The sequence below is a fragment of the Carettochelys insculpta genome, chromosome 1 (genome assembly GCF_033958435.1).
Source record: "Carettochelys insculpta isolate YL-2023 chromosome 1, ASM3395843v1, whole genome shotgun sequence".
Lineage (NCBI taxonomy): Eukaryota > Metazoa > Chordata > Testudines > Carettochelyidae > Carettochelys > Carettochelys insculpta.
This window is the reverse complement of record NC_134137.1, coordinates 9311357-9382941: the sequence shown is the minus strand read 5'-3', so window position 1 is coordinate 9382941 and position 71585 is coordinate 9311357. Positions and strand designations below refer to the sequence as shown.

General features: G+C 43.8%; 5 protein-coding genes and 1 pseudogene across 5 annotated transcripts; all 6 read left to right on the top strand.

Moving 5' to 3' along the window:
• The first annotated feature begins 5410 nt into the window (after window positions 1-5410).
• Window positions 5411-6346, top strand: LOC142003299 (olfactory receptor 51G2-like). The gene has a single exon (XM_074980121.1). The coding sequence runs from the start codon at window positions 5411-5413 to the stop codon at window positions 6344-6346; it is 936 nt and encodes a 311-aa protein (XP_074836222.1).
• Window positions 6347-21783: 15437 nt separating this feature from the next.
• LOC142003291 (olfactory receptor 51G2-like) lies at window positions 21784-22719 on the top strand. The gene has a single exon (XM_074980107.1). It carries the CDS (start codon window positions 21784-21786, stop codon window positions 22717-22719), a length of 936 nt encoding a protein of 311 aa, XP_074836208.1.
• Window positions 22720-37789: 15070 nt separating this feature from the next.
• Window positions 37790-38725, top strand: LOC142003285 (olfactory receptor 51G2-like). The gene has a single exon (XM_074980095.1). The coding sequence runs from the start codon at window positions 37790-37792 to the stop codon at window positions 38723-38725; it is 936 nt and encodes a 311-aa protein (XP_074836196.1).
• A 1602-nt stretch (window positions 38726-40327) lies between these two features.
• Window positions 40328-46275, top strand: LOC142007685 (olfactory receptor 51G2-like; annotated as a pseudogene).
• An 11652-nt stretch (window positions 46276-57927) lies between these two features.
• LOC142003278 (olfactory receptor 51G2-like) lies at window positions 57928-58863 on the top strand. Its single transcript, XM_074980085.1, has one exon. It carries the CDS (start codon window positions 57928-57930, stop codon window positions 58861-58863), a length of 936 nt encoding a protein of 311 aa, XP_074836186.1.
• Window positions 58864-69974: 11111 nt separating this feature from the next.
• Window positions 69975-70910, top strand: LOC142003273 (olfactory receptor 51G2-like). The gene has a single exon (XM_074980072.1). The coding sequence runs from the start codon at window positions 69975-69977 to the stop codon at window positions 70908-70910; it is 936 nt and encodes a 311-aa protein (XP_074836173.1).
• Window positions 70911-71585: the final 675 nt, after the last annotated feature.

Here is a 71585-nt window from a genome sequence, read left to right as displayed (position 1 = left end):
AGACTTGGGCCATGCTAAGAACTGACCAGGGAGGCAGAGACCTTATAAAGGGCCTTTGACCGCACATCTCTCTGTGCATGGGCTGGACACAGGGTGGGAAGCAACCCGCAGTTTCTGACACCACACTCCAGAATGTACTGTCACGGAATGTGAGAACTTCTCACGACGACTTGGGCTCTCTGGGTAGCTCTTACCACAGCCCAGCTGTGGCCTGGGGTCAGGGCCTCAGGGAAAGCAGAGGAGCGAAGTGGAGAGCCATCAGGGCAGTGAAGGAGCTGGGGGCGAGGCTTGATGTGAAGAGGTGAGGCAGAGGCAGATCCTGAACCAAAGCTGACCCCAGGAAGCAGCATCATGATGGGTTACTCAGTGACAGAGGAGGATGGAGGGGTCGGGGGGCAAGGAGCCTGTTCTTTGGAGAAGACCACACAAAGGAGGTTGTGTTTTTTAATATCCCAGGCTGAGAGTAAGTCATTGACAAGACCTGGGAGGGAAGGGCAGGGGCCTGGAAGATACTTCAGGCCCAGGGAAACATTTGGGGATGGCATCGTCTATAGGGACTTGCCTAGAGTGAGCTGTGCTGTTGGAATCAGTCCCCCAGCTTCTCTAAACTCCACTGAGGAAGCGGGAGAATGGACCAGCAAATCAAACCCCTGTAACTGTAACTGGCTATCGCCCACTTTCTGCAGTGCCCCAGAGAATCCAGCTGGGTCTGTCAGTGCTCAGAAGCTGGAAGTCTGTCTCCATGGTCTGAACATCATTCCTTAACTCAAGAGATTTGTGTTCGACTACCTTGCTGCATGTGACTATGGGCAAGCCATTGGCTATCTCTGAGCCTCAGAAGTGGTATGTTATAGGCCTGCCCTACCTGGGTGGTGTCAGGAGGATAAAAAAATATCAAAAAGATTTTGACAGATAAAATATGCAGACTTTTGCACACTTTGAAAACCATTCTATGAAGAATTCTTTATGTTTCCTGCGCAATTCACCTAGGAGTAAATTTGAGCTAGCACTAGGCTGTAAAAGAGGCTATTTTTCTCCTTGAAAAAAATTGACCCAGATTAAAATGTTTCCTTTTTATCCATCTTTTGTGGTGAGTTTTCTCAGACTACAGCTCTTTTTTTAATTTCTTGAAGCTTGACTGACAGGACGCTGCCCAGATGCCACTGCCACATTTATCCCCAAGAGAAATTAAATGCTTTTCACCAGTCACTCCCATGCAACATAAATAAAGGTTGTACCTAATCTACATCACCCTCTGAAACCTTCAGGGCTAACATGCTTATTTGTAAAACAAATCAGCAGTCACGCAGCACTTTAAAGATGAACAAAATATTTTATTAGGTTATGAGCTTTCATGTCCCACGAAAGCTCAGAGCCTAATAAATTATTTTGTTAGTCTTTAAAGTTGTACATGACTGCTGATTTGTTTTGCTAAAATACAGACTAACATGGTTTCCTTTCTGATACTATGCTTTCTTTTACACGTGCGCGCGCGCACACACACACACACAGACACTTGTTGATTTCTAATTTTTGTTAGCTTTTATTAGTTTTGTTATAACAAGTGTATATTAAAGTACTTTGATTGTAACAAAAAGGACTTACAAGCCATATCCTGTATGTTGGGTTCAGGCAAAGTTAGCCTAGATATTTCTGGGACCTTTTAACTGTGTAGAAAGGCTCAAGTACATTTGGGGCCTTTCCCCTAGAAAGACGATGAGCTGAAGTACAGGTCTGTGTGAAATGTGTTAAAATAGTTCAGGAGAGGGACATTCCTAAGGACAACTTGGAAAGAATAAATATACCTGGTTAGGACAAAAATAATGAATGTGACAGCTAAACACATGAGGGTCATGGTAATGAATTCACATAGAAGCTAGTAAACGAAGATTAATTATATAATAATCTATAGGAAAATGAAACCCCAACTGTTAATAGAGTGAGGAAACACAAAAAAAGGAAAAGGCGGGGGGGAAGACAACCCTTGGTAAATATGCACCCAACGTAACAACATCAGTGCAACATATTATAAACTTGGCATCCCAGCTTAGAGGCAGTGGGAGAAGGAGGTGTCGTCCTTAGGAGGTGACATCAGGATTGTCACTGGTGACGATGTGGAAGGCCATAGTGAAGTGGAAGATGATGGCTAATCCTTCAAGTAGTTTTACAAGGGATGGTGTGACTATATAGAATTGGAGATGTATATTTTGTAGTACCTATTACATTGGTTTGTTTGTGACCATCCTAAATCTATTAATAAATTATATTTATAAATATAAATAAAAGAATTTCTCTACCATAAGCGTTTGCAACTGTGACATTGCTGTTCTCAACTACGTAAAATGTCAGTAATACCAGACCTGATCTGAGGCAAGAATTCTAGATGTGGAAAGGTTTAAACCTCCTGCCCAGTCTCTGGTTCAAGCACTGTGCACATCAGCTACTCTAACCAGCCTTCCTATCTCTGTGCAGCCACCTCCTCCCTGCACATAATCCCTTTAGCAGGTCCTATGGGCAGTGGCTACTGTGACAGGTCCTGGTAACACACCTGTGATCGGCCCAGGCTAACAGGTAGCCGGAGAGGGTCCTGGTTGTGGAGGCCCTGAAGTTGTGGGTGGGTGGGACCAAACATAAGAGGCTCATTAAGCTCTGTGAGTATCTTTGGAGGCCCCTGAACATGACACATGCTCGTTGGCTTTCTGGGAGAATTGTGAGACTGGAAGAAATAGTGAGATGTCATTTAGAGAAGCCCTCTGTGCTCAGGGTAGGAATTATTATCTAGAATATCTCAGGCAGGTGTTTGTCTAACCTGTTTAGAATCTCTGGTAATGGTGATTCTACGGCCTACTGAGGGAATGTCTTCTAGTGCTCATGTCCCCTACTGCATAGGAAGCTTTCCCCCAGCTGGAATAATGAACAGTAAATTTCCTCATATGAGGTCTGGTGGAATCTCCCTTCCTGGGTCTGCCCTCTGAGCCTGTAATGCAGCAAGATCACATGGCAGCCCCTGAAGTAGCCATGTTACTAATCAGACCCATAGAAAGCGCGATGACGAACACAGTTTCTAGGTATGGAGCCTTCAGCAGGGCTGGTGCTGCAGCCCAGTTGTTTAGCATCACCCCCTGTCCCTGGTGACTTGGTCTCCTGCAGTTTGTTGTTGGCTGTGATGGGGTTTAATTGTGGTGCACACGAAGCCAAGCAGCCAAGGTTCCCTGTTGGCCAAGTAGCTCCCAAGAGAGTGTGTCAGCATGCCTCATAAAGGCAGTTTCCTCCATATGCACCCTGCCTGCTGCCTGTGCAACCTCTTTGATGAGTCCCAGGCCATTAGAGCGAAGACATCTGGTGTCAGCAGCTCCCCTTCTCGCAGGAACTGGGTACGTTGGCAGGTTTCACTATAAAATAGGAAGTGCAGAGAAAAGACTGCCAGCTCTTTCTATTTGCAGAAGTTCTGTGCTGTGACAGGGGACCCAGCTGGGCTCTCCCAGTCAATCTGTTGGGCTGGAGAAGAGGGAACAGACTGCAATGAGAAACTGCTAGGCAGGAATTCATAAGCAAGTCTGATACCATCAGAAGGGGTTTAAATATGAAAGTGGAAGGGCTGTCTCATTACAATGGGTAATTTCCTCTCCAAATTTGCACTCTGGTTTAATTCGCACTGTCACACTACCTTCTCCCTAACCCTTTGTTTTTCCTTTTCTTCTGTCTTCAGACACCAGAAGAAGTGAGCTGTATCTCACAAAAGTTTATGCTCTGATTAATTTGTTAGCCTTGAAAGTGACACCAGACTCCTGGTTGTTTTTGCTGAAACAAATTAACCCGGGTCCCCATCTGATGGATAGCTAAGACTTTGCCTTCTTTTTATGGACAGATGGCGAGAATCCAGTGGAGGGCAACAACTATTGAAAATGTTGACAAACATCCACAAATGCTTAATACACTTCAGCTGGTATTTTGTTTAGCAATATAATTAATCATAATTAATTTTAATCACAATTAATTTTGAGCTAATTGTGCAATTTAACTGCGATTAGACAACAACTCTAGCCAAAACTATTCATTGTAATAAAAAGTGCTACAAATCAAATCTTCATCATATATTCATAAATCAAAACCCAGCAGCAGAGCTGCTGCTATCTTTTCAGGAAAGAGCAGTGGTAATGTTATTGCTCACTGGCTTTTTCTTTAGAAAGTATTTGAGAACTACCCCACTCACCGTTTGCAATGGGTTTGCAGTATCACCTCTTTGTTCAGTCAATGGTTATGTGATACTGTCTCCTGGTAACTCACCAGAAGCTGTTTCTCTTGGCGGGGTGGATTCTTGAGGTTCAGAGCGTATCACTGTAAGCATTTAGTAAGGGAAAGTTCATGGAGCCCAGATCTGGTTGAATTTGTATCTGGAGAGCTGGAGCAAGACTGTGGATGTTGCTTATTCAGTTCAGAATGTGGTCTAAGAATTTACCACATATATTACAAAAATGCAATGGCATAATTTGCCTTCTAGAGAGTGGAAAAATTACATATGGTAGGTAGATATGTAATACCCAGAGGCACTGAGACCTCATCTGGGGTGAGTGAAGTCTCTGCTGTACAGCTCACAGCTGAGAGCCAGCTGGCCTTTAGCTCACGAGGTAGAGTGAAGGGCTTTAGACCCTATGCTCACACGTTCTACCCCTGGGGTTAGCAACCTGGGTATGTCAGCGTTACAGCTATCTAGATAGATAGATACAAAAAATGCTTGTAAATACCTTCCAAACAGAGCAGATAACTACAATAACCTCTTTCACCATGCACATTGGATGTGTTTGTATACACATTGTGATACAATGGGCCACACTCAGAAGTGGATGGTTATAAGGGGTGTCTGTGAGAAAGTTACGATTGTAAAATTTTACAGTGTTCAAGTAGGCTGTGAAACTCAAACACACAAAATAGTGACTGGAATAAGAACCTAGTAGGATTTAAAGAAGGAAAGGGTGTTTACATGGCTAACCAGAAAATCCAATTACAATTGGGGGGGATTGTCTTTAAAAATATTTGGAAGGGGTATAAAGCTCCTTGACTTACCTGGAAAACACATCTAATTAGTGGGTGTCAGGGAGAAACTTTGGTTTGGGTGAGGTTCTCTCATGGCTGTCTATTGCAGGGTTTGTTCCACCTTCCTCTGAAGCATGGGAACCTGACAGTGGGGCACTGGACTAGGTGATCAACATGTCCGACCAACTTTAGCAATTCAAACCTTTGTGTCATTTCTGAAAAGCCAAGATTACATTTTTACTACTCCTCTTCAAGCACTTTGGTATCTTCAGATATTGAGTGTGAGAAGAAAGATACCTCACAAATATCATCAAATCTTCTCTTGTTTCATTTCAGGAAGAATCATTCAAAACTCCTGAGACCTGCCCAGTACATTATGTCAGCTGTTAATGACTCGAAATTTACACATACTGTGTTCCTTCTCACTGGAATACCTGGGCTGGAAGACGGCCATCACTGGATCTCTATCCCCTTCTGTTTCATATATGTTATTTCTATACTAGGAAATGCCATCATTCTGTTCATTATAAAAACAGATTCAAGCCTCCATGAGCCCATGTACATTTTCCTTTCCATGTTGGCTATCACAGACCTTGGCTTATCAATAGCCACCTTACCAACTACACTTGGCTTATTCTTATTTAACTCTAGAGAAATCACCCTCAAAGCCTGTTTTGCCCAGCTGTTCTTCATCCATGCTTCTGAGTGCATTGAATCATCCATGCTCTTGTTGATGGCCTTTGACCGTTTCATCGCAATCCGTGCTCCACTGAGATATGCTTCCATATTATCTCTGCCGGGAATACCCAAGATGGGACTGGTGTGTGTATTAAGTAGGATGGCTGTAATCATACCACTCCCCTTTCTCCTGAAACGGTTCCCATATTGTCGAGCCAATGTCCTCTCACATTCCTACTGCCTGCACCAGGATATCATGAAATTGGCTTGTTCAGACATAACAGTCAACATCATCTATGGGTTATTTGCTAAACTTCTAACGATGGGATTGGACCTGCTGTTTATCCTTCTCTCTTATGTGATGATCCTCAAAACAGTGCTGAGCATTGCTTCCCCCAGTCAAGTCTTCAGGGCTCTGAACACCTGTGTCTCCCACCTATGTGCTGTCCTGCTGTTTTATACACCCCAGATTGGTTTATCTATGATACACAGATTTGGGAACAACTCATCTCACTTGCTTCAGAATCTTCTTGGCTATATGTCCTTGCTGGTCCCACCCCTGATGAACCCAATTGTGTACAGCGTGAAAAGCAAACATCTTCGTGCGAGGATAATCAACATGTTTGTCAAGTGAAGAGTCAGTTTTCTTATCACACTTGACAAGGGAGTTGAAGAATACCTTCCCCAACTGCCTTGTCTAGTCTTTGCTCTGACATCTCAGCTGTGCTTTTTTATTTATTTATTTATTTATTTATCTATCTGTTTTAAATAAAAAGGGTGCTGGAACTCAATTCCTGCCAGCAGCCTCAGTCCCAGGACCTCCTGCAGAAAAAAAGCCCTGCATCTCAGATTCTAAGAGCTACTGATCTCCATTTTGTAGAGAGATCTCCATTTTGTTCTGATGTATACTCTAGAGCAATAGCAGAGGTGTGACATATGTGCTGGTTTGAGCATTGGCCTGCTAAACCCAGCAGTGTGAGTTCAATCCTTGAGGCGGTCTGGGGTAAATAGATTTAAAAAAAATCTGTCAGGGTTGGTGATAAATTTTGGTGGGAGGGGACTGGACTTGATGACCTCTGAAGGTCCCTTCCCCTTGTATGAGATAGGTACAGTTATATAGGTATCCGCCAACTGGTGAGGGAGGACTGTGCAGAATGAGGAGACCAAGAAAGCAGGAGCATTTATAAAGTGATGGTGTTCGTGGGAAGCCAGAGGACCTGTGGTATGTTGGCCCAGAAGGAGCCCTATTGATGGTTGCTCCCACCTCAGAATACCTGTCTGTATAGTCAGTAAAGACAAGGGATGGGGACGCTGTTTTCCCTGACACTTGGCCTGTTACTGTCCTGTCCCCAAGTGTAATGAGAAAAGCTTCAAAGGTGTTTGGCAATAGTTGACATAACTCCTCCTGAAAAAAACAAGAAGTCCTGTGGCACCTGCACGTATCTAACAAAGCGAGTCTTTGCCCATGAAAGTTTATGCTCCAAAATATTTGTTGGTCTATAAGGTACCCAAGGACTTCTTGTTCTTTTTGGAGACACAGACTAACACAGCTACCCCTCTGATACTTGAAAAAAACAATGGGAAGTCCTGTGGCACCTTATAGATCAACAGATATTTTGGAGCATAAGTTTTAGTGGGCAAAGTCCCACTTCATCAGATGTACTCTTCCTGAGTACTCAGGGTGCTGCAGGCATGGTCCATTCAAGGGGCACAGACACCCACTGTTCCCCTACGACCTCAGCCAGGTGCTTGCAACTGTCAAGTCAAAGACCTGATTAACACAAGAGCCCAGGAGAAGCCATTCAGGGAGTCCCTCACTTATCGACGGCTCTGCACACAGCACACTTATGAAGCCCGCTCCCCACTGAAGCAGAGAAGAACTCCCTGGGAGCAAGTTCCTGACACACAATAGACCTGGCAAGAGGTTTATGTCCAAATTCTATCCTCTGCACCTCCTTTTGGGCTGACCCAGCCATGAAAATGGGTGGAAATTGTTCTGAGCTCCCCATGGAGGCACGTCTAGGTCCTCACCCAGCCCAGGTCCTGTCGTGTAGGATGAGAACATTTTTAAAGATAAAAGAGGGACAGATACAGGGCCTCTAATGCTTCTGCGACTCCTGCACCTCTTGTTTCCCTTGAGGTTCCACCTTCCGCTTCTCCTCTTCCCCCCAGTGCCCACCCTCTGTCCTAGCTCCTACCCTAAAACTGAACCCCCTTTTCCTCCTTATTAGCTGAGCCTGAATACACTTTCCAGGACAGAGGACAGAACCATGTTTTTATATGAGCTACCCAGGGAAAAAAAGTTTCACAGAGGTAGCTGTGTTAGTCTATATCTTTGAGAACAATAAGAAGTCCTGTGGCACCTTATGGACTGATAAAATATCTGTTAGTCTACAAGGTGCCACAGGCCTTCTTGTTGTTCCCAGGGAAGAAAAGCCACTGTGAGGAGTGCCATATCCTCCACATGCTCTGAGCAGTGGACGGGGGGCCCCAAGACTAGCCCCTACCCTGTGTCCTCATCCCCCAGGTAAGTCCAGGGCTCCTCAGAGCAAACTGGTGTCCCAGGGCAGCTCTTAGCACAGCTGACGCTGGCCTGGGCAGGGAGTGAAGCCTCAGGGGAAGTGAACAGGCAGGGCCAGGGTCTAGTGGAAAGAGATGAGTTGGGGTGGGGTCTTGGGGGAAAAGCCAGAGCAGATGGTATTGTAAACCTGAACCAACTCTGACCCTAGCATGCAGCTTGTGGGGGGGTTCCTAAGTAAAGCAGTGGGATGGGGTCAGGAAGTAAGAGAGCCTGTGTTCAGGAGAAGACTGAATTAAAATGAACCCCACAGTGGCTCTTGTCTTTAGTGTTGCAGGTTGAGAGCCAGTCATTGCAACAACCTTAGGCGGAAGGAGAGGGTGCCTGAAGGGGTGCTTCAGGTCCCAAGCTGAGTGTAGGTGTTTGAGAGCTGTCTGTGTTTTCTAATAATTGTCTTTCTTTTAAGGACGGTGCATGTGACTATGGAGCTCTGGTTCACAAGCATTGGAAATGGAAGAAACTGAGGTGTTCAGTTGGACCAACTTGGTGACATGCATTTAGCCGGGATGGGGAGTTGTTCCTAGCCCAAACAGTGGGACAAATAGGAATATAGAGACTAAAGAATAGCCATACTGTCTGAAACCAATGTTCCATGTAGTACAGTATCCTGTCTTGTGACAGTGGCCAGTTCCAGGTGCCTCAGAGGGAATGAATAGAACGGACAACCACCGAATGACACACCCCTGCTGGCCTTCTCCCAGCTTTTGGCAAGAGAGGCTAGGGCATTGGGAGAAAATCCCTGCCCTTCCTGACTAATAGCCATTGATTGACCTACTCTTCATGAATTCATCTAGTTCTTTCTTGAAAACAGTTAAAGTCCTGGTCTTCACAACTTCCTCTGGCAAGGAGTTCCACAGGTTGAATGTGCATTGCATGAAGAAATACCTATTTTTGTTTGCTTTAAACCTGTTACCTATTAATTTCATTTGCTGCCCCCCTAGTTTTTCTGGTATGCAAAGGAGAAAATAATCTTCTCTTTATCTACTTTTTTCAAACCTTTCATGACTAAATTGTGAGATTTCATCCAAGACAGGAAAAGATCTGGTTTAGGTGTAAACAGACCATATATCCAGATTTCATTGTGATATTTCTGATTCTTCTTGGCTAGCATATATTCTTATTGCGAGCATATAAGCAGAATACCAACTTGTCCAAGTTGCATCTAAGACAGCATCTAAGGCCACTCAATAAAAAGATTAATAGAGTCACAGGATTTACAACTTCACTGGACCATGATGTCATTTTGTCTGAACCCCTGCAGAATTTCACCCAGTTACTTTTTTATTTAGTTCAGTGACTTGTGTTTGATTAACACACAGTGGCTAGGTCTAAACTAGCACCCCCCCTTTTGAAAGGGGGATGCTAATGAGACACTTTGGGATATGCTACTGAGGCAGTGAAATGAATATGCAGCACTTCATTAGCATAATGGTGTCTGCGGACCTTCAAAAGAGCCATTTTTGATCATGCGTGGCTCTTCTACATGGGGTCCTCGAAAGGACCCTGTACGCTTGAAATCACCTTATTCCTATCACCAAATATATATAACTTTAGCTGTGCTTCACCTGCCATTATGCTAATGAGATGCTGCATATTCATTACAGAGCCTCATTAGCATATCCCAAAGTGTCGCATCCGCATCCCCTTTTTGAAAGGCAGGTGCTAGTGTAGACCCAGCCAATGTATGTGTATCTAAAGCATGTCTCCCAGGAAGGCATGCAGTGTTGGGTTGGAGATAGCAGGAGAATCCACCACCTCCAGTGGGAGTTTTTTCAACTGGTTAAGCACCATCACTTTTTAAAATATGTGCTTTATTCCCAAATCAATTTGTCTGGCTTCAGTTTACAGCCGTCGATTCTTGTTATACCTGTACCAATCACTGGTCATGCTCACCCTGTGCCCTTTGGGAATGGGGCATGGTCATCATAGACCAGTAGCTAGGTCTGTGTGACCTCTCTGGGTTTTACAGTTGTGTGGTTCAACAGCTGAAATAAAATTTGCTCACTCTCTGTTTCTGTGCTGTATGGTGGCCTGGTGGCCAGAGTCGACAAGACATTGCTTGCAGTCAGGGCTGTCTGACCTAGGGAATGAATTCAAATAACAGCCCTATGGGACAGGGCAGTATAGCCTAGTGTCCGGAGTCAGTATAAGGGATCTTGGAGTCAGGGCAGGGTCAGATGGTGGCCTCAGGGGAGGGGCACACAGGCCCTCCCTCTCTAACATGGCCTTTTTGATAATGGGTGCGGTCATCACCCAGTCAGCTGGGAATCCTTCCATAAAAAGCTCATCTTGCTCAGGTCACTGGTACCATTCAATCTGTCTCCCCAGCCCACTTCCTACCACCGTTAAGGAGGTATCAGCTGCTGTGCTGTTGGCATATGCGGCCACCCTGATGGTATTAACTCCATGCAACTCTGTCTCCTGGCATCTCAGCCTGGGCTCCCGCTCATCACGTACACACAGTCTGCAGCTGCAGCTACTGGCCTGGTGCTCCTGTATCCTTTGGGTGGGTGAGAGCTCCTTTCATTGCCCTTCTGCAGTGCCTCAATAAAAAGCAGGTCCTAAAGAAAAGTAGCTGGAGACCCAGCATCCAGTGTCATTACAATGGACCAGCTCAGTGAACAGTGGGATTCTTCATTGACCTCTAGTTCAGACAAGCCCACCCGCTTAAGATACAAAATTACAATTCACTCTTGACTTATCAGGTGCCGCCAGTTGAGACCCTGTCCTGAACGTGTGTCTGTATGTCCCTGATATCTGTGGGGAGTGTGTTGGGACCAAGATGTTTGTTAACGAGTTATTGTTACCATCCCTATAAACTATGCTTACAGGCTGTGTCCAGTGCCAGTTAGGTCTGAGTGCTTATGCTGTGCCAGCCATGTTTACGCCAAGTTCTGCCAGCAGGGTCCTGCCTCTTGCTCACAGCTTCACTTTCCATTATATTAGCAAAGTCTTGACTACTGTGGCCTAGGCCTCAGGCCTCACTCCAGACCCGTGATATATGGGCTCGAATTTTAGGCTGTCATCTGATTACATTATTCTGTCCCAGGATGGCTGTGAGACACTGACGTGATATGGCTGTGAATAAGGCAAATGAGAATGAGTCGGGTGAGATAGGGAGGTGTTAATATCTTCATAAAAGGCTCTGGTGAGACCTCCTCTGGCAAACGGTAAAATTCTGGTCACTGCTTTTCTAAAGTGATGAATTCAGGCAAGAAGACGTGCAAAGATGGGGGAGAGTCTGAGGGACATAGAACCTGGCTTCCAAGGAGTCTGAAAGCGCTTGGCAGGTTTAGCCTAATGCTAGATAGGGTGAGGGTAAGATTACTCTGTAAACACCAGGGAAGGAGCTGAGTTCCTGAACTGAAAGGACAGCATTGGCACGAGAACAAAGGTGGAAAACTGGGGCTAGCAGGGACCTGGAGAGGGTCCTAGAGCAGTTGAGGAGGCCCAGCGAGAATGAGCTGCTGGGCATCACTAAAAGTGGATCACTGAGATCTGTGCCTAACATTGGACATCCTGAATCTTGTCTCCCATGTTCATTCTTAAAAGGGAAGAGACCTTCCATCCTGGAACTATCTGATGGAAATTTCCTTGCATGGAGCCTTCTGTAATATCCCTTCCCTGTACTACACCCTGTGCTTGAAATAATGCATAAGAAGGGGCTGCTGGGAAGAAATCTCATTCTATATTCTTTATTGTTATTATTCCAACAATAACACAACCATGACAGTATCCTTGTTACCTGTCAGCCTCTCCTAAGGTAGTAGCCGTGTGACTAATGGGAGCCTTAAAAACATTGCTGATGAGCCCAGATTCCAGGCCTGAAGCCTGCAGTTGGGCTGGTGCTACAGTCCCGTTGTGTAGCACCCCACCCCCACCCCTTGAGATTTGGCCTCTTGCAGTTAGCCACTGGCTGTGATGGGGTTAAAGCTGGTGCACACAAAGCTGAGCAGCTGAAGTTCTCAGGTGGCCAACTGGCCCCCGAGGGAATGTGCCAGCATGCTTCATAAAGGCAGTCGCCTCCGGGTCTGAACACACACTGCCTGCTGCCTGTGCCTCCTTTATGATGACTCCTTGTCCTATATGGTGAAGATTTCTGGTGCCAGCAGATCTACTTCTAGCAGCGACTGGGTACGTTGGCAGGTTTCACTATCAAAAAAGCAAAGCACAGGGGAAAGGCTACCAGCTGTTTCCATTTGCAGATGTTATGTGCAGTTACAGAGGAGTCATCTGGATTCTTGGGGGGACTCAGTGGCAGGGCTGGAGGGCAGACAGTGCAATGTAGCTGGGGATCCCCTTTCCACCCTCCCTAACATCTACTCATGCTGCATACTGGGCTGTGCAAGCTACATAGAAATGTGACTTTCAAAGCCATCATCCAGTGTTAACCCCCACAATGCACCATGTCAGGCTATCTCAAGAGCTCCTGTTTCTAGAAGTGTTGTGCCGTGGGCATGATCCTGCCAGGGATTGAACAATATGTGTATCAGTAACTAGTTTCCAAGCCACCCAATGTTTATCTGCTCCTACCAAATGTAACCGTTCAATGGTTTTTGCTCTCTGGATTGATTCTGAGGGCTGGAATTTAGGGCTGAATTGCTCTGTGGTAACAGGTCCCACAGGGCACATTTCTGTTTCCTGGCTAGATGAGGTCACTGGGACTCCTCTTCTATAGATGCGCCTCAGAGTTACAGAGCTGTCAGGCTCTCTTCACTTCTCTGGTCTAAGAGTGCCATGTGCTATGTTCTTTATGAATACAGGACATAGACCAGCGGTGGTCAAGCAAGGGTAGAGAATGGGCTGCCTGAGTGGCCCTCCTTCATCAAGATTGTCATAACCAGTATGGACACCCCACATTGGATATTCTGCTAATTGCATTTGTGTACCTAGAACATGTGGGATGTGATGATTAAACTGTAGCTGCACTTTGATTGGATGCAGAGGGTTGCGGAATTCACGTCATGTACTTTGCTTGATGCGCTTGTCACTTGAGTAACACCGGTAGAAAATCTGGCAACTCTGCACATGAACAATGGAAAACAAATTGTCTTGTGGGCCACACATAAAACCCCAGTGGGCCACATGTGGCCCACCAACTGCAAATTGTTCTCCACTGACACAGAGGAAAAAAAGAGAGCAATAGATTATTTGCACGTCGGAAGTGAAGGGCCATTTCCCTAATTACAGATGGATTTGACTTTGAAATTCATGGCTTGAAAACCTTCAGCATGTCCAAATAATAGGTGTTGGGGTTACTACATACTAGAAAAAAAGAGAGGTCAGGGAATCAATGTTTAATATAGTGGCCCTAATACCTGTTCCCACTCTGGGTACAGGTAACAGATTGACTGACCAGAACCTGAGGAGAACCAGTCAGCTATTCACCCAGAAACAGAGGAGACACTAGACTTGTTTTCTGACAAGAAGCTGAATGAGGGCTGAAAGACACTTCCACCTTTTCAGATTCTGAGGAAATCCACATGACAGATGCTAAATGTTAGGTTTCAGTCTAACCTGATAAATCATGTCTGAAAGAATTTCACAGGGGAAGAATGGACTGACGAGTGTGTACCAAAGTATAGATATGCAAATATTATGTCAAAAATTTACATTGTGTTATATATACATCAAGCCAAACATTCATGACATGCATGTATATGGAATCATCATCATCATAATCAACAACCCTGGACTTAGTACCTGTTGGTGTCTGATTTCTCTTTCTCTATTTCCTTCCTTCTTCCCCTGTCTAGTGTGGAGTGGTTTAGTTTCTGTAGACTAATGTCACACCAATCTACTATACCATCTACCCATACCATATGGGGCCTGACCCTCCTATTCAAACTGTCCATTATGCTGAATACCAGTCTTGATTTTTCGTTTGTCATTCATCATGCAGATATGCCTAAATAGCTGTAACTTGCGTTGTATAAACTTCTGCAGTAGGTTTTCTTTTGTCTATATCTTCCTATATTATTCGTCATTGGTACTTTCTGTATCCATCGTATTCTCAGGATCTTTCTATAACAACTCCCCTTGAATGCCAGTATTCTTCTCTTTGAATCTTATGTTATCACCCATGTCTCACATCTGTGCAACATGCTGCTGAATACACAATTTTTCAAGATGCTCAGCTTCATTCCTAAGCTAATTGCTCTGCTTTTCCAGATCTTATCCATTCCTTCAAATTCGCTCTTGCTTTCGCTATTCTAGTCGCTATTACCTTTTCACAATCTCGATCATGCATTATGCTGCTCTCCAGATACATGAACTTTTCTACATTCTCGAGTTCAATCCCATCTACACTGTTCTCCCTCCCTGTTTCCTAATCTCCAAATACCATTGTTTTTGTTTTATCGATGTTCGTAATCAGTCTGTACCACTTCCTTTCCTCATTTAGCACCTGCTCCATTTTCGCTAGCTTCTCCTCATCTTCTTCAACAATAACTATATCATATGCGAACCTCAAGTTGTTAATTCTTATCCCATGCATCAATATCCCTTCTACCTCTTCCTTGATTTTGTCCATAGCGCTCTCTTGATACATGATCCAGTTATTTGGCCATATTGGATCTCCTTGTCTCATATCTCTACTTGTTCTAAACCAACTTCCCAAGTCTCTACACTTTCTCACCACCGACTCCACATTGTCACTGATATCCTCCAACAACCGTATTAGTCTGCTATCCACTCCTCACAACTCCAACACCGCCCAAGTCACTTTCTGATGGATACTATCAAATGCCTTCTGAAAATCAACGAAGCAAAAGTAGATGTTCTTGTTCTTTCGTCAAGCTTTTGCCACTATCAATCTTAGTGCCAATATCTGCTGTATGGTACTTCTCTCTTTCCTGATCCCTGCTTGCTTGTCCACTAGATGTTCTTCTATCTGCGATCTTAGCCTCCTCATAAGTATCATCATCAGCACCTTTCCTTGATGACTCGTTAGGGCAATTGTTCTATAGTGCTTGCACTCCAATGCACTTTCTTTCTTGTGTATTGTCTCTAGCATGGATTTTGTCCATTCCTCAGGTGACTTCACTTTTTTCCATGCTACATTACATAGTCAGTTTATTTCTTGAATCATACTTTCTCTGCCATATTTAATCATCTCTCCCGTGATCTTATCATTTCTAGGGCTCTTGTTCTTTAGTTGTGTTATTGAAATCTGTACGACAAGGATCGGTGGTAATTTTACCATTTCAAATCATTTGGCTTAAAAATGTTTCAGAAGTACCCCAAATACTATTTAAAATGGGTTATTGCCATTAACACTTTGTCCACTGAACTGTTTGACACCGTCTCCTGGTAAATTAATGGAGAGTATAAGCTTTCATGGCCCACTACCCACATTGCCAGATGAGTCTCATGAAGTGGGTTTTTTAGCCATGACAGTTTATACCCAAATAAATCTATTAGTATTTAATGTGCTATAAGGTTCTTCCTTGTTTTGGGGGATATAGACAAACACAGTTACCCCTCTGATACTCGACCAAAAGGTGCTTGTGCCACTTATGTTCATGGTCATGAACACAGTCCTTCTGCACAACCTGTACAGACTTCCCCAAAAGCCCTGACAGAAAAGAACAGTTGATTTTTGTTTCAGCAAAGACTAGAGAGGAAGTACAGAAAGGAAGAATGTAATAAAGGTTGTAGGTAATTTACAGACATAACCTGTCGCATGAACATGGCTGAAGTAACTTGCACACAGAATCACAGAATCATAGGGCTGGAAGGGACCTCAGGAGGTCATCTAGTCCAGCCCCCTGCTTCAAGCAGGATCAACCCCCACTAACTCATCCCATCCAGGACCTTGTCCAGCTGGGACTTAAAAACTTCAAGGGATGGAGAATCCACCACCTCTCTAAGAAACGCATTCCAATGCTTCATCACCCCCTGGTGAAGTAGTTTTTTACTAATATCTAACCTACACCTCTCCCTCTTCAACTTCAGACCATTACTCCTTGTTCTACCATCTGACACCACTGAGAACATTTTCTCACCCTCCTTTTTTAGAGATCCCCTTCAGGAAGCTGAAGACTGCTATTAAATCACCTCTAAGTCTTCTCGTCTGTAAACTAAACAAGCTGCACACTCAGCTTGATGTTAGTATAAACCTATTGTTTCCAATAGTCACCCATTTGCGATGCTGAAATCACTGTCTGTTTAGCTTATAACTTGCCAGACATTGACAGACCCTTGCATGGGAAGCGGATGCACGTCCTGACAGAAGGCTGTAGGAGGATCAGATTATCTGGATTCAGTCAACATTAGCCATGAAAATACTTCAGATTTTCTTGGAGTGAATCTTGGGAGTGATTGTGCATCACCAGGAGCATTGGCAAAGGGGGAGAATATAGACTCAACTTCTGATCCAATTAACATATACATTTGGAGAGACAAAGTTGAAGTTCATGTTACTGAATTCGGAACCTGGACCTCAGGATTTGTCCATGTTCTGCAAAGAAACAGTGGCTTCATTTGAACTCTCAGGAGTTGAGATTTGAAAAAAAAAAAATGTAATAGAAACATTTATAAATCACTTCAGTGAGGGACAAGTGAGTACAATAGCTGGTTTTTTTTTATTTAAATTGGCCGCACTCAGAAGCAAGGGTCCAGAAAGGACCTCTTTCAGAAGGTGTCAAGTATCGGAGGGGTAGCCATGTTAGTCTGGATCTGTAACAGCAACGAAGGGTCCTGTGGCACCTTATAGACTGACAGAAAAGTTTTGAGCATGAACTTTCGTGAGTACAGACTCACTTCATCAGATGCATCTGATGAAGAGAGTCTGTGCTCACGAAAGCTCATGCTCAAAACTTTTCTGTTAGTCTATAAGGTGCCACAGGACCCTTCATTGCTGTTTCAGAAGGTGAAAACTGTAAAACTACATCACACTGAAGTAGGCTGCAGAACTCAGAGCCACAGAATATAAAAGGAGCAAAAAGCTCTGCAGGATCCGAAGAGGGGCTGGATGAATGTATGGATGTACCAGAAAATCCAATTAAAATAGTGAAGATTTGTTATAAAAAGTCTTGGAAGGACCCTAAATCTCCGGGTTTGTATCACAGAACGGCCGTGTCTACACTGGCACAAGACTTTGAAATGGCCATGTAAATGGTCATTTCAAAGATTAGTAATGAGGCACTGAAATTCTCTTCGAAATTGCCGCTATATGGTCCTGCAAAGCTCATGCAGACAGGGGCTCTTTTCTAAAGGACCCCACCAACTTCAAAATCCCCTTACTCCTATGAGATGATAGGAATAAGGGGATTTGGAAGTTGGCAGGGTCCTTTTGAAAAGGACATCTGTGTGGATAAGCAGTGTGGGAGAGAAACATGGCAATTTTGAAGCGCTGCGGCCGGTGACATCCTAATGAGGCACTGAATATGCATTTCAGTGCCTCATTAGTAATCTTCAAAATGGCCATTTGCATGGCTATGTTGAATATTTCTCTTAGTGTAGATGTAGCCAATATGTCTCCATAGTTATAGGTGGAAACTTTCCCTGGGAAAAGATTATCTCATAGCTGCCAGTTGCAGGGCTTCTTCTACCTTCTTCAGTATCATCTTGTACTGGCCATTGAAAACTAGATAGATGGTGTATAGGTCAGATCCTCTCTGGAAATGCCTACTTTCTCACTGGTATTTAATTTCAAAAGGGGAATTACACAAAAATAAGGAGGTTAGTTAAGCAGAAATTAAAAGGTAGAGTAACTAGAGTAAAATCCCTGAAACCTGCATGGAAACTTTTCAAAGATATGATATTAGAGGCCCAACTTAAATGTATACCCCAAATTAAAAAACACAGTAAGGCTGAGTCTACACGTGCACGCTACTTCGAAGTAGTGGCACTAAATTCGAAATAGCGCCAGTCGCGGCTACACGCGTCGGGTGCTCTTTCGAAGTTAACTTCGACGTTAGGCAGCGAGACGTCGAAGTCGCTAACTTAATGAGGGGATCGGAATAGCGCCCTACTTCGACGTTCAACGTCGAAGTAGGGACCATGTAGACGATCCGCGTCCCGCAACGTCGAAATTGTGGGGTCCTCCATGGCAGCCATCAGCTGGGGGGTTGAGAGACGCTACCTCTCCAGCCTGTGCGGGGCTCTATGGTCACCGTGTGCAGCAGCCCTTAGCCCAGGGCTTCTGGCTGCTGCTGCTGCTGCTGCAGCGGGGGATTCATGCTGCATGCACAGGGTCTGCAACTCGTTGTCGGCTCTGTGGATCTTGTGCTGTTTAGTGCAAGTGTGTCTGGAAGGGGCCCTTTAAGGGAGCAGCTGGCTGTTGAGTCCGCTCTGTGACCCTGTCTGCAGCTGTGCCTGGCACCCTTATTTCGATGTGTGCTACTGTGGAGTGTAGACATTCCCTCGCTGCGCCTATTTCGATGTGGTGCTGCGCAACGTCGATGTTGAACATCGACGTTGCCAGCCCTGGAGGACGTGTAGACGTTACTCATCGAAATAGCCTATTTCGATGTCGCCACATCGAAATAGGCTACTTCGATGTAGGCTTCACGTGTAGACGTAGCCTAAGAGACCTAAAAAGAGCCACCATGGCTTAACAACCATGTAGAAGAGGCAGTGGCTACGTCTACACGTGCACGCTACATCGAAATAGTCTATTTCGATGAATAACGTCTACACGTCCTCCAGGGCTGGCAACGTCGACTTTCAACTTCTACGTTGGGCAGCACCACAACGAAATCGGCGCTGCGAGGGAACATCTACACGCCAAGTAGCACACATCGAAATAAGGGTGCCAGGAACAGCTGCAGACAGGGTCACAGGGTGGACTCAACAGCAAGCCGCTCCCTTAAAGGGCCCCTCCCAGACACAGTTGCACTAAACAACACAAGATCCACAGAGCCGACAACTGGTTGCAGACCCTGTGCATGCAGCATGGATCCCCAGTTGCCACAGCAGCAGCCTGAAGCCCTGGGCTAAGGGCTGCTGCACAAGGTGACCATAGAGCCCCGCAGGGGCTGGAGCGAGAGCGTCTCTCAACCCCTCAGCTGATGGCCACCATGGCGGACCCCACTATTTCAATGTTGCTGGACGCGGATCGTCTACAAGTGCCCTACTTCAACGTTCAACTTCGAAGTAGGGCACTATTCCCATCCCCTCATGGGGTTAGCGACTTCGACGTCTTGCCGCCTAACGTCAATTCCAACACGTGTAGCCATGACGGGCGCGATTTTGAAGTTGACACCTCTACTTCGAAGTAGCGTGCACTTGTAGACGTGGCCAGTGAGATATAAAAACGGATCTTTTAAAAAGTGGAAGTCAAATCCTAGTGATCAAAATAGAAAGGGACATAAACACTGCCAAATTAAATGTCAAAATGTAATAAGAAAAGCCAAAAAAGATTTTGAGGAACAGTTAGCCATAAAATCAAAAAACAATAGTAAAATGTTTTTTAAGTACATTAGAAGCAGGAAGTCTGCGAAAAAATCAGTGGGGCCCCTGGACGATAGAGACATAGAAGGAGCAATCAAGGAAGATAATGCCATTGCAGAAAAACGAAATGATTTCTTTGCTTCAGTCTTCACGGCTGAGGATGTTACAGAGATTCCCAAATCTGAGCCGTCCTTTATAGGTGACAAATCTGAGGAACTGTCCGAGATTGAAGTATCATTAGAGGAGGTTTTGGTAAGCTAAACAGTCACAAGTCTCCGGGACCGGATGGTATTCACCCAAGGGTTCTGAAAGAACTCAAATGTGAAATTGTGGAACTATTAACGGTGGTTTGTAACCTATCCTTTAAATCAGCTTTGGTACCCAATGATTGGAAGACAGCTAATTTAACACCATTATTTAAAAAGGGCTCTAAAGGAGACCCTAGCATTTATAGACCGGTAAGTCTAATGTCAGTACCGGGCAAATTAGTAGAAACAATAGTAAAGAATAAAATTGTCAGACACATAAAGGAACATGATTTGTTGAGCAAAAGTCAACATGGTTTCTGTAAAGGGAAATCGTGTCTTACTAATCTATTAGAGTTCTTTGAAGGGGTTAACAAGGATGTGGACAGCGGGGATTCAGTAGACATAGTATACTTAGATTTCCAGAAAGACTGTGACATGGTCCCTCACCAAAGGCTCTTATGTAAATTAGGTGTCATGAGATAGGAGGGAAGATGCTTTCATGGATTGGGAATTGGTTAAAAGACAGGACACAAAGGGTAGGAATACATGGTAAATTTTCACAATGGAAGGGGGTAACTAGTGGCGTTCCCCAAGGGTCAATTCTGGGACCAATCTTGTTCAACTTATTCGTCAATGATCTAGAGAAAGGGGTAAGCAGTGAGGTGGCAAAGTTTGCAGATAACACCAGACTGTTCAGGGTAATCAAAACCAAAGCAGACTGTGAAGAACTTCAAAAAGATCTCAGCAAACTGAGTGATGGGCAGCAAAATGGCAAATGAAATTTAATGTGGGTAAATGTAAGGTAACGCACATTGGGAAAAATAACCCCAATTATACATACAATATGAGGGGGGCAAATTTAGCTAAAACAGATCAAGAAAGGGATCTTGGAACTATAGTGAATAGTTCTCTGAAAACATCCACGCCGTGTGCAGCAGCAGTCAGTAAAGCAAACAGGATGTTAGGAACAATTAAAAAGGGATAGAAAATAAGACGAAGAATATCTTACTTCCCCTATATAAAACTATGGTACGCACACATCTTGAGTACTGCGTGCAGATGTGGTCTCCTCACCTGAAAAAAAATACATTGGCATTAGAAAAGGTTCAGAAAAGGGCAATTAAAATGATTAAGGGTTTGGAACGGGTCCTATATGAGGAGAGGCTAGAGATACTGGGACTTTTCCGTCTAGAAGAGAGGAGACTGAGGGGCGATATGGTAGAGGTATATAAAATCATGAATGGTGTGGAGAAAGTGAATACAGAAAAAATATTTACTTGTTCCCATAATATAAGACTAGAGGACACCAAATGAGATTAATGGATAACAGTTTCAAAACCAATAAAAGAAAGTTTTTCTTCACACAGCGCATGGTCAACCTGTGGAACTCCTTACCAGAGGACGCTGTGAAGGCCAGGACTCTAACAGAATTTAAAAAAGAGCTTGACAAATATTTGGAGGTTAGGTCCATATATGGCTATTAGTAAGCAGTAAGGTATGGTGCCTAGCCTTTTGTTGAAGGTGGGAGATGGATGGCAGGAGACAAAAGGCTTGATCATTGTCTTCGGTTCACCTCCTCTGGGACAGCTGGCATTGGCTACTGTTGGCAGACAGGATACTGAGCTAGATGGACCTTTGGTCTGACCCAGTATGGTCATTCTTATGTTCTTATGTTCTTATGGTGGTCTAAATACAAAACTAAAATAATGGTGATCTTCAATAACATCCTGGGAGTCTCTCAACTTCTATTCAGAGTGGACAGACTTCTTGTTAAATATCATTTCATCTTTTGTTTCCTTTCTTTTTAGGAAAGAACATTCAAAATTCCTTGGAACTGCGTGTTGCATTATGTCAGCTGTCAATGACACCAAACCCCATTTTTCAGTGCTCCTCCTCACTGGGATACCTGGGCAGGAAGATGTCCATCTCTGGATCTCTGTCCCATTCTGCTTAATATATGTTATTTCGATAGTAGGAAATGCTGTCATTATATTCTTAATAAAAACAGATCCAAGCCTCCATGAGCCCATGTACATTTTCCTTTCCATGTTGGCCATCACAGACCTTGGCTTATTAATATCAACCATGCCGACAATACTGGGAATATTCTTGTTTAACTCTAGGGAGATTAGCCTTGATGCCTGTTTTACCCAGCTCTTCTTCATCCACTTTCTTGCAAAAATTGAATCCGCTGTGCTCTTGCTGATGGCCTTTGACCGCTTTGTTGCAATCCGTGACCCGCTGAGATATACTTCCATCTTAACCCTGCCAAGAGTAGCGAAATTGGGACTGATATTTATGCTAAGAGGGGTGGCTGTAGCACTCCCATTCCCTTTTCTCTTGAAACGGTTCCCATACTGTCGAGCCAATGTCCTCTCCCATTCCTACTGCCTGCACCAGGATGTCATGAAGCTGGCTTGTTCAGACATCACAGTCAACATCATCTATGGCATGTTTACTACAATCTTCACATTGGGGGTGGACTCGTTGCTCATCTTCCTGTCTTATGTGATGATACTCAAAACAGTGCTGAGCATTGCATCCCGCATTGAGAGCCTCAGGGCTCTGAACACCTGCGTCTCCCACCTCTGCGCCGTCCTGCTCTTCTACATACCAGATATTGGCCTGGCTGTTATACACAGATTTGGGAACAGCTCTTCTCCCTTGCTTCGGATTCTCTTGGGCTATGTCTACCTACTGGTTCCACCCTTGATGAACCCAATTGTTTACAGTGTGAAAAGCAAACACCTTCGTGAGAGGGTAACCAGGGCATTCATCAAGTGAAGGGTCAGTTCATCACCGAGCTCCAGAATTGGTGACACAGAAGACAAAAAACACTTGTGATGGCCACAACCATATATTCCATCTTGGATACTTTCCTCAGAAGCTCCTCCCTTTCTTCATCTCTTCACTCAAGGCTGTCCCTCTACTATTCGGCTTTAACTAAGGCTATGTCTACACTATGAGATAGTATCAATTTTAAGTCATTTAGTCCAGTTTTACCAAGCTCCTGTCTTCACTGTAAATTCAATTAGTGTGATTTATGGTGGTGCACTAAAATCGACACAATATTGATATCATAATATTGTAGTAACCTGATGGGTGTAGCATTCAGTTCAAATTTCAAATTCCCATGAAGTGTGCTGAGGAAGTGCCATGTCTTTACACAGAATTCATTAGCCTGCAGTGATGGTCCATATGTGCCCCACAATGCCCACAGTTCTTCACTTTGGCCTGCTCCATCTCCACTGCTCTCAGGAATGGAGGAGTTAGGCAACATGAATACAACTTCAATTTGGCACCAGGAAGTCTGTGGCTGTAGGATCTTGAAGGGCTGAATTTTTTTCTTTCTTTTTCTTTGTTTGTAGCACAGCTGAGGGGTCTTTAGTTCTGTGCCTGTCTCTGCTAATTACCTTTTTTTCTGCACTTCGTAGCAGCAGCAGCCACCCGCCCCGAACCATGCGTCAGGTAGGCTGTGGGTAGGGGTCATGCTTGTATGATAGGACAACAAACTACTTTTCAGCTTTATAGATGTTGTCCTGCACCACATCTCCCCTCTTTTCCCTCCCCAAGAGGTGCCATGCATTCTGGAACTTTCCCTCACCACAAAGCAGCTAGTCTGTGGGTGGGGGGTCTTGCTTGGATAGGAAACCTCTTTTCAGCTGCTTACATTTTGTCCCGACCCCCACCTCCTCTCCTCTCCCTCCCCCCAGAGGTGCCACAGAGTCTGGAAATTTCTTATGCCCAGACGCATCATGTGACTTGACAGCAAAGTAATGAAAGTACGTATTGCAGAAGTGGTGTCATCTTGCATTCAGTGAGGGTCCTGTAGCCAGCCAGGGGAAGTCTCCCTGGGTGGTCACAATTTTGGACAACAGAAGAAAACATTTTGTCATTAGAGTGGTTGTCCTCTCAGAGGAAGTCCTCAAATGGGCTTTATCCAAAGGCCAAAGGGCTGGCTATAGTCAGAGATTTTTTAGCCACCTGGGGAAGTCTCCTTTGGCAGTCACCATTTTCAGGGCTGTCCACAGTAGGGTATATTTTAGCTGCCCTGGGGAATTCTCCCTCCATGGTCATGATTTTCGGGGCTGCCTGTAGCTGGAGATCTTTTAGCCACCCCAAGCCATAAAAGTTTCAATGGTTCATTACAGTTTCAGTGTAGCACCCGTGTCTACTTAAACAAATATGTCTTCTTTGCCAGGAGGTTTAAATCCAGATGCAGGTGGTGGGTCCTTCCCCAGAGTGTCAGCCAGCATCCTGGGAATGGATGTAGCACTGCCGGACCTCCTTCACCTGGACTTCCTCCATGCTGCAGTGGGGGTGGACTCATTCCGCCATGGTGATGGCCATCCAGCAAAGGTCTGCACATCACGGCACTACACCTTGGGGTCTTGGAGTAGATCCTTCTCGCTCCACAGGTCATGGAGGGTCTGCACCTTTCACCCAGTCTAGCAGGAGCCTGCGTCTTGGTGCCCCAGGTGGCTCTTGGACCTTTGAGACAAAATTATTGATCTGAGGATCTTCTTTGCCAGGAGGTCTAAATCCAGGTCCAAGCCTGCTCAGATCCAATGCTTTTGCATCCCCTTTTGAAAACCCGTTGGTTGGGAAACTCAAAATCTTTTTTTCTAATCATTCCTAAGTGCTTTACTCCAGAGGTCATAGATTCTGGCCCCCTGGCCTAAAGCAGGATCATGCCCAACTAAATCATCCCAGCCAGGTCTATGTCAAGCAGGGACTTGAAAAACTCTAGGGATGGAGATTCTGCCACTTCTGTAAACAATCTTCATGTTCAACATCTATCCCTTCTGAGGTCCTCCCAGCATTCAGAGGAGTAACATGTTCAAGGTGAATCCAAGGTAACAAGTCACTCAAGACAATGATTCATAGATTCGTAGAATTCCAGGCTAGAATAAGCCATAACCTAGTCCTGGGGTGCACAAAGTGGGGGGTTGGTAGTACCCTTTAGGGGGCTATGAAATGTCATAAGCACAGTCACTTGCTGAGTGTCAGGTTCATCCATGTCATTAAAAATGTTGAAATATATTACTGTTTTTATTTGTGTGTATTCACATTTATATACCGATGAATAAAGTTTTGACATACTGCATACTTACTTTCTTATACAGGCTGAAAGACGTTTTTGTTTTGTTTTGTTTTGCTTTCGTATGAACATAACCAAAATTTCCCTCAGTTTGGATCACATTAGACAGGTTGGGGGGACCCTCTTAATTTCAGGGACAAAATACGGTGCCCAGTGTAAAAAGTTTGCTCACTCCTGACCTCGTTTGTATCTTTCAAACTGAGGGTGTGGGCCTCCCTGAGGGGTAGTGGCAGGCTTTGAATGAATGGGTAACAGAAGCCTGGATGAAAAAAAAAATCCTGTTTTCATATTACCCTCAGCAGTGTACATGCTGCCAAAATAATTGCTGCAGGTAGATCCGGTGTTCAGACAGCGATGTGTATTTGAATCTACACAGTGCTGTGCGTTTCGAGAGGTTTCTTATAGGGTAATTATGGTTTCACTAGAGAGGTTTGCAACAAAGTTGTTCACACCATGAGCTAAACAAGGATCAAATGCATTAATGTTTCAAATCCACCACGGAACACACCGTCTTAGACAGTGAGCAGAGACAGCTTTCCAAAATCTGTGCAGTTCCCTGCTAGGGCTGTTGAGTACACGAATGACCACTGAACGCAGGTTCCCATCCCCACCAAATTGTGGGAGCCTAGACACAGCATTTAAATAGCTCCAATAGGCTCCTGCCCTCCGTCCTCATTGCACAGCAGGGAGTGGGGGTGGGCTCTGTACCACTTTGTTCAAGCTGGGAAGCAACATTTCAGCAACCTCCTGGTGCGAATGGGGTCCAGCATCTTCCTTCGTGGTGGCTTTTTTCATGGCAGCTCAGCATAGAGCCACAGCAAATGGAGTCTGAAATATGTCATGGCTCACTTGGGCCGTTCTCCCGGCACAGTGGTTGAAAACCACAGTCTTAGAAACACAAATGAGTGTGGGAGGTGATCAAAAACGTTTGAGAACCACTGACTTAGTGTGATGTCTATCCGATCCAGCGTGTAGAATTCACCAATTCCACCCTGTATTGAGCCCTACGATTTGTGTTGGAGTAAAAGACCTTGTCTTCATCTAAAGCATACCATTCAGGAAGTCTTCCGGTCTCGATTTGGAAATACTAGGAGAATCCACCACCCCCTGTGGGAGTTTGTTAACCCAGTTAAGCACTCTCACTATTAAAAATGGCTGCCTCCTTTCCACCATAAATTTGTCTGTCTTCAGTTTCCACACATTCATTCTCGTTTCTTGCTCGAGTAACAAGACCATTAACAGCTGGTATTTTAACCTTCTGAATATGGTTCATGATTATCAATTCAGCTGTCAGTCTCCCTGAACTCCACTCACCACACAACTGTTCCTACAGCCAAGGGTAAGTTGGAAACAATAAAGCAGGAGAAAGACCAGGGTGTGTTAGACGCTCCCAGTATGACCCTTAGACACCAACATGATGAGGTTGTGAACAAGGCAAACAAGCTCCTAGAATGTGTCAAAAGAGATGGGAAATCTTAATATTCACATAAAAGGTGCTGGCAAAATCTTTTCTGACAAGGTTTGTAAAATTCTGATCCCTCCAATGCCAGGAAGATGAATTCTGACCGAAACAGGGTAGAGAGGGGATCCCAGGACATTAGACAACTTGACTTGTGTGGAGACTGAAAGAGTTTGATTGGTTTAGCCTAAAACAACATAGGCTGTGCTGGGATCAAAACGCTTTATAAACACCAGGGAGACCAGTGCTGTCACAAGAACAAACCAGGACAAAGTGGCCCCAGGGAAAACTGAGTTTGGAAAGGAAAAGAAGGTTTCTGACTCTGTGAGGAGGCAGGGTCTGGAACAGCTGCCTGACAGGTGCAGTGTGGGTGGGATAAACAACACAGCTGCTTTTAGGTTGGGGCTTGACAGGTGCATGCAACAGATCAGATTTGTCAGAGCAAAACTTGGGTTTATTTGTAACCTGCACATCTAATGGTGTGGTTCACCATCCCGTGTAGTGCTACCTAGACCACTCACACAGAGAAAGAATTTGTCTCCTCTACAGCCTAAACTGAGAGGCAGCAGGCTTTTAGCACAAACTGTAGTGGCTCCTGCACTAAGCTCTAGAGGTCCCAAGTTCAAGTCTGCCTGTGGGTGATTATACACTGACCCTACCAGACCTATGTTCCTAAGGGTCACATTTGCTGACTTGTATTGGAGGGGTAGCCGTGTTAGTCTGGATCTGTAACAGCAACGAAGGGTCCTGTGGCACCTTATAGACTAACAGAAGGGTTTTGAGCATGAGCTTTCGTGAGCACTGATGAAGTGAGTCTGTGCTCACAAAAGCTCATGTGCAAAACTCTTCTGTTAGTCTATAAGGTGCCACTGGACCCTTCGTTGCTATTTGCTGACTTGGCATCACACCAGAAGCTCATGTGGATTAGCTTGTCCACTGTGACCCTGCTGTGGGCCCAAGTCAATGGAACTGTTCCTCGGTAGAGTCAAGAGAATGCATGACTCAGTATTACTGTCTGTCAAAGGAATTGTTCTTGGGCTCCTGTTTAGTGATGTCACAGGAGTTAAATTCCCTGAGTTTCTGGTAAGCTTAATAGGCTCAGCTGCCTCCTTCCAGCCACTAGCCCCAGAGAGAAAGGGTGGTTTAGTGGCTAAAGCTCTGATCTGAAACTCAGAAGAACTGGCTTCAGTTCCAGGTTCTTTCACAGACTTCTGCTCTGGCCTTGGGCAACTTACCTAAGCCCTCAGCAACAGGAGTTTCAATATGGCTCAAATGAGAACAGTGACCCTGATATGCCTCTTCATTTGGCACTGGTGAGGCCACATCTGGAATATCGTGTCCAGTTTTGGGCCCCCCAGTATAAAAAGGATGTGGATTTGCTGGAGCAGGTTCAGTGAAGGGCAATAAAAATGATTAAGGGTCTGGAGCACAAGACCTATGAGGATAGGCCGAGGGATTTGGGCTTGTTTAGTTTACAGAAGAGAAGACTTAGAGGTGATTTAATAGCAGCCTTCAACTTCCTGAAGGGGAGCTCTAAAAAGGCGGGTGAGATAATGTTCTCAGTGGTGTCAGATGGCAGAGCAAGGAGTGATGGTCTGAAGTTGAAGAGGGAGAGGTGTAGATTAGATATTAGGAAAAACTACTTCACCAGGAGGTATCGGAGGGGCAGCCTTGTTAGTCAAGATCTGTAACAGCAATGAAGGGTCCTGTAGCACCTTATAGACTAGCAGAAAAGTTTTGAGCATGAGCTTTTGTGAGCACAGACTCACTTCATCAGATGCTGGTCTTGGAAATCTGCAGGGCCAGGTATAAATAAGCCAGAGCAAGGGTGGGGATCACAAGGTTAGCTCAGTCAGCAAGGGTGAGGCTAACTACCAGCAGCTGATCTGGAGGTGTGAACACCAAAGGAGGGGAAGCTGCTTTTGTATTTAGCCAGCCATTCACAGTCTTTGTTTAAGCCTTAGCTGAGGATGTCGAATTTGCAGTTGAATTGTAGCTCAGAAATTTCTCTTTGGAGTCTGGTCCTGAAATTTCTTTGCTGTAAGATAGCTACTTTTAAGTCTGCTACTGTGTGGCGTGGGAGATTGAAGTGCTCTCCTACGGGTTTTTGTATATTGCCATTTCTGATATCTGATTTGTGTGCATTTATTCTTTTACATAGACACTGTCCAGTTTGTCCGATGTATACAGCAGAGGGGCATTGCTAGCACATGATGGCAGAAATTATATTGGTAGATGTGCAGCTGAATGAACCCACAATGATGTGGCTGATCTGGTTAGGTTCTGTAATGGTGTTTCTGGTGTAGATATGTGGGCAGAGCTGGCAACGAGGTTTCTTGCATGGATGGGTCCCTGAGTTAGAGTGACTGTGGTGCGGTGTATAATTGCTGGTTAGGATTTGCTTCAGGTTGGCAGGTTGTCTGTGGGCAAGGACTGGTCTACCTCCCAAGGCATGTGAAAGGGGGGGATCATTGTCCAGGGTGGGTTGTAAATCCCTGATTATGCACTGTAGAGGTTTTACCTGAGGACTATAGGTGATGGCCAGTGGTGTTCTGTTGGTTTCTCTCTTGGGCTTGTCCTGTAAGAGGCTTCGTGGCACACATCTAGCTCTGTTGATCTGTTTTTTCACTTCCTCAGGTGGGTATTTCAGTTTCAAGAATGCTTGGTAGAGATCCTGTAGGTGTTTGTCTCTGTCGGAGGTGTTGGAGCAAATGTGGTTATATCTTAGTGCTTGGCTGTAGACAATGGATCACGTGGTGTGTCTCGGATGGAAGGTGGACCAGGTGACCAGGAGGGTGGTGAAGCATTGGAATGTGTTGCCTAAAGAGGTGGTGGTTTCTCCATCCCTTGAGGTTTTTAAGTCCTGGCTGGACGAGGTCCTGGCTGGGATGACTTAGTGGGGGTTGATCCTGCTTGAAGCAGGGGGCTGGACTAGATGACCTCCTGAGGTGCCTTGCAGCCCAGTGATTCTGTGATTCTGTGACCCTGAAAGACACTTGAGGGTCATAGTGGAGAAGCAGGTGAATGTGAGTTGCTGCTGGAACTTTAAAACAAAGAGAAATCCTGTGGCACCTTATAGACTAACAGATTTTTTTTTGGAGCATAAGCTTTTGTGGGCAAGTATCCAGGACTTCTCATTGCTTTTGCAGATGCAGGCTAACACGGCTAGCCCTCTGATACAGTGGAGCACTGAGGCTGAGTAAGCAACTACAATGTGAGATGCACAATCAGGAAAGCTCATATTGATGCAGAGGTGATCTTCCCTGTGTCCTTGGCACTGGTGGAACCACTTCTGGACTTCTGTGTCCAGTGCTGGTGTCTACAGCTCAAGAACAATGTTTACATATTAGAGGAGGGCAGAGAAGAGCCAAATGAATAATTAAAGGGTTTTAAAACCTGCCTTATGGTGATATATTCCAAGAGATCATTCCAATTAGCTTTACAAGGAGAAGGTGAAGGGGTGTCTTGCTTGCAGCCTTCAAATAGCTGCACGAGGAACAACCATTAATGGCACCTTCAGTCTATCAGAGGAAGTTATAACAGGAACCAATGGCTGGAGGCCGAAGCCAGACACATTCAGATTGTGACTAAGGTGTCATTTTTTCAAAACAATTAGTTTAATTTAGAATGTCACATAATTTCCTGTAATTGGAAATCCAGACCAGGAATTAGGAATCTCAATACACATAAGACTGTCAGCGAGCATTGAAATGGAGTGGGCCTTTATGTTAAAGACCTGAGAATATATATCCTACAACAAAAAGACTTTAAAAGCAGATTACATGGGGAGATTTGTGAATGGGGGTTCGTATTCAAATTTGACTCATTAACAATTGGCATGAACAAGGCTTGCAATTATCTCGCATATTACACGGACTCCTTACCTTCCGTTGATGTTTGTGATTAACTCAGGCAAGACACTTAACATCCCCCCACACCCCCTTCAGTTCTACATATTTGATTTGTCAGTTTTTATTGCATTTTTTTTTCTTTTTGGAACTTTTTGCTATATAACTGAGTCTGGACTGGAAATGCTATAGAGCTGAAGAAATAGGTCTCCCTCACAAAAGCTCATCACTAATAAATAATTTTATTAATCTTTAAAGTGCTACAAGATGGCTGTTTTGTTTTCTGGAATCCAGACACTTTGTGGGAATCTCAGATTTCAGTTTGCCTAAGAATGTTTATTTTAAAAAGCGAGTTGTAGAAAAGCTAAAAAACCTGAAGCAGGTGACCCTGTAACCAAAGTCACATGAAGAGGAACCCCATATTGGTATCCTTTAAACTCTCTTCATTTATTAACCACTCATGATTTTTTAGTGACATGGCCCATTTTGAAGTGGGGTTTTGGAATACTTTGCGTGACATTTAAACTGTCTGCAGAACAACAAATAGCAAAAGACACAAAAAGTAACAGAAAATGTTGAGAATAAATCACAAGTGTTTAACCTGCCGAACAATGAGTGGGGCCACTGGAAGATCAAAGTGCTAAAGGAGCATTCAAGGAAGATGTGGCTGTTGTGGAGAGGCTAAAGGGAAAGCATACATATATATATATATATATATATATAAAGATACACAACTCAGAGAGCTGGAAGGGACCTTGGGAGGTCATCAAGTCAAGTCCCCTCCCTCTTAGTAGAGCTAAGCATGAAACCTACCATTTTTTTTTAAATCTACTTGCCACCCATGACAGGTTGTTTTTTTTTAAATCTATTGGCTACCATTGTCTAAATTGTCTCCTCAAGGATGGAGCTCACAATGTGGTGTTTAGCAGACCAATGCTCAAACCACTGAGCTATCCCTCTCCTCTACCTTGTTTCTGGTCTTCACTGAAGAGGATGTGAGGCAAATTCCCACCCCTATGCCGTTCTGTCTGTAACCAGCCAGGCTCAGGTTCCCCAGAAACGAGGCTGCACCCAGAAGGCGAGTGCTATATTTGGTTTACTGAAAGCGTGACACCCGCGATGGGAGCCCCGGAAACACCGCAGTCACCAGTGGGGGAAAACCCGACGCATCGGAGCTTCATGTGGGGGAGAGGCTCTATAATGGGCCTCCTAACACTAACTAATAATGCTTAAACTCATTTACATAAAATTGCTTAAAATTGCCAATGCACTACTCTTAGTATCTTTTGTGGCCTACTGCCAGCGTAGCCTTGAAGTTTCAGCGATTGTACTTTGTTTTGCAGCTGTTCGCCTTGGCAGGATACTTGTTTTGCAGCTTTTCACCTTGCATAGACTGGTCTGTTTGGAATTCTCCTGAGGGTTCATAGAGGTGTTGGACTGCACTCTTGACCGTCACAATGTCTTCTCGCACAATACACTGTCTATGCAATAAATCTGACAAACAAAAGTAAGGTGAGGAGAAGATATTTTAGGATGAACTGGTAAATAAACAGTTATAAATAACTATGACCAGACGGGATTCACCAAGTATTCTGAAGGAACTCAGAAACAAATTGCATAATTACTAACACTGGTACACGACCTAGAACTTAATCAGCCTCTGAGCCAGATGACTATCACAGAGTTAAAGATAGGCTGATTTTTAAACAAGGCTCCAGATGTGATTTTGTCAGTAGAGAGCAGTAATCCTTTCTGCAATGCCATGCATATTGGTTGAATCCTTAATAAAGACCCAAAATATCAGACACGCAGATGAACATGCTCTGTTAGGGCAGAATCAATACAGATTTTCAAAGAGAAATCACACCTCAGCAATCTGTTAGAAGTTTTGGGCTTGTCAACAAGCATGTGGGTAAGGATGAGAAAATGGATATGGTGTATTTGAACTTTCAGAATAATTTTGACAAATGCCCTCACTGAAGACTCTTAAGCAAAGTAATTGGTTGTGGGAGAAGAAGGTCCTCTCATGAATTAATGCCTGCTGAAGAGATAGGACACAAAGGATCTCAATCACATGGTCAGCTTGGAGTGAGAGAAATAGCGGGATCATCTCGGGTCTGCCTTGGGACCAACATTGTTCAACATAGTCGTATATGAACTAGCAAAAGGAATCAGCAAAATTTGTAGACGAGACAAAAGAATTCAATGTACTCCTAAACTCCTAATGGATGAAAGGGGGCTGCCACAGAGAAATGGAAGCCTAGAAGATGATGATGATGATGCTGATGATTTCAGCGTGAGCACAGCTCATCATTATTTCCTTTATTTCAGCAAGATGACAGAGGGGACCATGTGACTAATCAAAAACATATGAAAAGTGTTGAGAAGCCTGGATTCCAGAAACGGAGCCTTCAACAGAGCTGGTGCTGCTATCTGATTCTTTAATATTACACCCCACCCCCTGTTATTTGGCCTCCTGACATTTGTCATTGGCTGTGATGGGGTTAATGCTGATGCGCATGAAGGATAAATCAAACCTGGCACTTAAGTGCCGTAACTTTACAGCTCAAGGATGTGAAGAAACACCGCATCAAAACACAGCGAATTACAGAACTGTAGCACGTAGGTTTAAACCAGGCTACGGTGCTGACAGCCATGATTTTAGTCCTGTTGTCTACTCCCCTTATGGAGGTGGTTTCACAGAGAGCTCTTGCCCACCACTCCTGCTTGGCCACACTGTCACTTTGAAACCCTGCCGTGGCAGCACTTTAATTTTACAAGCGTAGATAATACCCTAGCCAGTCAGCTGAGGTCCCCTAATGGCCAAGAGGCCCCCAAGGGAATGTGCCAGCATACTTCATAAAGGCAGTTGCCTCTGTAGCTGAACGCACACTGGCTGCTGCCCATTCTACCTCTTCGACAACTCATTCCGCTGTAGGGAGAAAGCCTCCGTGTCAGAGGAATTGGCAGGAATTGGGTACGTTGGCAGGTTTCACTATTTTTAAAATGCAAAGAGCACAGGAAAGGCGGCCAGCTGTCTCCATTTGGAGATGTCCTGTGCAGCAGCAGAAGTCTCACCCGGGATGCCAGGGTGACCCCATGACAGGGCTGGAGGGCAGGCAGGGGTAAGTGGCTTGGGAACTCCTCCCATATGCCTAAGCTTCATCAGAGTTCCTGAAGCTGCACAGAAATCTCACATTGAAAGTGACCTGCCGGTGTTAAAACGCTGCTGACTCACATCAGGATGTTTAAAGAGCTCTTGATTTCTCAGGATGCTGTGGGCTCTAGTCCCAAACTTGCCAGGGGCTGAGTGAGAGGAGACCCCATGGAATATCAGTGACTACTTCCCAAATTTTCTCATATCGATTTGACCTTTGAAATTTCATCTACAAATGCATTTGGAAAGGTTTTATTCCCTAGCACGATTGTGAGGGCAGGAACTCAGTGCTGTGTTGCTCTTTGGTAACGGAACATGTCCTACAGGGCATATTTCTGTTTCCTGACTGGCTAAGAGCTCCAGTTCCTCTGCCCTGTATGTAACTGTCAGGGTTACAAGGCTACCAACACCTCTGTCCCCTCTCTGGTCTCTGAGTGCCGGATGTCAGGCCTTGTACGCAGCACTCTTACTGGGTGGAATTCCATGATCCTCCAGTCCTCAGATTGGGCCCTGAGCTGTAGCACACTGTGAGTAGACCGTGCCTGCCCATCAGGTCCAATTGGGTTGTATTTCTTTCTTGTGGGAGCCTGTTACTAGAAGTGAGACAGCAGACAAGATGAGCTTCTTGAACCTAAACATTGTTTCATCTGAACAGTAGGAATAAAGCATAACATGGGCTAATGAGAGGGAGTTTAACAACAGACTGTACAAGTTCCTTGTTCAAAGTCCCTCACTCTGATGGGGATCTAGGAAAGCCCACGGCCTTCAAAATTCCCCAGTGGTGTCTGTGCCCATCATCCTGAAGAGTTCCTCAGCATATGAATTCAGCGATGTGGATATATCTGGTCTCTTGACCTTCTCGAGGTGGTTACTGAGCGGTGGCTTTTCTTGATCTGTTTCTTTTCTCCTCCTTCTTTTCCAGGAGCCTGTTGTTAAGCTACACTAGTATCACCTTTTCTATATATTCCAATATTTCCAGTGCCTTTTCCATATTCGAGGTCAGGGGTTGGCAATTAAAAGACCAAGGAAATACTTTTTTGTTTTCCAATTCAGGAAAAAAAAAAACAGTAGCTGAAGAGCTGCAATGCACGTGAATACAAGACAGTTCTTAATAAATAATGTCAAACCATATTTTTTGTAACCCCTATTCTAAGAATGGAGCACACGATGATTTGTAATGAGATTCATATTTACTGCAGGACGTTCACAACATTTGAAAAATTCTCTTGAGGTTGCATTTAAATGTTGTTGGAGAATTTTTCATTACAAATGAGACATAAAGGGAGCCCAGATGAATGCGATTCAAAGGCGAAGGAGTGGATCCATTGCATTTGAAATTCTGTTTTCAGCTTCGATTTTCCTCTTTTTTGAAGCCATTCTTACCCTGGTTTAATTATGTCAACATTTTCCACTTTTAATTTCTTTTTTTTTTCTTTCTTAAAATGTGTGTTGCCCAGTACAGTACTTTTTGTAACCTCTATTTTAAGAATGGAACACGCAATGATTTGTAATCAGATACATGTTTACTGCAGGACATTCACAACATTTGAACAAATTCTCTTGAGGGTGCATTTTTGAGACATTAAATTGCATTGCCCAGATGAATGCAATTCAAAGGTGAAGAAGTGGATCCATTGCATTTGAAATTCTGTTTTCAGCTTCAATTTTCCTCTTTTTTGAAGCCATTCTAACCCCGCTTTAATTTTGTTAATTTTTTTTCACTTTATTTTTTTTTTTCATTCTTAAAATGTGTGTTGCCCTTTACACGAAGAATGCTGTGGACATTCCTTTTCAAAATCAAGACTTTATTAGCAACTTGCTCAAAACACAGATACATATCACATCCCAAAATGCACAGCACATATTAAAGGGGGAGTTGCCCAATGTTTTGAGATAACATATTGTTTGCTATTTAGATATGAGCTCCTCATTTTTGGGGCTTTCAGATTTTCACCATTTATCAAAAATAGTCAGAAGTGTTTTTTTGTTTTTGTTTTTATGTTTGTTTGTTTACTTTGCAATTATAGCATTGGGAGCCACAAAGAAGTCCTTAAAAAGCCACATGTGGCTCCACAGATGCTGGTTGAAGAGCTGTGTTCCAGGTATTATATGAATGGAATACACAAGCAGTCTGAGTGAGAGAGATCAATAGATTACTTCCAGGTGTGAAATCCACTGCCTTTCCCATGAATACTGAGGAATTTGACTTTCAAGTCTGCTTCCTGTAAACCCTCAGCCTTCCTCAGTAGCAGGGGTACTACACTGCAGAAACAGAGGAGCCACGAGAGTTTTGCGTGCTGACAGGAGGATTGACTGAGGGCAGGGATGATGCAATCATTTCAGGTTCTGAGGAAATCCAGGTAACAGACGTGCCTTTTAAATTTCACTCTAACCAAAGAAATCTCCTCTGAATGAATATCAGAGGGGAAAAAATATGTGAAGGTGTGAGCCAAAGTACAGATGGTGTATATGTGATGCTAAAACTTTTTCTTGTTATACAAATATTACAGATTAAACCTTAAGGGGAAGAATGTATGTTGAAAGCCAGCGGTAGAGCCCTACAGAATGTCCACAGGACGTACCAGTGAGAAATTTACTGATTTGTGGCAAGTATGAGAAATCCTTTCAGGAGTTGAGAATTATAGAATCACAGAATGAGAAAATGAGTGTTGGAAGAGACCTCAGGAGGTGTTCTGGTCCAGTACCAATTAAATCATCCCAGCCAGGACTTTGGAAAGCCAGGACATAAAGACTTCTAAGGGTAGAGATAGCACACTTCCTTAGCTAACTCAGTCTGTAGCTTCACTACCCCAAAGGTATTGTGCTATTAACTCTTTTCCAGTAAAGAGGTTTATCATATTATCTCCTGGTAGCTGACCAGAAAATGTTCTGAACACTTGCATTCACTTGGAAATGGGAATATTTGGGAGATGTCTCAATCGAATATGAGGAATAAGTATTTCACTAGGAAGGTGGTGAACCACTTCAATGTGTTACCTAGGGAGGTGGTAGAATCTCCATCCCTGGAGGCTTTTAAATCCTGGCTTGATAAAGCCCTGGCTGGGATGATTTAGTAGGGTTGATCCTGCTTTTTGTAGGGGATGGGACCTGAAGGCCTCCTGTGGTCTGTTCCAGCCCTTTTATTTTATGATTCAGTGTTCTGCATTCAATCACTCTGCAAGGCTATTGCAAGGTTTCATGAAAGAACAAACCTTCTGATCTGTGATATAGCAAGAAGTCAAGTTGAGGTTCAGGAAAGGGAAATGTAGCAGAGGTTCTAAGTAATTTATGCCCATTACCTATTATGTGAACATTGCACAAAGAAAGTACACCCTTAAAGCAACCTGACAGATGGTCACATTCTCTGGGTTCAGTCCTTATTGGCCAGGCAAAGAACTTCAGCTTCTCTTGAACAGATTCTTGGGTTTCAGATTATATCACCAAGAGCATTTGGTAAGGGAACATTACCAGAATCTGGTCCTAATCAAATTTGCACATGTAAAACTGGAGGGAAACTATTGAAGTAAATATAGTTGATTTAGGAATGCAGCCCTAAAATTTTGTCTCATGTGCTTCAAAGAGGGAATGGAATCATTTGAACATTTACAATTAGAGAAAATAAAACTCATATATACAATGAAACCATAAATCATGTTTATAAGCACAGATTCAACACAGCACAGATAAATACGGTGACCATTTTCACCATCCATTTACTTTCTGATTATACATGCATGATGCAATTTGCAACACTAAAGCTGTGGGAAGTTCACAATTTTAAAATCACACAGTGCTGAAGTAGGCTGCAGAATTCACACCTACAAAATGTAAATGGGACATAGCTTAGTAGCATTCAGGGGTGGGCTGGTTGTTTGAAGGGTAACCAGTAAATCAAAACATAATAGTGAGGACTGTTTCTGAAAAAGTCCTGGAAGGATCCTAAGCAATCCTGAATTATGCCGTACAATATACCTCATAAGTGTGTCTCAGGGGAATCTTTCCCTTGGAGCAGGTTGTCTCCTTGCAGCTATTCCAGGGTTTCTTTCATATGCCTCTGAACCATCTGGACCTGGCCATTGACTACTGGGTTTGATGGACTACAGGTCTGATCCAGTCTGGCAGAGCCTGTCTTCCTATTTCTGGTCTAAATCCAAGACTGCATTTTTGCTGAAATTCCTTGTGCTCCTGGAAGAATTGTCAAATGTTTCTCCCTAAAAGTCATCTAGTCTTCTGTTATTTTTCATTTTAGGAAAGAAAGTTCAAAATTCCTTCGAACTGCTCAGTCTATTATGTCAGTTGGCAATGACACCAAATTCAAATCTTCAGTGTTCCTTCTCACAGGGATACCTGGGCAGGAAGATATCCATCTCTGGATCTCAGTCCCCTTCTGCTTCATATATGTTATTTCAATAATAGGAAACTCAGTTATTCTGTTCATTATAAAAAGAGATCCAAGCCTGCATGAGCCCATGTATGTTTTCCTTTCCATGTTGGCCCTCACAGACCTTGGCTTATTGACATCCACCATGCCGACAATACTGGGCACATTCTTGTTTAACTTTAGGGAGATCAGCTTCCAGGCTTGTTTTGCCCAGCTGTACTTCATCCACTCGCTTTCATTAATTGAGTCCTCTGTGCTCTTGTTGATGGCCTTTGACCGCTTTGTTGCGATCCGCGACCCTCTGAGATATGCTTCCATCTTAACTTTACCAAGAATAGCCAAAATGGGGCTGGTGTGTGTGCTAAGGGGGCTGGTTTTAATATTCCCATTCCCCTTTCTCCTGAAACGGTTCCGATACTGTCGAGACAATATCCTCTCCCATTCCTACTGCCTGCATCAGGATGTCATGAAGCTGGCTTGTGCGGACATCACAGTCAACAACATCTATGGCATGTTGACTGCACTCTTCACATTTGGGATGGACTCCCTGCTCATTTTCGTCTCTTATATGATGATCCTGAAAACAGTGCTGAGTGTTGCATCCCCCACAGAGAGCCTCAGGGCCCTGAACACCTGCGTCTCCCACCTCTGTGCCGTCCTGCTCTTCTATATACCAGACATTGGCCTGGCCGTAACACACAGATTCGGCAACAGCTCTTCTCTCTTTCTACAGGTTCTCATGGGCTACATCTACCTGCTGGCCCCCCCTTTGATAAATCCAATTGTGTACAGTGTGAAAAGCAAACACCTTCGTGCGAGGATAGTCAGGGTGTTCATCAAGTGAAGGCTCAGTTCATCACCTGGCCCCAAAGCCAGAGACATGGGAGAGGAAAAACACCATTGACAGTCAGGGCCACCTATGCTGTCCTGGACCATTTCCCCTGAAGCTACTCCTTTTCTCCCATTTCTTCAGCCAACACCCCACCTAAACTATTTCATGTTACCCAGACTCCGCCTCCTCTCCAGGCTAGAAGACAGAGTTGTGATGCAATTCAAGATGCCCAGAGAGCCAGCTTCACCATGAGGAGCCCCAGAATCTACATATTTTGCCCTTCCCTCATGCTATACAGCCCAGGGAAGGTGGAGTGTCAGGGTCACCCCACATCAGTCTGGGTCAGAGCAGAGTTTCTTAACATGGTCCAACCCCGGCTTGACTGGGAAGCAAAGCATTAGAGAAAGCTGTGGAATATGGGGCAGGGCTTAGTGGGAAGAGTAGTGATATAGGATAGGGCTTCAGAAAAAGGTGAGTAGGGGGTTAGTCAGGCCTGGCAAGGAAGACAATGAGGTGTTCCCATTTAAGGGAGGATATGCTGAAGGGTGGAAGAACCTGTGTTCTGGATAAATCTGAATCAGTATGACTTCACAGTGGCAGTGCATCTGTCCTTGGGCATTTGGCCAGAGAGTGTGGTGCTCTTGGAAGCTGTTATCAATTGTCTATATCAGCCCTGGCTCTAACCTGCTCTGAACTCCACTTCAGTAGACTGAGAAGAGGTCAGTGAATTTAACCACTTTAACTAGCAGCTGACCATCCCCAACCTCTGTAGCACAGCGAGGTGCTCCGCTGGAGCAGCATCAAATTTAGCCAGTCCTGTCACCATTCACAGGTCTGGAAGTCTGGTCTCCTGGTCCAGGCATTTTCTGGAGCTCAACACAGCTGGGTTTGGTTCCTTTCCTGTGTGTGACCATTGGCAAGGCCTTAGCTGTCTGTGAGACTCCATACAGGCAGATAATAGCATTTGTGTAACTTGTAGCAGTGGTGGGAGGATAAATGACTTCAAGGTGCTGAGATATTCTGAGACACAAAGATGTGAGCTGTTTCAGGGTTCCACAGAGCAACACCTCATTTGTCTGCCTACAACGTTTGTATCTGTCAATACAGTTTAAATGCTTGTTAATTCTGTTCTGCTTACTGCTTTATCCTTTAAATAGCACAGAAGACACAGCAGTGTAAGCAACAAGAAGACAAAACAGCATAGGCCAAAACCCACAAAGATAAAACACAACCAGCATCATGAAAGCAGGTTCATGGTCTGAATTGCTTTTTGCTGGCACCAGCTTTTCCTAAGGTTCCTAAGGACAAAATGTCATTTTACTACCTTTTATGGGAGGCAGATAATTCCTAAAAATGCTCTTTTTTACAAATATCCTCTCTGATCTCAGAAAAAATAAATTATGCCCCTCCCTGCATTTTCCTGTCTTTTTGTTCTATCGGCAGTCCAGGTTTCAATGGCTTCTACTGTGAATTGTCCCACTTCTGAGTTATTAAATTCATGAGCTGGAGTACCTACAGCAGACCTGGTTCTTAACAGTTTCAGTGCAAAGCTTTCGGTTTATTCACAGGTGAGAGTAGAAAAGCATTACTGCTATATTTTTTTCTAAGCAAGAGATGTATTTCCAGTTATCATTGCTGGCACCTTCAAGGGTATTTTCTCCCAAAATTGTTACTGAGTTGATCATTAACATTGAACTTATCCCAGCGTTTAATATTTCAAATCTCAGGCCTCATTGGGCTCTAGGCCCAACCAGGCTGGAGCCGTGATAGAGGAGAGAAGAAAGGGTGCAGGTTGGGTGCACTACAGGGATGGGACCTGCTGTGGCTGGTGTTTGACCCTAGGGATGGCCTTAGTTACTTGTATCGGGCAGAAAAACTCTGCCAGGTTTTTCTTCTTTGAATAGAAGTTTCCAGCAAGGGAACCTCCACAATAAAGTCATTATTCTAAAACAAAACAAAACAAAACCAATTCATCTTAAACCTATCAAAAAGGAGTTTCACAACACAATTGTGTTGGTTCAGGTCCTTAAAACTTTACCTAGTCATGAAATATATTTAAACACAAAGAGAGGAATGTAGATGTGCCCATAACCCTTCTGTCAGGTGGAATCATCAGGAAACAGAGCCACTGGGGAAGCATAGTCCAGGGTTGTGAGCTCAATCCTTGAGGAGGTCCCTAAGGGATGGAGGGAAAGAGATGTTAGGGATGGTGCTTGGTCATGCTGAGAGGGCAGGGTACTGGGCTAGATGACCTCCCGAGGTCCCTTCCAGTTCTAGATTATCTAGGGCTTCCTGTTCATCCATTAGCTGACAAATTTAGCAAAGCAGGAGCAAACTTCATTTCATTGACACACCCAGAGTTTCTCTCTCATACCATCTAGCTGTAATAGAAGCACTCCTTCACGTCTTTCTGACTATACAGACATTCTCATTTTGTTAAAATCCCTTGCACTGCTCTAATAATTTTACATAGATAATGTTCACTTTCGCACATTTGGGGGTAGTTAAATTCCAATAACTTCCCTGTCCATTTAGCAAATGTGATTAATTTGTTTATAGTCAATTGATCTAAATAAGATTGTTTCTTGGCCTGGAATATTTAACAACATTCCTTTAGGAAAAGGCCCTTTTTTCCCCATCAGAAGGGCTGCAAAGAAACCAAGAACGATCTGCCTAACACACTTTTCCTTCTTGAGATTTTCACAATGTGCAAATGCTCAGTTGCCTCCAGCCTGTACAGAGATAATTCCTCACTTGTTTCTCCTTGTGCTACTTATTTCTCTTGGAAAAGGACACAGTCATTGGCTCAGATATTATTCCAAGTTGTGACAATGCATTCCATAAGCTTTGGGAAGAGTAATAGGACCTCATTTTGGGAGAGTTCTTCCATGTAATTAGAGTCATTGTTTATTTAGTAAACATAGCTTTGATTATTTGCTTTGTATTATTTATTTAGTATCATAGTGGAAAGCCAACAGACCCTGGTCACTGGAAGAAGGGAATTAACCTGTGACCTTAGATGTGAAAGCCATATGCCCATACTGCACAAGCTAAAAACCATCTGTCTCTCAGCTAAGACAGTGGAACAGACTTCGCTATTCTTTGTTTATGGTCTCAGTGCCTCTGGGGTTACATACTTCTCTCGTCTGAGGAAACACATCCCGAGTTTCTGATACCTTTCAGAGATTCATCCTGGATGAACCACCCCCCACCTCACCCCGTCCTTGCAAGGCTGACAAACCCAGGTCATTGGTAGGAGGGAATGAATGAGTAAATTTAGGAACTAAATCTATGGTCCTCTACAGCATAAGCTAAAAGTTCATGAAACTAAGTTTAGCGGTCTGCAATTCCCAGAGATGTCCTCATTTCCCTTTTTATGGAGGAGCATGACAATTGCCCCTTTCCAGTCTTCTGGAATCTCCCATATTTCATGAATTTTTAATGATAATAACTAAGAGCTTAGATATCTCCTCAGTCAGCTCTTTGAGTATTTTCTCATTCCCCTTTATGCATCCAGCTAGACGGGGATCTTCTTGTGCCTTTGACTTTCTAGTGTTTCTCTTAATGGAGTTATTTGATTTTATTCATTCTTTGTAATTTGACCAAGTTTCCACTTTTTGTAGGACATTTTTTTGATTAGTAGATTATGCAAGATGTCCCTATTAAACCTGGGTGACCTCTTGTAATCCTACTTATCTTTCCTACATAGTAGAGTATATTGTTCTTGTGCCCTTAATAACACCTTTTCAGAACACTGTCTAAATACTTCCAAGGGTCTTCATTGCTTTTTCCTGTTTGACTTTCTTCCCTTGGGATTTTATTTACCAATTACCTGAGTTTCCAAAAATCTGCCTTCTTGAAATCCATTCTCTTTATTTTGCTGTTTTCCCTCCTAACATTTTTTTTGAATCATGAACTTTATCATTTCCTGAAGATTTTCACTTAAGCCGCCTTCCACTTTCTAATTCAAAACTAGTTCTTCCATATTTGTCAAAATCAAATGTAGAACAGAAATCAAGAACAAAATCAAATCAAGAAATAATAATAATAATAATAATAATAATAATAACAATAATAACAATAATAATGTCTCCACAATATTCCATGAACTTGTTGAATAATCTGTGTCCTGCTGTGTTATTTTCCCAATGCATGTCTGGGTGGTTGAAGTCCCCCATGAACACCAAGTTCTGGGCTTTGACTGATTTTATTAGTTGATTAAAGGAAGCCTCATCCACATCTTCTTCCTAGTTTGATGTAGTAGATCCCTACTATGACATCTCCATTATTTTGTGCCACATTCATTCTTACCCAGAGGCTCGCAACAAGTCAAACTTTTACTTCCACCTCAAGCTCAGACCAAGTGTCAAGGTGACCCAGGATAGCAGAGAAGGGAGGCCGAGAGGTGTCTCAGCACCTCAGATGACATTCCAGGGGTCCCAAACCCTTCACATAAGTATTGTCCCAGTGATCTGAACTCCCTGTGACTGTAATTCCTCCTTTCCTTCCTTACTCCTGCCACTGTACCACACAGGGCTCCTAACTTTTTAGCCAATCTCGTTCTCTGTGACCTGCCTGTTTGGCTGGCCCTGATCCAGCTATTCATGCTAAACTAGGTGCATGTGTTAGTCAACTAATCATTTAGCAAGGATGTTGGCTTCATAACAATCCCCTACATCTTCTACTTATTCTGGTTCCTTTTTTGTTGCTGTTCCTTTTGTTTTTAGTTGGCTTGTAACTTGACAAATATCTACAGACCCTTGCACGGGGAGAGGATGCAGATCCTGTGAGGGTGAAGAACAGCTTGTCAGAAAATCCATCTCTCTGGGGTCAGTCAGTGCTGGCCAGGTAAAGCACTTCAGTTTCTCTTGGCAGGCTGGATGCTTGAGGATCAGAGAGTATCACTGGGAGCATTTAGTAAGGGAAAGTTCACGAAGCCCGGATCTGATTGAATTTATACCAGGAGACATGGAGCAAGAGTGTTGATGTTACTTATTCAGTTCAGAATGTGGTCTAAGAATTTACCACATGTATTACAAAAAGGAAATGGCATAATTTGCCTTCTCGGGAGTGGAAAAACTATATATGATGAATAGATAGATAGATAGATAGATAGATATGAAAAATGTTTGTAAATGTCTTCCAAACAGAACAGATAACTACAATAGCATCTTTCACCATACACATTGCATGTGTTTATATACCCGTCATGATACAATGGGCCACGCTCAGAAGCGAAGGGTCATAATGGGTATCTGTGAGAAAGATACAATTGTAAAATTGCACAATGCTCAATTAGGCTGTGAAAAGTCAAACACAAAAGATACCTGGGAAGGAAGCCATCCATCCCTGGATCTCTGTCCCATTCTGTTTAAAATATGTTATTTCGATAATAGAAAGTGCTGTCATTATATTCTTAATAAAAACAAATCAAAGACTCCACGAGCCCCTGTACATTTTCCTTTCCACGTTGGCCATCACAGACCTTGGCTTATTAATATCCACCATGCCGACAATACTGGAAATATTCTTGTTTAACTCTAGGGAGATTAGCCTTGATACTTGTTTTACCCAGCTGTTCTTTATCCACTTTCATGCAAAAATTGAATCCTCCATGCTCTTGTTGATGACTTTTGACCTTTATGTTGCAATCTTTGACCCGCTGAGATATACATCCATCTTAACCCTGCCAAGAGTAGCGAAATTGGGACTGGTATTTATGCTAGGAGGGGTGGCTGTAGCACTCCCATTCCCTTTAAACGGTTCCCATACTGTTGAGCCAATGTCCTCTCCCATTCCTACTGCCTGCAACAGGATGTCATGAAGCTGGCTTGTTCAGACATCACAGTCAACATCATCTATGGCAAGTTTACTACAATCTTCACGTTGGGGGTGGTCTCGTTGCTCATTTTCCTGTCTTATGTGATGATCCTCAAAACAGTGCTGAGCATTGCATCCCACACAGAAGCCGCGTCTACACATGCTGGCTACTTCGAAGTAGCCGCTCCAACTTCAAAATAGCCCCCGCCACGTCTACACATGGCGAGCGCTATTTTGAAGTTGAAATCGACATAAGGCAGTGAGACGTCGAAGTCGCTATCCTCATGAGGAGATGGGAATAGCACCCTACTTTGACGTTGAATGTCGAACTAGGGCACGTGTAGACGATACGCGTCCCACAACCTCAAAATAGCGGGGTCCGCCATGCTGGCCATCAGCTGAGGGGTTGAGAGATGCTCTCTCCAGCCCCTGCAGGGCTCTATGGTCACTGTGTGCAGCAGCCCTTAGCCCAGGGCTTCTGGCTGCTTCTGCTGCAGCTGGGGATCTATGCTGCATGCACAGGGTCTGCAACCAGTTGTCAGCTCTGTGGATCTTGTGCTGTTTATAAAACTATGGTACGCCCACATCTTGAGTACTGTGTGCAGATGTGGTCTCCTCAACTCAAAAAAGATATATTGACATTAGAAAAGGTTCAGAAAAGGGTGACTAAGATGATTAGGGGTTTGGAACGGGTCCCATATGGGGAGAGGCTAGAGAGACTGGGACTTTTCAGTCTGGAAAAGAGGTGATTGAGGGGCGATATGATAGAGGTATATAAAATCATGAATGGTGTGGAGAAAGTAAATATAGAAAAAATATTTACCTTTTCCCATAATACAAGAACTAGGGGACACCAAATGAAATTGATGGGTAGTAGGTTCAAAACTAATAAAAGGAAATTTTTCTTCACACAGCGTACAGTCAACCTGTGGAACTCCTTGCCGGAGGAGGCTGTGAAGGCCAGGACTCTATTAGGGTTTAAAAAAGAGCTCGATAAATTTTTGCAGGTGAGGTCCATAAATGGCTATTAGCCAGGGGTAAAGTATGGTGCCCTAGCCTTCAGTACAAGGGCAGGAGATGGATGGCAGGAGATAAATCGCTTGATGATTGTCTTCTGTTCTCCTTCTCTGGGGCACCTGGCATTGGCCACTGTCGGCAGACGGGATACTGGGCTGGATGGACCTTTGGTCTGACCCAGTATGGCTGTTCTTATGTTCTTATGTAAGTGTGTCTGGGAGGGGCCCTTTAAGGGAGCGGCTTGCTGTTGAGTCCGCCCTGTGACCCTGTCTGCAGTTGTTCCTTATTTTGATGTGGGCCGCTTTGGTGTGTAGACACTCCCCTGCAGCGCCTACTTCAATATAGTGCTGCCCAACGTCGACGTTGAACATCGACGGCACCAGCCCTGGAGGACGTGTAGACGTTAGTCATCGAAATATCTTATTTCGATGTCGCTACATTGAAATAAGCTATTTCGATGTAGCGTGCATGTGTAGACGTAGCCAGAGAGCCTCAGAGCCCTGAACACCTGCGTCTCCCACCTCTGTGCCGTCCTGCTCTTCTACATACCAGATATTGGCCTGGCTGTTATACACAGATTTGGGAATAGCTCTTTTCCCTCGCTTCAGATTTTCCTGGGCTATGTCTACCTACTGGTTCCACCCTTGATGAACCCCATTGTTTACAGTGTGAAAAGCAAACCGAGCTCCAGAATTGGTGACACAGAAGACAAAAAACACTTGTGATGGCCACAACCATATATTCCATTCTGGATACTTTACTCAGAGGCTCCTCCCTTTCTTCATCTCTTCACTCAAGGCTGTCCCTCTACTATTCGGCTTTAACTAAGGCTATGTCTACTCTATGAGATAGTATCAATTTTAAGTCATTATTCCGATTTTACCAAGCTCCTGTCTTCACTGAAAATTCAATGAGCTCAATTTTTGCTGCACTAAAATGGACATAATATTGATGTCATAACAGTTTAGTAATCTGATGGGGGTAGCGTTCAGTTCAAATTTCAGATTCCGATGAAGTGTACTGAGGAGGTACCATGTCTTTAAACTGAATCCATTAGCCTGCAGTGATGTCCCATATGTGCCCCACAATGCCCACAGTTCTTTGCTTTGCCCCCATCCAGCTCCTCTGCTCTCAGGAGTGGATGCATTAGGCAACAGGTGTACAGTTTCAATTTGGCACCAGGAAGCCCATGAGTGTAGGATCATGAAAGGCTGAAAATTTTTCTTTCTCTTTCTTTGCTAGTAGCACAGCTGTGGGTTCTGCAGTTCTGTGCCTACCTCTGCTAATTACCATTTTTTTTCTTCGCTTCCTAGTACCAGCCGCTGCCCACCCTGAACCATGCGTCAGGTAGGCTGTGGGTGGCGGTCATGCTTGTATGATAGCACAACAAACTACTTTTCAGCCATTTACATGTCCTGCCCCACACCTCCCCTCTCTTCTCTCCCCAGGAGGTGCCACACATTCTGGAACTCTCCCTCACCCTCATCAGAGAGCAGCTAGTCTGTGGGTGGGGGTCTTGCTTTGACAAGAAACTTCTTTCCAGCCGCTTACATTGTGTCCTTACCCCCACCTCCCCCCCTTCGCTCCTCCCGGAGGTGCCACAGAGTCTGGAACTTTCTTGCACCCAGCTGCATCACGTGACTTGACACCGAAGTAATAAAAGGATGTGGTGCAGAAGCGGTGGCATCTTGCATTCAGTGAGGGTCCTGTAGCCAGCCAGGGGAAGTGTCCCTGGGTGGCCATGATTTTTGGACTACAGAAGAAAATATTTTGTCATTAGAGTGGTTGTCCTCTCAGATGAAGTTCTCAAATGGGCTTTATCCAAAGGCCAAAGGGCTGGCTATAGTCAGAGATTTTTTAGCCACCTGGGGGAAGTCTCCTTCGGCAGTCACCACTTTCAGGTCTGCCTGTTGTAGAATGTCGTTTAGCTGTGCTGGGGAAGTTTCCCTCGATGGTCATGATTTTCGGGGCTGGCTGTAGTAGGGGGTTTCTCAGCCACCCATGGGAAGTCTGTGTTGGTGGTTATGGTTGTTGGGTGCTGGCTGTAGTCTGGGGTCTTTTAGCCACATAGGGGAATTCTCTCTCAGTGGTCACAATTTTCAGAGCTGCCTGTAGCTGGGGATGTTTTAGCCTCCCCAAACCATAAAAGTTCCAAGTATTCATTGCAGCTTCAGTGTAGCACGTGTGTCCATATAAACAAACAGGTCTTCTTTGCCAGGAGATCATTCTTGCTCCACGAGTCCAGGAGTTTCTGCACCTGTCACCCAGTCCAGGAGGGACCTGCCTCTTGGTGCCCTGGCTGGCTCTTGGGCCTGTGAAACAAAATTATTGATCTGAGGATCTTCTTTGCCAGAAGGTCTAAATCAGGGTCCAAACCCGCAAAGATCCAGTGGTTTCACATCCCATTTGCAAAAACTGTTGGTTGGGAAACTCAAAATCATTTTTCTAATAACTCCTAAACACTTTACTACCTCTCCTTCCTCTCAGTTATAAAAAACACATCTCTTATCCAGGCAAGACAGCCCCATCTGGAAAAAGAGACATTTGTTTCACATAGCAGGGGAATGAGGGATATGAAATGTAGGAAATGTAATGTGGGAAGATATTGTCGGACACCCACATCCTCTTGCCTGGCAGTTTGTTTTCCCATGCTGCACCACTGAAAATAGCCAGAATGCTCCGGGGGTCAGGGAACTGTGGGATAGGTTCCCACAACACACTGCTGCAGCACTTAATTTAAGCTACTTGTGTGTGGGAGCACCAAGTCGATTTTGTGGGGAGCACGTGGGAATGTGAAGATGCTCAAAATCAAACTGATAAAATCCAACGTTAATAAATTGATTGTAATAAATTCAATTTTAGATCATAATGTAGATGCAGCTTGAGACTCTGGGCCATCGTTAGGGTGGCAACCAGAGGTGGGCCACGCTAACAGCCAGCCAGAGAGCCACAGCCACTGGCAGGAGCCCCACACTGTTGACATTTCCTCTCAGGAAGTGTGTCCCAAGAATAGTGGAGAACTGGTTGTTCCCCAGAGTAGCCTGGGCTGGAAGGCAGCTCTCACCATGCACTGACTCTGCCCTGGTTCCTCCCTGAAGTGTTCCTGACTGAGAGTCACTACTGGAAGGAGCTCAGAGGGAAGGTCTCTGTACATGCAGGGGTATCCCAGGCCTGAAGGAAGCTCCCTGGACTGGCATCTGTCTTCAGCCAAGCCCCGGACTGCTGTAAACTCCACTGGGATAGAGTGATTCAAATCCTTGTAATTGGCTCCCGGCCATCCTCAGTCTTTACAGCCAGGGGGAGTTCTGCTGGAACAGCAGAGAATCCAGGTGGGCCCCTCGCCACTTGGATGGCCAGAAGGTTGCTCCTGTGGTCCTGGGACAGCTGTGCTTTGATCTGTGGCTCAAACAAGCGAGGTTTGATTCCTATGTTACGTGTCACTGTGGGCAGGGTACTGACTGTCTCTAAGCCTTTGCACAGCTGGATAATAGCCCTGCTTTGCCTCATAGAGGTGACAGGGGGATTTATACATCGAAGGTGCTCGGATACTTTGAGACCCTAAGGTTAGACCAATGTCAGGGCTCCACAGAACAATACCAGTGACATTTGCCTAAAGACACCTCTTCCCACAGCCTCCTGTGACAGCTGGCAGCCGGGAAGCCCTGTGCCTCCATCCCCTGGTGTCCATGGCAGACGTGAGGGTATTTGTGAGTGACAGTGCAGGACAGGAAGTGAATTTCTGAGGGGAATAGCAGAGAACCTATCTCACCGATCCGAGCTGGAGTCCCATCGAGATGCCAGCAGCTTGTGCAGGGTCACCAGACAGGTGTTTGTAAGTCAGTGAGCCTGAGTGGATGTAACTGCCAAACACAGGATCAATGGACTCATGGAGCTCACCTCACCTCCGTCAGTTCCACATATTTGATTTGTCAGGTTTTTTTTCTTTTTCTTTTTGGACCTCTGTGCTATATAACTGAGTCTGGACTAGAAATGCTATAGAGCTTAAGCAGTGGGTCTCTCCCACTAAAGGTTGCCACTTAACAAATTATTTTGTTAGTATTTAGAGTGCTACATGATGGCTGTTTTGCTTTCTTGAATCCAGACACTTTGTGGGAATCTCAGATTCAGTTTGCCTAAGAAAGTTTATTTTAAAAAGCGAGCTGTAGAAAAGCTGAAATGCCTGAAGCAGGTGACTCTGTAAACAAAGTCGTATGAAGAGGAACCCCACATTGGTGTACTTTTAGAGCTCGCTAATTAGTAATCTCGTATGATTTTTAGTGAAATGAGCCATTTTGAAGTGGGGTTTGTGAATACTTCACATAGCATTTAAAATATCTGCAGAATAAACATAGAGCAAAAAACACAAAAAGAAACAGAAAATGTTTAGAGTACATCACAAGTGTTAATCCTGCCAAACAATGAGTGGGGCTACTGGAAGATCGAGGTGCTAAGGGAGCATTCAAGGAAGCTGAAGCTGTTGAGGAGAGGGTAAAGGAAATGCATATATGTGGAGGTATATATCTCATTGAGCTGGAGGGGACCTTGGCAAGTCATCAAGTCCAGTCCCTTTCACTCTCGGTAGGAGTAAGCATCAACCCTGACAATTTTTTTTTTCAAAACTATGTGTCACCCATGACATTTTTTTAATCTATTTGCCACAGATGACTAAATAGCCTTCTCATGGATTGAGCTCACAATCCAGGGTTTAGCAAACCAATGCACAAAACACTGAGATATTCCTTGCCTCAACTTTGCCACTGGTCTTTACCACAGAGGATGTGAGGGAGAGTCCCACCCCCTCATTCATTTTGTCTAGGCAATAAATCTGAGAAACAACAGTGAAGTGAGGAGAAGAGATTTTAGGACAAACTGATCAATTAAATAGTAATAAATAACTATGACCAGATGGGATTCACCAAGTGTTCTGAAGGAACTCAGAAACAAATTGCAGAATTACTAACTCTGGTACATGACCTTGGCCTTAAATCAGCCTCTGAGCCAGATGACTATCGGAGAGTTAAAGATAGGCTGATTTTTAAACAAGGCTCCAGATGTGACTTAGGCAATTGAAAGCAGTAATCCTATCTCCTGTGCCAAGTATATTGGTAGAATCTCTAATAAAGACCCAAAATATCAGACATGCAGATGAACATGTTTTGTTAGGGGAGAATCTAAACAGCTTTTGAAAGTGAAATCACGCCTCAGCAATCTGTTAGAATTTTTGGGCCTGTCAACAAGCATGTGGATAAGGGTGAGAAAATGGATATGGTGTATTTGAACTTTCAGAATAATTTTGACAAAGGCTGTCACTGAAGACTCTTAAGCAAAGTAATTGGTTGTGGGAGAAGAAGGTCCTCTCATTAATCAATGCCTGCTGAAGAGAAAGGACACAAAGGATTGCCATAACATGGTCGGTTTGGAGAGGGAGAAATAGCGGGATCCTCTCGGGTCTGCCTTGGGACCAGCATTGATCAAAATAGTCATATATGAACTAGAAAAAGAAGCAAAATTTTGTAGATGAGACAAAAGAATTCAATGTACTTCTAAACTTCTAATTCAGGAATGGGGACTACCACAGAGAAAGATAGGCCTAGACGAGGATGATGATGATGATGATGATGATTTCAGCAATTTCACAGCTCATCATTATTTCCTGGATTTCAGCAAGATCACACAGGGGGCCATGTGTCTAATCATAAATGTATGAGGAGTGATGACAAGCCTGGATTCCGGGAACGGAGCCATCAACAGGGCTGGTGCTGCAGTCTGATTATTTAATATTACATAAGAACATAAGAACATAAGAATGGCCATACTGGGTCAGACCAAAGGTCCATCAAGCCCAGCATCCCATCTGCCGACGGTGGCCAATGCCAGGTGCCCCAGAGAAGGAGAACAGAAGACAAGTGATTTATCTCCTGCCATCCATCTCCTGCCCTTGTTATGAAGGCTAGGGCACCATACTTTATCCCTGGCTAATAGCCATTTATGGACCTGACCTGCAAAAATTTATCAAGCTCTTTTTTAAACCCTAATAGAGTCCTGGCCTTCACAGCCTCCTCGGGCAAGGAGTTCCACAGGTTGACTGTGCGCTGTGTGAAGAAAAATTTCCTTTTATTAGTTTTGAACCTACTACCCATCAATTTCATTTGGTGTCCCCTAGTTCTTGTATTATGGGAAAAGGTAAATAATTTTTCTATATTCACTTTCTCCACACCATTCATGATTTTATATACCTCTATCATATCGCCCCTCAATCGCCTCTTTTCCAAACTGAAAAGTCCCAGTCTCTCTAGCCTCTCCCCATATGGGACCCTTTCCAAGCCCCTAATCATCTTAGTCGCCCTTTTCTGAACCTTTTCTAATGCCAATATATCTTTTTTGAGGTGAGGAGACCACATCTGCACGCAGTACTCGAGATCTGGGCGTACCATAGTTTTATATAGGGGAAGTATGATATCTTTTGTCTTATTATCGATCCCTTTTTTAATAATTCCTAACATCCTATTTGCCTTACTAACTGCCGCTGCACACTGTGTGGATGTCTTCAGAGAACTATCCACTATAACTCCAAGATCCCTTTCCTGATCTGTCGTAGCTAAATTTGACCCCATCATGTAGTACGTGTAATTTGGGTTATTTTTTCCAACATGCATTACCTTACACTTACCCACATTAAATTTCATTTGCCATTTTGCTGCCCAATCACTCAGTTTGCTGAGATCTTTTTGTAGTTCTTCACAATCCCTTTTGCTTTTGACTGTCCTGAACAACTTGGTGTCATCTGCAAACTTTGCCACCTCACTGCTTACCTCATTTTCTAGATCATTGATGAACAAGTTGAACAGGATCGGTCCCAGGACTGAGCCCTGGGGAACACCACTAGTTACCCCCCTCCATTGTGAAAATTTACCATTTATTCCAACCCTTTGTTTTCTGTCTTTTAACCAATTCCCGATCCATGAAAGGACCTTTCCTCCTATCCCATGACCACCTAATTTACATAAAAGCCTTTGGTGTGGGACCGTGTCAAAGGCTTTCTGGAAATCTAGGTATATTATGTCCACTGGGTGCCCCTTGTCCGCATGTTTATTAACCCCTTCAAAGAATTCTAACAGATTAGACAGACACGACTTCCCTCTGCAGAAACCATGCTGACTTTTGCCCAACAATTCGTGCTCTTCTATGTGCCTTGCAATTTTATTACACCCCACCCCCTGTTATTTGGCCTCCTGCCATTTGTCATTGGCTGTGATGGGGTTAACACTGGTGCACACTAAAGATAAATCAAACCTGGCACTTAAGTGCCGTAACTTTACAGCTCACGGGTGTGGGAAAAAAAAAAACAACACCCTATCCAAGCCCAGTAAATTACAGTGCTGTAGAACATAGATTTCAACCAGGCTACAGTGCTGACAGCCATGTTCTTAGTCCTGTTATCTACTCCCCTCATGGAGGTGGTTTCACAGAGAGCTCTTGCCCACCACTCCTGCTTGGCCACACTGTCACTTTGAAACCCTGCCGTGGCAGCACTTTAATTTTACAAGCGTAGATAATACCCTAGCCAGTCAGCTGAGGTCCCCTAATGGCCAAGAGGCCCCCAAGGGAATGTGCCAGCATACTTCATAAAGGCAGTTGCCTCTGTAGCTGAACGCACACTGGCTGCTGCCCATTCTACCTCTTCGACAACTCATTCCGCTGTAGGGAGAAAGCCTCCGTGTCAGAGGAATTGGCAGGAATTGGGTACGTTGGCAGGTTTCACTATTTTTAAAATGCAAAGAGCACAGGAAAGGTGGCCAGCTGTCTCCATTTGGAGATGTCCTGTGCAGCAGCAGAAGTCTCACCCGGGATGCCAGGGTGACCCCATGACAGGGCTGGAGGGCAGGCAGGGGTAAGCGGGTTGGGAACTCCTCCCATATGCCTAAGCTTCATCAGAGTTCCTGAAGCTGCACAGAAATCTCACATTGAAAGTGACCTGCCGGTGTTAAAACGCTGCTGACTCACATCAGGATGTTTAATGAGGTCTTGATTTCTCAGGATGCTGTGGGCTCTGATCCCAACCTTGCCAAGGGCTGAGTGAGAGGAGACCCCATGGAATATCAGTGACTACTTCCCAAATTTTCTCCTATCGATTTGATCCTTGAAATTTCAGCTGCAAATGCATTTGGAAAGGTTTTATTCTCTAGCTCAATTGTGAGGGCAGGAACTCAGTGCTGTGTTGTTCTTTGGTAACAGAACATGTCCTACAGGGCATATTTCTGTTTCCTGACAGGCTGAGAGCTCCAGTTCCTCTGCCCTGTAGGTAACCCTCAGGGTTACAAGGCTACCAACACCTCTGTACCCTCTCTGGTCTCTGAGTCCCGGATGTCAAGCCTTGTACGCAGCACTCTTGTTGGGTGGAATTCCATGATCCTCCAGTCCTCAGACTGGGCCCTGGGTTTCAGCACACTGCAGGTAGACCGTGACTGCCCAGAAGGTCCAAGTGGGTTTTACTTCTTCCTTGAGGCAGCCTTTTACTAGAAGTGAGACAGGAGACCAGATGGGCTTCTTGAACCTAAACATTGTTTCATCTGAACAGGTGGAATAAAGTATAACAGGGGCTAATGAGAGGGATTTTAACAACAGACTGTACATGTTCCTCATTCCAAGTCCCGCACTATGAAGGGGACCTAGGAACACCCATGGCCTTCAAACCTCCCCAGCAATGTCTGTGCCCATCATCCTGAAGAGTTCCTCAGCATTATGAATTCAGCAATGTGGATTGATCTGGTCTCTTGACCTTCTTGAGGTGGTTACTGAGCAGTGGCTTTTCTTGAACTGTTCCTTTTCTCCTCCTTCTTTTCCAGCAACCTGCTGTTAAGCTAAGTTGAGCCACACTAGTATCACCTAATATAGGTGGAACCTCTCTAATCCGGAACTCTCTAATTCGACAACATCCATAATTCGACATGATTTTAGTTTGATGGATGACCAATTACCATGGGTGTGGCCAAGTTTCCCGTGGTCTCATAGAGTTTGTTTACAGCCACCAGTCCTAGTTCCCTAGATTCTGTGCTGTTATTTAGCTGTAATTTACCCCTTAATATCTCCTAAGAACCCAATAAGATGTGGAAATGTTGGTAATGCTGATAGAAAATATGGACCTCCCTTGGTCTGGCAAATTCTCTTGTTCAGCACCAGTCATGTCCCAGCGGTGACGGACTAGAGAGCTTCAAACTGTATAGCCATAAGATAAACATCCCAATAATTCACCTAATATCACATGGCAAGAACTGGGTTCAAGCTAAGTCTTCATTATGGTAGCGCAGTTCCATGTATGTCACAGGGCCTTTTCCATATTCAAGGTCAGGGGTTGGCAATCATAAGACCAAAAAAATATTTTTTTTTAAATTCTGTAAAACACACAGTAATTGAAGAGCTGCAATTCACGTGAATACAAGACAGTCCCTAATAAATAATGTCAAACCATATGTTTTGTAACCCCTATCTTAAGAATGGACACACAATGGTTTGTAATGAGATTCATGTTTACTGCAGGACATTCACAACATTTGAAAAATTCTCTTGAGGTTGCATTTAAATGTTGTTGGAGAACTTTTCATTGCAAATGAGACATAAAGGGAGCCCAGATGAATGTGAATCAAAGGCAAAAGAGTGCATCCATTGCATTTGAAATTTTGTTTTCAGCTTCGATTTTCCTCTTTTTTGAAACCATTCTAACCCCGCTTTAATTATGTCAACATTTTCCACACTTAATTGCTTTTTTTTCTTTCTAAAAATGAGTGTTGCCCTTCACAGCAAGAATGCTGTGGGTTTTCTTTTTAAAAATCAAGACTTTATTAGCAACATGCTCAAAACACAGATACATATCATATTCCAAAATGCACAGGACATATTAAAGGGGGAGTTACGCAATGGTTTGAGATCACATATCATTTGCTATTTAGATATGAGCTGCTTATTTTGGGGGCTTTTAAATGTTCATCTTTTATCAAAAATAATGAGAAGTGGTTTTTGTTTTTTTGTTTTTATGTTTGTTTGTTTGTTTGTTTCCTTTGCAATTATAGCATTGGGAGCCACAAAGAAGTCCTTAAAAAGCCACATGTGGCTCCAGAGATGCTGGTTGCAGACCTCTGTTCCAGGTATTATATGAATAGAAGACACAGGCAGTCTGAGTAAGAGAGAGCAATAGATTACTTCCAGGTGTGAAACCTAATGCCTTTCCCATGAGTACTGAGAAATTTGACTTTGAAGTCTGCTTCCTGCAATGCTTCAGCCTTCCTCAGTAGCAGGATTATTAGACTGCAGAATGCCAGAACAGAGGCTGAGGAGAACCACTCATCTATTAACTCTGGAACAGAGGAGCTACAAGAGTTTTGCATGCTGACAAGAAGATTGACTGAGGGCAGGGATGCTGCAATCATTTCAGGTTCTGAGGAAATCCAGATGACAGATGTTGTGTCTCTTAAATTCCACTCTAACTGAAGAAATCTCCTCTGAATGAATATCAGAGGGGAAAAAATATGTGAAGGTGTGAGCCAAAGTACAGATGGTGTATATGTGATTCTAAAACTTTTTCTTGCTATACAAATATTACAGATTAAACTTTGAGAGGAAGAATGTATGTTGAAAGCCAGCCGTAGAGCCTTACAGAATGTCCACAGGATGTAACAGTGAAAACTTTACTGATTCATGGCTGTGGTGTTAGAAAGTCTTTCAGAAGTCGAGAATTATAGAATCACAGAATGAGAAAATGAGTGTTGGAAGAGACCTCAGGAGGTGTTCTGGTCCAATACCAATTAAATCATCCCAGCCAGGACTTTGGAAAGCCAGGACTTTAAAACCTCCAAGGGTGGAGATAGCACACTTCCTTAACTAAGTCAGTCTGTAGCTTCACTACCACAAAGGTATTGTGCTACTAACTCTTTTCCAGTGAAGAGTTTTATCATATTATCTTCTGGTAACTGACCAGAAAATGTTCTTAACACTTGCATTCACTTGGAAATGGGAATATTTGGGAGATGTCTCAATCAAATACAAGGAAAAAGTATTTCACTAGGAAGGTGGTGAACCACTTCAGTGTGTTACCTAGGGAGGTGGTAGAATCTCCATCCCTGGAGGCTTTTAAGTCCTAGCTTGATAAAACCCTGGCTGGGATGATTTAGTAGGGTTGATCCTGCTTTTTGTAGATGGGTGGGACTTGAAGGCCTCCTGTGGTCTGTTCCAACCCTTTGATTTTATGATTCAGTGTTCTGCATTCAATCACTCTGCAAGGCTATTGCAAGGTTTCATGAGAGAACAAACCTTCTGATCTGTGATACAGGAAAAAGTCAAGCCGAGGTTCAGGGAAGGGGAATGTAGCAGAGGTTCTATTTAATTTATGCCCATTACCTCTTATGTGAACATGGCAAAAGGAACGTGCACCCTTAAAAGAAGTCTGAAAGATGGTCACTTTCTCTGGGTTCAGTCCTTATTGGCCAGGAAAAGCACTTCAGCTTCTCTTAAAGAGATCCTTGGGTTTCAGGGTGTATCACCAAGAGCATTACCCGAATCTGGTCCTAATCAAATTTGCACATGTAAAACTGGAGGGAAACTATTGAAGTAAATATAGTCGATTTAGGAATGCAGCCCTAAAATTTTGTCTCATGTGCTTTCAAGAGGGAATGGAATTTTTGAACATTTTGAATTAGAGAAAATAAAACATATATACAATGAGACCTTAAATCATGTTTATAAGCACAGATTCAACACAGGACAGATAAATACAGTGACCATTTTCACCTTCCATTTACTTTCTGCTTATACACATCATGATGCAATTTGCAAGCTAAGGTTTTGGGAGACTGAAAAACCGTCTGTGGGAAGGTCACAACTGTAAAATTACACGGTGCTGAAGTAGGCCACAGAATTTACAGCCAAAAAATATCAATGGGGCATAACTTAGTATCATTCAGTGACAGACTGAATGCTTGTAGGGTAACCAGTAAATCCAAATGCAATAACGAGGATTGTTTTTAAAAAGCCTTGGAAGATTCCTGAATTACACCACAAAATATGCCTCACAAAAATTGGTGTCAGGGGAATCTTTCTCTGAAAGCATGTTATCTCCTTGAAGCTATTCCAGAGCTTCTGCCATCCTCCTCTGAACCATCTGGGCCTGGCCATTCACTACTGGGTTTGAATGACTACAGGTCTTATCCAGTCTGGCATAGCCAAACTTCCTATTACTGGTCTAAATCCAAGACTGCATTTTTGCTGAAATTCCTTATGCTCCGATAAGAACAAACAAATGTCTCTCTCTAAATGTGACCTAGTCTTCTGTTATTTTTCCTTTTAGGAAGGAAAATTCAAAATTCCTTGGAACTGCTCAGTCTATTATGTCAGTTGGCAATGACACCAAATTCAAACATGCAATGTTCCTTCTCACAGGGATACCTGAGCAGGAAGACCGCCATCTCTGGATCTCTGTCCCCTTCTGCGTCATATACGTTATTTCAACAGTAGGAAACTCAGTTATTCTGTTCATTATAAAAAGAGATCGAAGCCTGCATGAGCCTATGTATATTTTCCTTTCCATGTTGGCCCTCACAGACCTTGGCTTATTGACATCCACCATGCCGACAATACTGGGCACATTCTTGTTTAACTTTAGGGAGATCAGCTTCCAGGCTTGTTTTGCCCAGCTGTACTTCATCCACTCGCTTTCATTAATTGAGTCCTCTGTGCTCTTGTTGATGGCCTTTGACCGCTTTGTTGCGATCCGCGACCCTCTGAGATATGCTTCCATCTTAACTTTACCAAGAATAGCCAAAATGGGGCTGGTGTGTGTGCTAAGGGGGCTGGTTTTAATATTCCCATTCCCCTTTCTCCTGAAACGGTTCCGATACTGTCGAGACAATATCCTCTCCCATTCCTACTGCCTGCATCAGGATGTCATGAAGCTGGCTTGTGCGGACATCACAGTCAACAACATCTATGGCATGTTGACTGCACTCTTCACATTTGGGATGGACTCCCTGCTCATTTTCGTCTCTTATATGATGATCCTGAAAACAGTGTTGAGTGTTGCATCCCCCACAGAGAGCCTCAGGGCCCTGAACACCTGCGTCTCCCACCTCTGTGCCGTCCTGCTCTTCTACATACCAAGTGTCGGCCTGGCTGTAACACACAGATTCGGCAATAGCTCTTCTCTCTTCCTACAGGTTCTCATGGGCTACATCTACCTGCTGGCCCCGCCTTTGATAAATCCAATTGTGTACAGTGTGAAAAGCAAACACCTTCGTGCGAGGATAGTCAGGGTGTTCATCAAGTGAAGGCTCAGTTCATCACCTGGCCCCAAAGCCGGAGACACGGGAGAGGAAAAACACCGTTGACAGCCAGGGCCACCTATGCTGTCCTGGACCATTTCTCCTGAAGCCACTCCTTTTCTCCCATTTCTTCTTCCAACACCCCACCTATACTATTCCATGTTGCCCAGACTCCGCCTCCTCTCCAGGCGAGAAGACAGAGTTGTGATGCAATTTGAGATGTCCAGAGAGCCAGTTTCACCACGTGGAGCCCCAGAATCCCTCATGATATACAACCCTGGGAGGGTGGAGTGTCTGGGTCTCCCCACAGCAGTCTGTGTCTGAGCAGAGTTTCTTAGCGTTGTCCAACCCCGGCTTGGCTGGGAAGCAGAGCATTAGAGAAAACCAAGGAATATGCGGCAGGGCTTAGTGGGAAAGAGTAGTTATATGGTACAGGAAAAAGGTGAATAGGGGGTTAGTCGGGCCTGGCAAGCAGGACAATGAGTTGTTCCCATTTAAGGGAGGATGGGCTGGACGGTGGGAGAACTTGTGTTCTGGATAAGTCTGAATTAATATGACCCCACAGTGGTGGCACATCTGTCCTTGGGCATTTGGCTAGAGTGTGTGGCACTCTTGGAAGCTGTTACCAATGGTCTGAGGTCATCCCTGTCTCTAGCCTTCTTTATACTTTCCTGAGGTGGGGTGAGAAGAGGTCAGTGAATTTAAGCACTTTAACTGGCAGCTGACCATCCCCAGCCTCTGTAGCACAGCGAGGTGCTCTGCTGGAGCAACGTCAAATTTAGCCAGGCCTGTCACCACTCACAGGCCTGGAAGTCTGGTCCTTTGGTCCAGGCATTTTCGGGAACTCAGGACAGCTGGGTTTGGTTCCTTTCCTGTGTGTGACCACTGGCAAGCCCTTAGCTGTCTGTCAGCCTCCATACAGGTAGATAATAGCATTTGTGTAACTTGTAGCGGTGGTGGGAGGATAAATGACTTCAAAGTGCTGAGGTATTCTGAGATACAAAGATGTGAGCTGTTTCAGGGTTCCACAGACCAACATCTCCTTCGTCTGCCTGCAACATTTGTATCTGTCAAGACAGCTTAAATGCTTGTGAATTCTGTTCTGCCTCCTGCTTTACCCTTTCAATAGCACAGAATACACAGCAGTGTTAGTGACAAGAAGACAAAACACCATAAGACAAAACCCACAAAAATGATACACAACTGGCAGCATAGTAGTAGATTCATGATCCAAACCGCTCTTTGTTGGCACCAGCTTTTCCAAAGGTTGTGAAAGACAAAATGTCATTTTACTACCTCTTTTGGGAGGCAGATAATTCCTAAGCAAGCTCTCTTTTTTCACAAACATCTTCACTGATTTAAACAAAAATAAATAAATCATTCCCCTCCCCACATTTTCATGTGTTTTTGTTCTATTGGCAGTCCAGGTTTCAATGGCTTCTACTGTGAATTGTCCCACTTCTGAGTTATTAAATTCATGAGCTGGAGTACCTACAGTGGACCTGGTTTTTAACAGTTTCAGTGAAAAGCTTAAAGTTTATTCACAGGTGAGAGTTGAAAAGCATTACTGATATATTTTTTTAAGAAGGAGTTGTATATGATTGCTGGCATCTGCAAAGAGTAATAGGACCTCATTTTGGGAGAGTTCTTCCATGCATTTGGTGCCTTTGTTTATATAGTAAACATAGGTTAGATTATGTGCTTTGTATTATTTTCTTAGTATCATAGTGAAAAGCCAACAGACTGTGGTCACTGGAGGTAGGTAAAAAAAACTGTGACCTTAGGTGTGAAAGCCATATGCCTATACCACACAAGCTAAAAGCCATCTGCCTGTCAGCTAAGACAGTGGAACAGACTTCGCTATTTGTTGTCTATGGTCTCAGTGCCTCTGGGGTTACATACTTCCCTTGTCTGAGGAAACACATCCCGAGTTTCTGATAGCTTTCAGCAATTCATCCTGGATGAGCCCACTGCCCCATCCTTGCAAGGCTGACAAACCCAGGTCATTGGCAGAGTGGTCTGCAATTCCCTGATGTGCTCTTTTTTCCCTTTTTATGCAGGAGCATGACATTTGCCCTTTTCCAGTCTTCTGGAATCTCCCATATTCCATGACTTTTTAATGATAATAACCAGTAGCTTAGATATTTCCTCAGTCAGCTCTTTGAGTATTCTAGGATGCATTTCATCAGGTGACTTGAAGACATCTAATTTGTGTAAGTAATTTGTAACCTGCTCTTTCCCTGTGTTAGCTTCTGAACCTATCCCATTTTCACTGGTATTTCCTATGTTAATCATGCGCTCATCACCAGCTTTCTTAGTAAAAACCAAAAGAAGAGAGGTCATTAAGCACTTCTACCATTTCCTCATTATCTATTATTTGGTTACATCTACATTGGCATAAAACTTTGAAATAGCCATGCCAATGGCCAAATCGAAGCTTACTAATGAGGCGCTGAAATGCATATTCAGAGCCTCATTAGCATGCTGCCGCCTGTGGCTCTTCAAAGTTGCTGCTGTTCACTTCTGCGTGGCTCGTCCAGATGGAGGTCCATTTCAAGAGGGCCCCACCAACTTTGAAATCTGATCAGCTCATAGGAATAAGGGGTTTCAAAGTTGATGGGATCCTTTCAAAAAGGACCCCCACCTGGATGAGCGAAAAGTGACAATTCTGAGAAGCCACAGCCAGCGACATGCTAATGAGGTGCTGAATATGCATTTCAGCACCTCATTAGTAAGCTTTGATTAGGCCACTTGCAGGGACATTTCGATGTTTTGAGTCAATGTAGACACGGCTGGTTCTCCCTCTTCATTGAATAAAAACCTACCTTGTTCTTCCTCTTGATTTTAATGTATTTGGCGAATATTTTCGCATTCCCCTTTATGACTCCAGCTAGATTGTGATCTTCTTGTGCCTTTGTCTTTCTAATTTTTCTCCTACATGATAGAGTTATTCGATTTTATTCATGCTTTGTAATTTGACCTAGTTTTCCACTTTTTGTAGGACATTTCTTGGATCAGTAGATTATACAAAAGCTCCTGATTAAACCTGGGTAACCTCTTGTAATCCTGCTTATCTTTCCTCCATAGTAGAATATATTGTTCTTGTGCCCTTAATAACACCTTTTCAGACAACTACCTACAAGCTGCCATTGTCTTCATAGCTTTTACCTGTTAGATTTTCTTCTCTTGGGATTTTATTTACCAATTACCTGAGTTTCCAAAGATCTGCCTTCTTGATATCAATTGTCTTTATTTTGCTGTTTTCCCTCCTAACATTTTTGAATCATAAACTTTATCATTTCCTGATGATTTTCACTTAACCTGCCTTCTACTTTCTAATTCACAACCAGTTCTTCCTTGTTTGTCAAAATCAAATCAAGAACAGCCTCTCCCCTTGTAACGTTCTCTCCTTCCCAGGAGATTTAAAAAAAAAAAAATAAGGTCTCCATTATATTCTATGAACTTGTTGGATGATCTTTGTCCTGCTGTGTTATTTTCCCAACATGTGTCTGGATGGCTGAAGTCCCCCATGAACACCAAGTTCTGGGCTTTGAATGATTTTATTAGTTGAATAAAGGAAGCCTTATCCACATCTTCCTCCTAGTTAGATGTAGTAGATCACTAGTGTGACTTCTCCATTATTTTGTACCACATTTATTCTTACCCAAATACTCTTAAGAAGTCAATCTTTTACTTCCCTCTCAACCTCAGATCAAGTGTCAAGGGGACCCAGGCTAGAAGAGAATGGATGCTGAGAGGTGTCTTAGCACCTCCGATGACATCCCAGAGGTCCCACCCCTTCACCAAAGTATTGTCCCAGTGATCTGAACTCCCTGTGACTATAATTCCCCCTTTCCTTCTTTACTCCGGCCACTGTACCACACAGGGCTCCCAACTTTTTTGCGGATCTGTTTGTCTGTGACCTGCCTGGCCCTAATCCTGCTGGCCCTGATCCTGCTATCCTTGCTAAACTGGGCACATATGTTGGTCCACTACCCATTTACCAAGGAAGTTGGATGAACAACAAGCCCCCACCTCTTTTCCTCATTCTGGTCCCTTTTCTGTTGCTCTTCTTTTTGTTTTTATTTGGTCATTCTGACAGTTAGGTTGCAACCTGTTCTGACAACAGGCACAGAGGCTCTGTTCTTTTTTTATTTGTGTTAGACTCAATTCAGTCTATGGGCTGCATCTGAACCTCTGTAAATTTTGTTTTAAAAGGGAAGATTTATTGAATGAAAGGCCATACCTCCCAACCTTCATTAGAGGCATTTGGATTTTGCCCAAACTTTTCCCCCATGAAGTTGTAAAATTGCAACAATACCAGCAAATGTCCAAGTATATGTGGCCCAATTTACGTTCTTTTGGGAGCCAAGAAAGCTTTTGGGAACAAGCCTGGCTTGCCTGGGTCCCTGAGAGCTTTTTGGGAGCCAAGAAAGCTTTTGGGAACAAGCCTGGCTTGCCCGGGTCCCTGAGAGCATCTTCACACCTCTCTGCCCTCTTCTTGTGGAAACATCCTGGGCTGAAACCTGTGTGAGCCTGGGACAAGTCACCATCGTGCTCAGCCATGTCCCTGTTACAGGGTGTGAAGCTGGCCTTTGCCATTTCACTGCTATCTCTCACTCGTACATACCTCCACTGTTTGGCAGTTTGATAAATTTAGCCACAAATTGTTGCAAAGACCTGTATAGTGACTGTGTTGAAACTCTTGGTGTCACTGTGACACCTCAAACACCCCTCAGAAACCCATCACCTGCCTATCATTGTCATCACCGAGTGTCTGACATCTGTGGCAGGTGTAACATGGTCACAGGTGAGCACTAAGGTGACTGGGCCCAGGCTCACACAGCTTTCAGAAAAAGCTGCTTCCTCAGGAGTGGGGCAAACAGACGGGGAGGTGGTCTCAGAGACACAATGATAGCTGGCTGGGTTCCCAGAGCTCCTTGGCTTCCCACAGGGAACTCAGTTGGATAAATTCTGGTCCTCTACGTCTGAAGCAAAGTCTTTCTAATTTAACTTGCAGTGAAGGGTGAGACAGAAGAGTGTGCACATATAACAGCTGTTTATTGCTTTAGAATAATTTTCCCTAACACTCTATACTGTGTAACTGCCCATAGGCAGAGCTCAAACCTGAGACTTCTGGAGCTTGGTGCAGGTGCCTCTACAGCTGAAGCTAAAGGCCAGCTGGCTTTCAGCTTCGGCTGTAGAGGACACTTACTCTTTCTCGGTGATGTGGTCTGGGTACCACTACATGGGATGGTTAACCACCCATAGGTGTATGGGTTACACTTGCTAATAAACCTCTTTGTTTTCAGGAAGCTGAGGGTAACCGTGGAACTGTGGTCATAAGCACCCAAAGGGAAGAGACTTCGGTGTCCAGTCAGACCTGGCCGGTGACAAGCATTTAGTGTAGACTGGATGTTGCTCTAAGCTAAAAGAGGAGGATAATTAAGAAATAAGTACAGAGGGTTGTCCATACTGGGTCAGATCAAAGGTCAATTTGGCCCAGTGTTCTGTCTTCGAACAGTAGCCAATAGCATGTGATCCAGAAGGCATGAGCAGAACAGACAATTCTCATGTAACTATCCCATCACCCCTTCCCAGATTACCAGAAAAAGATGAGGGATTCATTCATTCTCATCATTGGTAATAGCCAGTCATGACAAGCCCAGATTCCAGGAAGGGAACCTGCAGAAAGGCTGGTGCCGCAGTCCGTTTGTTTAGGATCACTGCACATCCCCTGTGATTTGGCATTCTGCAATTGACTGTGATGGGGTTAAAGCTGCTGTACACAAAGCCAAACAGCTGAAGTTCCCTGATGGCCTAATGGTCCCCTAGGGAATGTGCCAGCATGCTTCATAAAGGCAGCTGCTTCCCTATCTAATCAGATACCACCTGCTGCCTGTGCAACCTCTTCCATGACTCTTCATGCTTCAGGGTCAATACCTCTGGTGCCAGTGTTTCCCCTTCTAGCCGGAACTGTGTAAACTGGTAAGTTTTTTTGTCTTTGAATTGCAAACTGAAGGGTAAAAGCTGCCATCTGTTTCCTTCTGCACATGTTCTGCAGAGTGGCAGAAAACTCGGTTGGGTTTCTGGGTCAGTGACAGGGCTAGAGAGCAGCCGGAGGTAGGCAGCTTGGAAAGTCCCCCCCACCCACGTCTTCCCAAAATCCACGAGAGAGCTCCAAGTGCACAAAAATCTCACAGTGAAAACAACGTTCAAGTGTTGAAGTGATGATAACCCTAGTCAGGATTTCTGAAGGATCCGAGGGCTGTGGGTCCAACCTTGCCTGGGGTGGACTGAGAGGAAACCCCCATAAAATATCACTGGCTCACATCCATCCAAATGGCTCAGGTTTTACTCCTGGGAATTTGTTTTCATCAAATGAATTTTCAAAGGTTTTATTAACTGGCTCAGCTACAAGGGTGGAAATCCAGAGCTGGGCTTCTCTGTGGTGAGAAGGCATATTCCTGGTTACTGACTGGCTGAGGTCCCCAGCACTTCTGTCCTCTAGATACCCCTCAGACTTACTGGGCTATTGCCCTCTCTGCTCTGCTCTTGTATCTGAAAAAGAGATGTCAGGCAGCACAGCCTGCCTTCTCAGTGGTTGGAATTGCTTAATCTTCCCACCCTCAGTCTGGCATTTCAGCCTACTTTGCCTGAGCTGCAGTATGTTATTCTAGCCCATTAGGTCCGAACGGGCTTGAAAACTTGGTTTCTTTTTGTTTGTTTCTTTATTTTTTTGTTGTTTTTTCCCTTCCGTGGGTCTGCGACTCACAGGGATAAAAGTGACCAGCCAGCCTCTCTGAACAAAAGTACTGTTCAATCCAACCAATAGGACTCCGTGACCTCCTGAGGCCTCTTCCAAAACTATGATTCTGATTCCATGAACACAGCTTAACTTAGGAGAATAAGAAGATTCTCAGACCCTAGTTTGTACACATCTCTGACCCCATGCTCTCCCACACTGATGCAGATCCAGGCAGGGTGGGGATCTTCAGACTTCCCCAGCAGTGTCTGTGGCTGTCAGTTTGAAAAGTTTCTCAACATTGTGAATTCAGCACAAGAACATAAAAATGACCATATTGGGTCAATCCAAAGGTCCATGTAACCCAGTATCCAGAGGCTAATGCACAGAACAGGTAACCACCAAGTGATCCCTCCCCTGTCATCCATTCACAGATTCCAATAAACAGAATCTTAGGACATCATTCCTACCCATCCTGGCTAGTAGCCATTGATGGAAGCATCCTTTTTTGTTTTAAACTCTGATAAAGTCCTCTTCTTAACAGCATCCTTTGACAAAGAGTTCCACAGGTTGACTGTGTGTTGTGTGAAGAAGTACTTCCTTTAGTTTGTTTTAAACCTGCTACCTGTTCATTTCGTTTCGTAACTTCTTGTGTCATGGGAACAATTAAATAACTTTTCTTGTTTCTTTTCTCCACACCAGTTCTAATTTTATAGACCTTCATCATATCTCCACTTAGTCTTCTCTTCTCTAAAATGAAAAAATGCCAGTCTTTTTAATCTCTCCTCATCAGGCGACCATTCCCAATATTTAATCATTCTTGTTGCCTTTTGCTGAACATTTTCCAGTTCCAATATATCTTTTTTGAGATGAGGCAACCACAGCTGCACACAGTATTCAAAATGTGGGCCTACCATGAATTTATACAAAATAATTAAGCCATTCTCTGTCTTATTTATCCATTTTAATGATTCATAACATTCTGTTGGCTTTGTTGGCTGCCACTGCACACTGAGTGGATAATTTCAGTGACCTATGTATAGAGGTTTTAAGATCTCTCTCTTGAGTGGTAACCGCTAATTTATTCTGCATCATTTTGTTTTTGTATTTAGGATTATATCTTCCAGTATGCATTACTTTGTATTTTTCAACATTAAAATGCATGTGCCATTTTGCTGCCCACTCACCTAGTTTTGAGAGATCTATTTGAAACTCTATACAGTTTCCTTTCAACTTAACTCTCTTCAGCAGTTTTGTATTATCTGCAAATTTTGACACTCCCCTTTTTACTCCTTTCTCCATAGCACTTATGAATATGTTTAATAGGAGTGGTCCCAGTACAGACGTGTGAAGTACACCACTAGTTACCCCTCTCCATTCTGAAAATTTAAACTATTTATTCCTATCCTTTGTTTCCTTTCTTTTAACCAGTTATCAGTCCGTGAAAGGACCTTCACTCTTATTCCATGACAGCTGACTTTACTTAAGATCATTTGGTGAGGGACCTTGTGAAAAACTTTCTGTAAATCTAAGTACAGGTTGAATATTCCTCATCTGGAACTTTCTTATATGGCAACATCCATAATCTGTCATGATTTCAGTTAGCGGGACGACCACTTATTTTGGGTGTGGCCAAGTTTCCCCATGGTCCCACAAAGTTTGTTTACAGCCATCAGTCCTGGCTGTCAGTGTTCTGTGCTTTTATTTAGTTGGAATTTACCCCTAAACGTCTTCTTCAAGGCCAATAAGCAGTAAGTGCTGGTAATGATGCCAGACAATATTGACTTCCCATGATCTAGCAAATTCTCTTGTCCGGCACTGGTCAGGTCCCAGTGGTGCGGGATTAGAGAGGTTCAACCTGTACACTATATCCACTGGATCCCCCTTGTCTACATGTTTGTTAATCCTCTCAAAGAATTATAGCAGATTAGTAAGGTATGTTTTTCCTTTAGAGAATCCCTCTTGATGTTTTCCTACTAAATCATGCTCATCCATGTGTCTGACGATTCTGTCAGCAATGTGCCTGGATCCCAGATATAGGCTCTGACAGCATGTAGCTCCACTGCTGTTTCTCAGCTTTGGTGGTAGTTACTGAGAGATGGTTTTTGTAGACATTGCTTCTCCTGCTGCTGCTTTTCCAGGATTCTTCTACAAAACTAAGAGGAGGCATGTTGCCTTAACCCAATACAAACCTACTGTAAAAATCTCAATAAATAACCCAGCATAATTATACAGCAAACGTTCCAGGAACTGGGCTTAATATACACATTCATTATGAAAGCTCAGCTCCATGGCTGCCCCAGTGCTGTTCCCATCTGCTAGGTATTTTATTAAAAGAAGACCTTGGCAATCTGAGAAAGAGAGAGCTGTTGATTACTTTCAGGTAAGAAAAAATGCCATTTCCATTGGATAACCATGCATTTGTTTTTTAAATCCACTTCCTGAAAATCACCAGAAAGGCCTGAATAGCAACGCCTGTTACCTTTCTGGATAGAACAGAACCTGAAGACAACCAGACAATGATTAGCCCAGGGACAGAGGAGCTGCTAGACTTTTGTTTGCTGAAAAGTAACTAAATGAGACATGAACTGATGCGATCTTTTCAGGTTCTGAAGAAATCCACAGAACAGGTGCTAACTTGTAAATCTCACTCAAACCTGGGAAATCATCTCTGGAAGAAGATCAGAGGGGAAAGAATGGTAACCTTGTGCACAAGTACAGATGTGTAATTGTTAGGCCAAAATGTTTCACTGTAATATAAATATTAAAACATGAACATTAAGGACCTAAATGTAGGTTAAAAGCTAGCAGCAAAGCTGTTTGGAATCCTTACAGGAAGGAGCACAGGTAACTTTATTAGTAAATGACTTTGATTTTAGAAAGTATTTCAAAAGTATAGTATAGGAGTGTAAGAAGATCCAGGCTGGAAGAGACCTCAGGAAGTCATCTAGTCCAACACCCTGCTCAAAACATGGCCAACGTCAACCAAATCTTCACAGTCAGGTCTTTGTGAAGCCAGGCCTTAAAAACACCTAAGGGTGGAGGTGTTAGCACCTCCCTAGCAAGCCATTCTAATGGTTTACTGCCCTCAGTGGTTTTATGCTATTAGACCTTTGTTTGCTGAACAGTTTTATCATATTCTCTCCTGGTAACTGACCAGAAGCTGTTTCTAACACTTGCATTCATGTGGGTGCATTCATGTATTCTGAAAGGCTTGTGCAAGCATTCCAAATAGTCCTCAAATTACAGAAGCTCTGGTCTGTGAATCAGTGTAGAGGAGAGCTGAAGTGAAATAAAGGGGAGATTCATACTGCTTTTATGTAATTTAAGTCCTTCAACTCGTACAGGCGCAGGGCTGAAGCAACTTGCCCAGTAAGCTGGATATTAGTGTAAACTTAACGCTGATATATTCACTCATTAGTCATGCCAATCTTTCCTTCACCCAGCAGAACTAATTGTCTATGTTAACTTTGTAACTCGCGTGATATCTACAGCCCCTTGCATGGGGGCAAGATGTAGGTCCTGTGAGGATGAAGAAAAGCCTGTAGAATGATCCACAAGTCAATATTCAGAAAACACTGACCAGGCAAATCACTTTAGGTTGTCTTGTAGGGATTCTTGGGGGTCAGTATGTATCATCAGGAGAATTTGGTAAGATAAAGTTAATTGAACCTCTTCCAATTAAATTTGCACATGTAAACCTGGAATGAGTCCATTGAAGTCAATGTTACTGAATCAAGAAACAGTCCCGAAGAATTTTTCAATGTCCTCCAAAAAGACATAATCAGAATTTGAAAACTCAAGAGTAGATAAATAAAATGTAGATAAATACACAGGTAATGAGGCCAAAAATATATTTATAAATAGCTTCAATGCAGGGCAAACAAATTCAGTGACTGTTTCATCACTGACTTGCCTTATGTTTATCTACATGTTCTGATACAATGGGCACATTTAGAAATGGAGGGCCCGGATGACTGTCTGGTGGAAAGTCACAATTCTGAGAACATAGTGCTACAGCCAGCTGCAGAACTCCCAGCCATCAAATATCAATGGGGGAGAGAGTTTACTAGCAGGCCAAGAGGGAGTGTGTGCTCATACAGGAAATCAGAAGAATTCAAATACAGTGCTGAGGATATTTTTAAAGGCCTTTGAATCATCCTATTTTTTCCCTAATTTATAGCACAAAATATGTCTTCCTACTGGGTGTCAGGGGAATAAATCCATGACATTGATGTTTCTTGAGCTCCCGGGTGGCTCTAAACTTTCACTGGGTGCAGCAAGATGTCTTGTTAAATATAATCTGGTCTCCTATTTTTTTTTTCTTTTCAGGAAGGAAAGTTCAAAACTCCTGAGATCTGCACTCTACATTATGTCATCTGTCAATGACACCAAATTCAACTCTTTAGTGTTCTTTTTCACTGGGATTCCTGGGCATGAAAACATCCATCACTGGATCTCTATCCCTTTCTGCTTAATATATGTTATTTCAATAGTAGGCAATTCACTCATTCTCTTTATTGTAAAAAGAGACCCCAGTCTCCATGAACCCATGTACATTTTTCTTTCCATGCTGGCCATCACAGACTTTATCTTATTGATAGCCACTATACCGACAATACTGGGCATATTCTTGTTTAACTTCAGGGAGATCGGCTTTAATGACTGTTTTGCCCAACTGTTTTTCATTCACTGTCTTGCAAAAATTGAATCCTCCATCCTCTTGCTGATGGCCTTTGACCGCTTCATCGCAATCTGTAACCCACTGAGATATACTTCTATCTTAACTCTGCCAAGAATAGCCAAGATGGGGTTTGTATTTGTGCTAAGGGGGGTATTTGTAGCATTACCATTTCCCCTTCTCCTGAAACAGTATCAATACTGTCGAGCCAATGTCCTCTCCCATTCCTACTGCCTACACCAGGATGTGATGAAATTGGCTTGTTCGGACATCAAGGTCAACTACATCTATGGCATGTTCACCACACTCTTCACATTTGGGTTGGACTCACTGCTCATCCTCCTCTCCTATGTGATGATCCTTAAAACAGTGCTGAGCATCGCATCCCGCACAGAGTGCCTCACGGCCCTGAATACCTGCGTCTCCCACCTCTGCGCTGTCCTGCTCTTCTACTTACCAAATGTTGGCCTGGCAATAACACACAGATTTGGGAATAGCTCTTCTCACTTGCTTCAGATTCTCCTGGGCTACGTGTACTTGTTGGCCCCACCTCTGATGAATCCAATTGTGTACAGTGTGAAAAGTAAACATCTTCGTTCAAGGATAATCAGAGCCTTTGTCAAGTGAGGGGTTAGTTCAGCACTCATCTTCAGGGATGGAGACATGGGAGATGATAAATCTGAGTGATGTCCATGGACATCTCTTCTATCGTGTTTCCTTTTAATCGAAGGCCTTCCCTTTACCCCATCTGTTCTTCCAAGTCTTTATCTCTGCTAATCCCCTTTGTGTAAGACTCTACCTTCTTGTCAGGCCAGAAGCCAGACCCAGGGCATGGTAAGAGCTGTCCAAAAAGTCAGAGTCACCATGAGGTCCCTCTGAGGCTGTTCACTTGGGTGCAGTATAGGGTGATGACGTGAGTTACACATATACCTTTGTGACTACCACTTGATATACCAACCAATCTGTGAGTTACACATATACCTTTGTGACTACCACTTGATATACCAACCAATCTGTGAGTTACACATATACCTTTGTGACTACCACTTGATATACCTACCAATCTGTTCCGCTGAGCCTGGCCCTCTGGCCACCTCTAAAACAGGAACAGGTATGGGGTTACAGCCCTCCCAGCTAAGCTATGCAGGCACTGAGATCAGCACAGATCTGGGAAGGCACCATTAAACAAATGTGCCACCGCATCCTAATGCACAGCCAGAATGGGACCTGAATCTCAAATAAATCCATCTTACTCTGTATAAACTCGTACACAGAGCATGCTTATATTGTCCACCCTCTTTT

What these genes read in the sequence shown, in the direction of transcription:
- LOC142003299 (XM_074980121.1), top strand. Translation starts at nt 5,411, where the DNA reads ATGTCAGCTGTTAATGACTCGAAATTTACACATACTGTGTTCCTTCTC.
- LOC142003291 (XM_074980107.1), top strand. Translation starts at nt 21,784, where the DNA reads ATGTCAGCTGTCAATGACACCAAACCCCATTTTTCAGTGCTCCTCCTC.
- LOC142003285 (XM_074980095.1), top strand. Translation starts at nt 37,790, where the DNA reads ATGTCAGTTGGCAATGACACCAAATTCAAATCTTCAGTGTTCCTTCTC.
- LOC142003278 (XM_074980085.1), top strand. Translation starts at nt 57,928, where the DNA reads ATGTCAGTTGGCAATGACACCAAATTCAAACATGCAATGTTCCTTCTC.
- LOC142003273 (XM_074980072.1), top strand. Translation starts at nt 69,975, where the DNA reads ATGTCATCTGTCAATGACACCAAATTCAACTCTTTAGTGTTCTTTTTC.